Genomic DNA, 72089 nt, shown 5'->3' with positions numbered 1-72089 from the left:
AGTTTGTGCTTGTGGGTTTGTATCTGGTCTTCAGTACATGCAGTAAGCTCCCATTGGCTTATTCAGTGTGTTCTTGTCCACTCAATACTGATTTTCAGGTCGCTCTTCACAGGCCTTGCTGTTCTTCAGTGCGTTCTGTTTCTTCGTTCTGACCAGCCGACTGCTTTGAAGCCATGCTGCCTGTACGTACTCATTGTAGAGTTCATGCTGTGCGGGGGCTTGGTGTTGGGGTTCTTACTTTGACACAAGCCCAGTCCATGAACAGGATGGGGAGGAGTTCATGGACGAAGAATTGGTTGCTCCAGCGTGACCAATTCTCTCACATGCCTTTGCTCCGTGAGATCCGTGAGAATAATCCTGATGATTTCAGGAACTTTCTCCGGATGACGGACCCGTCAAAATTTCTTTGAGACATGAAGTGACAAACTCTTCTTCGGCTAACTATTATTATTATGTTGCGGGTCTGCTACACACACCTTGTTTTTGTTGTTAATGTATGTAATGCATTACTGACAAAAATATTCTGCATTTTCAGCACCATGACCGAAATTTGGGGAGTCATGAAAATGGCGTGATTGTGTAAAATTATAAAACACTGTTGGGTTTTATTTACTAAAGGAAAATACACTTTGCACAACAAATGCACTTGAGACTGTACTAAAACTGCACTTGTATTGCAAAGTGGATTTGCCTTTAGTAAATAACTCAAACGAGGTTCGGAGGCTTGGTGAGCGGCATATCCTTTCCAGTAAATAATCCCCATTGTCACGTAAAAAAACAAATTTACTCCAAAAACTACTTTTGAGCATTGAAAGAAGAAGCCACACATTGTTGACTATCATACTTTTTACTCAAAGCACAATCACATGTGCGTTTCTAAAAGGGTTTTTGAACAAACCAACATGTTTGTTGTATAACTTTTTTTAGGTCACATTAATGATAAATGGCCTTTAAACAGGCTTGTTTAAAACCATAAAACACTACACAACTCTGGAACTTACAACATTCAACTTTTATAAAGTGAAGGCAATATCAGACATGAGTATATACAAACTGTGTTTGATATTGCGTTCAGCAGATGGGGTGATGTCACCCCTGTAAAAGCCAAATTTTGAAGATGCACAAAAATTGGGATTCAAAGGAGATTTCCCTCCTGATCCTATGCCTAATGTCAACATGTGCTAGCTGCCATCATGGGGGATCAATGGACGTGTTTTGTGGGTGCAACCCCTTCCTCTCACCTACTTTATTTTCGAGGAAGGGGTTGCACCCACAAAACGCGTACATTGATCTCCCGTGATGGCAGATAGCACATGTTGACACACTGTGTGCATCTTCAAAATTTAGCTTTTAAAATACGTAAAAAATTAGTCATAAAAAAAATGCTGAAGAAATTTAGGGATTTCTGGGTGTTTTAGATTCTCCCTAAAACATCAATGATGTTCTTCATTTTGTTTTGAACATCATTGATGTTTTCCTTTAGGTTTTCTAAATCCCTATTAGACCCCATTGTCTCCCCGATGAGGATCTGGGCACTTTTACTGGTGAAATGACATTCCTGTTCCACAACATCCCGATCACCTACAAAAAAACAAAAAAAAAACACCATGTATTATAAACATTCAGGCATCCATCTATTACCTGAAGCTGTGGTCGCAGACACTCACCTGTTGTGGTGACAATTTCTACAATGTCTCCCTCCTCCTCCTCTGGTTGGGTTTGGGGGATTTCCCTTCTTCCTGAGGGTCCCTGGTGTACTCTGATGAGTTGTTAGGGATGAGCTTCGAGTTCGAGTCAAACTCATGTTCGACTCGAACATTGGCTGTTCGCAAGTTCGCCGAACAGCGAACAATTTGGGGTGTTCGCGGCAAATTCGAATGCCGCAGAACACCCTTTAAAAGTCTATGGGAGAAATCAAAAGTGCTAATTTTAAAGGCTTATATGCAAGTTATTGTCATAAAAAGTGTTTGGGGACCTGGGTCCTGCCCCAGGGGACATGGATCAATGCAAAAAAAAGTTTTTTCAGGAGCAGTGATTTTAATAATGCTTAAAGTCAAACAATAAAAGTGTAATATCCCTTTAAATTTCGTAGCTGGGGGGTGTCTATAGTATGCCTGTAAAGGGGCGCATGTTTCCCGTGTTAAAAACAGTCTGACAGCAAAATGACATTTCAAAGGAAAAATTCCATTTAAAACTACCCGCGGCTATTGCATTGCCGACAATACACATAGAAGTTCATTGATAAAAACGGCATGGGAATTCAACACAGGGAAACCCCAAACCAAAATTAAAAAAAAAAAATGACGTGGGAGTCCCCCTAAATTCCATACTAGGCCCTTCAGGTCTGGTATGGATATTAAGGGGAACCCCGGCCAAAATTAAAAAAAAAATGATGTGGGGTTCCCCCTAAATTCCATACCAGACCCTTCAGGTCTGGTATGGATTTTAAGGGGAACCCTGCACATAAAAAAAAAAAAATGGCGTGGGGTCCCCCCAAAAATCCATACCAGACCCTTATCCAAGCACGCAACCTGGCAGGCCACAGGAAAAGAGGGGGGGACGAGAGTGCGCCCCCCCTCCTGAACCGTACCAGGCCACATGCCCTCAACATTGGGAGGGTGCTTTGGGGTAGCCCCCCAAAACACCTTGTCCCCATGTTGATGAGGACAAGGGCCTCATCCCCACAACCCTGGCCGGTGGTTGTGGGGGTCTGCGGGCGGGGGGCTTATCGGAATCTGGAAGCCCCCTTTAACAAGGGAACCCCCAGATCCCGACCCCCCCCTGTGTGAAATGGTAAGGGGGTACTTACCCCTACCATTTCACTAAAAAACTGTCAAAAATGTTAAAAATGACAAGAGACAGTTTTTGACAATTCCTTTATTTAAATGCTTCTTCTTTCTTCTATCTTCCTTCATCTTCTTCTGGTTCTTCCTCCGGCGTTCTCGTCCAGCATCTCCTCCGTGGCGTCTTCTATCTTCTTCTCCTCGGGCCGCTCCGCACCCATGGCATGGGGGGAGGCTCCCGCTCTTCTCTTCATCTTCTTCTTCATCCTCTTCTCTTCTCCCTATTTCTCTTTTTCTCTTCTTCATTTTCTTCTCCGGGCCGCTCCGCATCCATGCTGGCATGGAGGGAGGCTCCCGCTGTGTGACGGCGTCTCCTCATCTGACGGTTCTTAAATCACGGGGGGCAGGGCCACCTGGTGACCCCGCCCCCTCTGACGCACGGGATATGACGGGACATCCCTGTGGCATTCCCGTGACATCACAGGGAAGTCCCGTCAAGTCACCGTGCGTCAGAGGGGGCGGGGTCACCGGGTGGCCCCACCCCCAGTTATTTAAGAACCGTCAGACGAGGAGACTCCGTCACACAGCGGGAGCCTCCCTCCATGCCAGCATGGATGTGGAGCGGCCCGGAGAAGAAAATGAAGAAGAGAAGAAGGAAGAAGAGAAGAAGATGAAGAAGAAGATGAAGAGAAGAGCGGGAGCCTCCCCCCATGCCATGGGTGCGGAGCGGCCCGAGGAGAAGAAAATAGAAGACGCCGCGGAGGAGATGCTGGACGAGAACGCCGGAGGAAGAACCAGAAGAGCTAGAAGAACCAGAAGAAGAAGAAGATGAAGGAAGATAGAAGAAAGAAGAAGCATTTAAATAAAGGAATTGTAAAAAACTGTCTCTTGTCATTTTTAACATTTTTGACAGTTTTTTTAATGAAATGGTAGGGGTAAGTACCCCCTTACCATTTCACACAGGGGGGGGCGGGATCTGGGGGTCCCCTTGTTAAAGGGGGCTTCCAGATTCTGATAAGCCCCCACCCGCAGACCCCCACAACCACCGGCCAGGGTTGTGGGGATGAGGCCCTTGTCCGCATCAACATGGGGACAAGGTGTTTTGGGGGGCTACCCCAAAGCACCCTCCCAATGTTGAGGGCATGTGGCCTGGTACGGTTCAGGAGGGGGGGCGCACTCTTGTTCCCCCCTCTTTTCCTGCGGCCTGCCAGGTTGCGTGTTCGGATAAGGGTCTGGTATGGATTTTTGGGGGGACCCCACGCTGTTTTTTTTTTTTTTTGGAGCGGGGTTCCCCTTAAAATCCATACCAGACCTGAAGGGTCTGGTATGGAATTTAGGGGGAACCCCACATCATTTTTTTTTAAATTTTGGCCGGGGTTTCCCTTAATATCCATACCAGACCTGAAGGGCCTGGTATGGAATTTAGGGGGACTCCCACATCATTTTTTTTTTAAATTTTGATTCGGGGTTTCCCTGTGTTGAATTCCCATGCCATTTTTATCAATGAACTTCTATGTGTATTGTCGGCAATGCAATAGCCGCGGGTAGTTTTACATGGAATTTTTCCTTCGAAATGTCATTTTGCTGTCAGACTGTTCTAAACACGGGAAACATGCGCCCCTTTACAGGCATACTATAGACACCCCCCAGGTACAAAATTTAAAGGGATGTTACACTTTTATTGTTTGACTTTAAGCATTATTAAAATCACTGCTCCTGAAAAAATGGCCGTTTTTAAAACTTTTTTTTGCATTGATCCATGTCCCCTGGGGCAGGACCCGGGTCCCCAAACACTTTTTATGACAATAACTTGCATATAAGCCTTTAAAATTAGCACTTTTGATTATTCATGTTCGTGTCCCATAGACTTTAACGGTGTTCGCGTGTTCAAACGAACTTTTTTCCTGTTCGCATGTTCTGGTGCGAACCAAACAGGGGGGTGTTCGGCTCATCCCTATGAGTTGTGTCCTCCGAGTCTTTTCTCCCCTATGTGAACAAAAATAGGTATACTTAGCACACAGATATTTGATGGCAGAAATAGGAATATGAAACATTGCTTGAAAGTGGGGTGAAATTGTCTGTTTTGGCAGAGTTCCAAGCTGAAGAATTTTTTTTGTCCTTTGTAAAGTTTGAATACTTACCTATTTTGTGCAAGCATAACAGATAGAGACACCCCTATAGTATCCACTGGAGCACCTGTGTGGGCCCCCTAATAAAAAGGGTGTTCTGGTGTCCCACACTAGTGCTCCAGTGTCGAGATGTGTAAACAGCTGCTCAGTGTCCTCTCCTTACACAGAATCTAGTTTGCATTTCATTTTAGTTACAAACCCATCTAGACAACAAACTATGTTTAATAGAAGTAGGCCAGAAAAAAAGGTATTGAACTGCATCTGGCCAAAACATTGTATTTTAGTGGCTGAACTAACAATGTTTCCTACGAACGATTAATGTGCCCATGAACATGAAAGTTGCCATTTTAAACTGTACAACAGTAAAGAAAAGCACATGGAGCAGCACGAATGTAATAAAAATAAAGAATAGGAACACAGGACAACTACTTACTTTTTTGCAGCACTCTCCTGATCCTTCTATACTGATTGTGCTCCCTTAATTTGAGATCCGACCACCTTTTCTTCAGTTGATCCTTGGATCGTCATACCCTAAAATTTCTGTGCAGACTCTTCACAACTTTAGTCATGATCTTGGCCTTTCTGACATTTGGGTTTGGGTAAGGTCCATACTTCCCATCATAGTCGTCCCTTTTCAATATGTCCACCATCTTTACCATCTCTACAAAGGCCATATTTGATGCCTTAAATCGCCTGCGGGTCCTGATGTTTCTGGCTCTGGGCTTTCCTCCTCCTTGTTGCTGGAATTATCACCCACCTGTTGTCTCTCTGCCATGTGCTCTCCCCCACTGTGCCGAAAGAGAAGGGGCGGGGAATAGACTAGAAAGAATGTCAGGGGCGGGCGGAGTTTCACGCATGCCCAGTGTATATAAAGCGTAACACACGTGCGTTGTACGTACGATCTGTGAGTGGAGGAAGGAGTATCAGAAGCGCCGATCGTGATAATGAAGGTACCATTTTAACTTGGGCCTATACTGCTTATAGATTGAGGCCTATATTGGGACAAGATTAGGAGAGTTTAGCCTGACATTAGGGTTTGTCTTGTGTTGTGTCTTGCAGAGAAAATGGATCTAGTCAATGATCATGACTTTATGCCAATATTCATTGATATGTTCAGGGAGCTGCCCTGTCTGTGGCAGGTAAACCACCCACATTATAACAATAAAACAAAGAGGAAGACAGCGCTGGATCAATTGGTGCAATTTGTGAAGACGGTGATCCCCACGGCAGACATCCCCTATTTGAAGGCCCTAATTGGTGGCATGAGGAGCACTTATCTTAGGGAGCACAAGAAGGTCTAGGATTCCCAGAGATCAGCAGCTGCAGCAGATGACATTTATCTCCCCAGGCTGTGGTACTATGACAGACTGCATTTTTTGGCAGACCAGAGAGAACACAGGCCAGCACTCTCCAGTCTTCCTTTTACACTTCCTCCCCCCCAGCTGAGGCTTCAGACACCAAACCTGGGCCTTCCAGGCAGCAACATGTGGAGGAGCCCAGCTTGAGCCAGGTATAGCATTCTTCTAAATATTTCTGTTTGTCAAATTAATTATGTTAAATATATGTTAGTTTTGATAACTAATTTCTAAATTCACAAAGTGTTTTACATATCAATAGACAGTAGTGGCCACAAATGATTGTGACAAGAATGAAAAATGCTGGGCTCAGAATGATAGTCTTTTCTATTTATTAACATTCAATTTGCAACAGTCATGAGATGAAAATTGTGTGTGATTGATGAACCAAAAACTAAAACTATGTCCCTTTTTCATACACAGGAAAGTCTCAGCCAGGAGGTGGTGGGGGTAAGTGGCAGCCAGGAGGTAGCCGGGCCCAGTAGCCTGCCCGATATCCAGGTCCCTCCCCTCCACCTTCCACAAAACAGTGGCAGGAAGAAGAGTAACCTGGAGGAGGCAGCAATTGCCCTATTTTCGAAGGCTACTGTGGCCCTCAGAAACCCCCCCGGTCTTCAAGAGGACTTTGCCTATATTACAGCCTACAAAATGCTGGAAATGGAGGGGGGCCAGCGCCTAATATGTGAGTATCTCATCTTACATGCCCTAAATAAGGGGTTGAGGGGCCAACTCACAAGCCAAAGCCACGTTTGTGAGTTCAAACATGGTCCTCCTCCTCCTCCCCCAGGTCCTCCTCCTCCACCCCCTGCCACACCTCCAACACCAGAGCCGCAGCCTGGAAGGAAGCGTCTAAGGAAGACCAGAGAGTGATGGCCCTGGGTTCAGCCTGGTCTGGCAAAAGATGCAGGCTGTGGTAGTACCACAGCCTGGAGACATAGATGTCATCTGCTGCTGTTCCTGATCTCTTGTAGTCCTGGACCGGATTGTGCTCAGTATTATAAGGACTCCTCAGGCCACCAATTTTGACTGTAAAATAATTGATGTGTGCCCTGGGGTACAAAGGCTTCGCTAATTTCACCAGTTTATCCAGCGTTGCCTTCCTCCTTATTTTGTTATGACACAGAATAAATGGCTATTTATTTTTCACAAATACTTGCCTATGTGTTTTACTTCAAAAAGGACAGTTTGTTTGTGAGTAGGCAGGTACATTTCCGAAATACAATGTGAAATTAACAAGGGACACCAATACCAACCAATCTCCTTGAGATTCTAAAATACAATATAATAATGGTGTTGTGGTAACTTGACACACAAAACCCATAAAAATAATTATGGAGATCACCAAAAAAAAAAAAAAAATAACAAAAACAGGAGATCTTGATTAAAAGAACAAACAACAAATTATCAAAAAATATAAAAACATAAAACCCCCCAAAAATTCGGTAGATCTGACGAATACAAATACGAATACAAATATTATATTCATGAAATCACGAGAAATACTAAAGAAAGAAGTTTGTGAGAAGTCTGTGTGAATATAAGCAGCAAAACAACTTCATTCTTCTAGCATTATAAAGAAGAAGAGAGTGCGCTGTATTAAACAATCTGAAACATTGCAGCGTGACAAAAGTGCTATATCCATTACGAACACTAATTTTACCAGACCGAGCAGTTCAGTCTCGGAATTTATCCTGAGCATGCGTGGCACTTTGTGCGTCGGAATTGTCCACACACGGTCAGAATTTATGTGAACGGATTTTGTTGTTGGAAAATTTTATAGCCAGATCTCAAACTGTGTCAGAAATTCAGATGGAAAAAGTCCAATGGAGCCCACACACGGTCGGAATTTCCGACAACAAGCTCCGATCGAACATTTTCTGTCGGAAAGTCCGACCGTGTGTACAGGGCATTAGTATGATGCCATGAATGTGGGCTGCAGTGGACAAAGCATACAAAATTAAATACATGCACAGTTTACTAAGTTTAAGGTGGTTGTAAACCACCGATTGTCACTTTTACCTATAGGTAAGCCTAGAATAAGGATTACCTATAGGTAGTGGAAAAAACTTCTAAATGTGCGCCGCTTAGGATATATTTACCTTGTAGTGCGCCAATGATGTCATTGGCGCATGCGCTGTGAAGAAACGGACCTCCGTGCCCTCTCTTCACTCGCAACTGCCGTGAGTGATGGCACGCGGCTCTGGCCAGTCACAGAGCTAGAGTCCCTGGCCCCGGAAGGAAGAGGGGTGAAGATGGATGCGGCCACCAGCGGAGACAATGTGGGCTTCGTTTGCAGGTAAGTACCACATAATGGGCTAGTATCCTTTTACTTTGCAAGGGAAAAAAGAGGAAGTAAAACCCATCAGGGTTTACTCCCTCTTTAATACATTTTTAACATGCATTGTATAACTGTGTAGCACCCTCCTAGTTAGTTAAGCTGCTAGCTAAATTCTGTTTTTGATGTCTGCTGTAATTATAGGAAAGGCGATTGTTTGCCCTGGTCTGTTCAGAGCTTCTCTGGCTGAGAGTTTGAGTGCCTCCCCCGGCCTGTGAAAGACATTTCTAGAGTTTAGGGTGAGAGAATTCAAATGATCAGCTTGAATATTAAACAGGGCCTAGCCAATCCCTGGGGAGGTGTGCCCAGATGGTGGCTGGGCTAATAGTCTGAAGCCCTGAGGAGATTGTCTTTTCCACCTGTGGGGATGAATCTGTGAGCTGAGAATAGGGGGGCTGGTTTCCCTTGAAGCCCTTTGGATTGAATGCTGGACTACATTGCAAAAGGCTGCACCAATGGACTGATCACCAGGATCCAGTGAGTAGAGCCTCTTTTCTGTGCTAAAACTACTTTGGGGTCCCCAGCCATGAACCATGGACTGTTCCAGTCTGCCTTTACTTGTGCTCATACTACTTCATGGTCCAGTTGTGAATGTGGACTGTTCTAGTCTGCCTTTACTTGTGCTGATATTATTTCATGATCCCCATCAATGAACCATGGACTACCTTTCTTGTGCTCATAATACTTCATGCTCCCCAGCCGTGAACCGTGGACTGTTCTAGTTTGCCCTTACTTGTTCTTATACTTCTTCATGGTCCCCAGCCATTATTTGTGGAATGTTCTAGTCTGCCTTTACTTGTTCTTATACTACTTCATGATCCCCATCCATGAATCATGGACTGTTCTAGTTTGCCTTTACTTGTGCTCATACTATTTCATGATCCCCAGCAATGAACCGAGCACTGTTACAGTTTGCCTTTACTTGTGCTCATACTACTTCATGATCCCCAGCCGTAAATCATGGACTGTTCTAGTCTGCCTTTACTTGTACTCATACTACTTCATGATCCCCAGCCCTGAATGGTGGAATGTTCCGGTTTGCCTTTACTTGTGCTAAAACTATTTCATGGTCCTCAGCCATGAATCGTGGACTGTTCTAGTCTGCCTCTACTTGAGCTCATGCAACTTCATGGTCCCCAGCCGTGAACTGGGGACTGTTCTAGTCTGCTTTTACTTGTTCTCATACTACTTCATGATCACCAGGCGTGAACCAGGGACTTTTCCAGTCTGCCTTTACTTGTGCTAAAACTATTTCATAGTCCCCAGCCGTGAACCAGGGACTGTTCTAGCCTGCCTACAATAGTGCTATTGCTACTACAAGGAAAGTGTCCTCTGCCAATAATATCTGACTCCCAAGTTCTACTAGTAAATAAAGTTTAAAAAATACATCCCCTAGACCAGGGATATCCAAACTACTGCCCTCCATCTGTTGCGGAACTAAACGTCCCATGAGGCATTGTAAAACTCTGACATTCACAGACATGACTAAGCATGATGGGAATTGTAGTATCTGAACAACTGGAGGGCCATAGTTTGGAGACCCCTTCCCTAGACTGATGAATGAGATGGAGTAAATGTTAATGTGTGCCTGGCTGCCTCTATACTATTTGGAAAATATCCTGTCTAATCTCCAGCAGCCCCTTTCATGGGTAGCTCTACATGTGCATGCAGCTGTGTATGAAGGGTGTATGTGTATAATTACATTTGTGTTGCAGCATTTTTGTGTATGTGACTATTATATGTCTGTTTGCAATAATTCAGTAGACAACAGCCTCAGTTTTAGTGCATGGAGTGAACAAAAGGTGTCAATAATGTTATCCAGTTTATCTTTCAATGGCTCATACCGTACATCAATTATCTTCCACACAATGCAATTAGTGACATTTTGTGTAAAATAACGTACCTGTAATTCCAATGTGTGATGGAGGCTCTGTACATGTAGGTGTCATGCGGGTCTTATATATATTTCCTGGTGTACATTTTCTAGGAATACAGATTAGTCTCACAGGACTCATTAACCAGAACGCTTGTGTCCATGTCTATTGAATGTCTGATAAACTAATTAAAATGATCTTACCTATTTGTGTGTCTCTAAGGCAGGAATTCTAGAGAGACCAGGGCTTGAGAAATTCTTTCAAAACCTTCCATGCCCCAACAGTAAAGAAAATCATTTCTGCTCATACATTGAAAGTAAGGGAATGAAAACAAATGTTTAAAAATATGAATTACACACACAAAACAGAAGCTGGGAATAAAATAAAACCCATCTTTTGGTGCTAGTGAATAACCGCCAGCACAGGTGTCAGTGACAACAATAAAAACCCCCAGCATCGGAGTCAGTGACCTTAATAATAACCCCCAGCATTGGAGTCAGTGGCTTCAATAATAACTCCCAGAATTGGAGCCAGTGGCCTCAATCATAACCTCCAGCATTGGAACCAGTGGCCTTAATAATAACCCCCAGCATTGGAGCCAGTGGCCTCAATAATAACCCCATTGGATCCAGTGGCTTCAATAATAACTCCCGGCATTGGAGCCTGTGGCCTCAATAATAACCCCCAGCATTGGAGTCCGTAGCCTCAATTATAAACCCACCATTGGTGTCAGTGGCCTCAATAATAAACCCACCATTGGTGTCAGTGGCCTCCATAATAACCCCCGGCATTGGAGCCAGTGGCCTCAATAATAACCCCCGGCATTGGAGCCAGTGGCCTTAATGATAACCCCCAGCATTGAAGCCAGTGGTCTTAATAATAACCCCCGGCACTGGAGCCAGTTGCCTTTATAATAACCCCCAGCATTGGAGTGAGTACCCTTTATAATAACCCCCAGCAATGAAACCAGTGGCCTTAATAATAACCCCCAGCATTTTAACCAGTGGCCTCAATAATAACCCCATTGGAGCCAGTAGCTTCAATAATAACCCCTGGCATTGGAGCCAGTGGCCTCAATAATAACCCCCAGCATTGGAGTCAGTGGCCTCAATAATAAACCTACCATCTGTGTCAGTGGCCTTAATAATAACCCCACCTTTGGTGCCAGTGGCCTCAATAATAACCCCCAGCACTGGAGTCAGGGGCCTTAATAATAACCCCACCATTGGTGTCAGTGGCCTCAATAATCACCCCCAGCATTGGTGTCAGTGAAAAAAAGGAAAATGTTTATGTTAATACATTAAAAGTATGGGGATGCAAAAAAATGGCTAAAAAATAAAACCCATATTTGGTGTCAGTATTAATAACCCCCAGCTTTGGTGTCAGTGGCCACAATTATCACTCCAGTCATTGGTGTCAGTGGCAGAAATAAAAACCCTGAGCATTGACGTCAGTGGCTGAAATTACAGTATATCCCCTAGCACTGGTGTCAGTGGCTGCAATATTACCCCCCAGAATTGGTGTCAGTGGCTGCTAAAAATTTCCAGCATTGGTGTCAATAACCACAATAATAACCCCTTCATTGGTGCCAGTGGCTGCAAATAATAACCACCAGCATTAGTGTCAGTGACTGCAATAATAATCACTGCTGGTGGTCAGTGATAATGATATAAACCCTATTGCATTGGTGGTCAGTGGCTGCAATATTAACTTCCACCATTGGTGTCAGTGGCTGCAATAATATTAACATCATTGGTGTCAATGACACTAATACTAAACCCCCCAACACAGGTGGTCAGTGGAAGTGGTGTTATCACCCTTGCATTAGAGATCAGTGCCAGTGCTATTATTCCCATTGCTTTGGTGGTCGGTGGCAGTATTATATAACCCCCTCCTTATTGGTGGTTAGTGGCAGTATTATTTAACACCTCTCTCTTCTACCACACTGGTAGTCAATGGGAGAAATATTTAACTATCCCGTTTGTGATCAGTAGCAGTATTATACAGTGCCTTGCAAAAGTATTCACCCCCTTGGCATTTTTTGTGTTTTGTTGCCTCACAACCTGGAATTAACATGGATTGTTTAAGGATTTGCATCATTTAATTTACAGAACATGCCCACAACTTTGAAGAGGTTTTTTTTTATTGTGAAGCAAACAACAAATAAGACAAAATAACAGAAAAAGTCAATGTGCATAACTTTTCACCCCCCAAAAGTCAATACTTTGTAGAGCCACCTTTTGCGGCTATCACAGCTCCAAGTCGCTTTGGATAAGTCTCTATGAGCTTGCCACATCTTACCACTTGGATTTTTGCCCATTCCTCCTTGCAAAACTGCTCCAGCTCCTTCAAGTTGGATGGTTTGTGCTTGTGAACAGCAATCTTTAAGTCTGACCACAGATTTTCTATTGGATTGAGGTCTGGGCTTTGACTAGGCCATTCTAACACATTTACTGTACATGTTTCCCCTTAAACAAGTCAAGTGTTACTTTAGCAGTGTGTTTGGGGTCATTGTCCTGCTGGAAGGTGAACCTCCATCCTAGCCTCAAATCACACACAGAGTGGTACAAGTTTTGCTCAAGAATTTGCCTGTATTTAGCACCATCCATCTTTCTCTCAACTCTGACCAGTTTCCCAGTCCCCACTGAAAAACATCCCCACAGCATGATGCTGCCTCCACCACATTTCACTGTGGGGATGGTGTTTTTTGGGTGATGTGATGTGTTGGGTTTGCGCCAGACATAGCATTTTCTTTGACGGCCAAAAAGATAAATTTTAGTTTCATCAGACGAGAGCACCTTCCTCCATACATTTTGGGAGTCTCCCACATGCCTTTTCACAAACTCAAAACGTGCCATTTTGTTGTTTGCTGAAAGTAATGGCTTTCTTCTGGCCACTCTGCCATAAAGCCCAACTCTATGGAGCGTACGGCTTATTGCCATCCTATGTACAGATACTCCAGTCTCTGCTGTGGAACTCTGCAGCTCCTCCAGGGTTACCTTAGGTCTCTGTGCTGCCTCTCTGATTAATGCCCTCCTTGCCCGGTCCGTGAGTTTTGGTGTGCGGCTGTCTCTTGGCAGGTTTGCTGTTGTGCCATGTTCTTTCCATTTGGTTATGATAGATTTGATGGTGCTCCTAGGGATGATCAAAGATTTGGATATTTTTTTAGAACCTAACCCTGACTTGTACTTCTCAACAGCATTGTCACTTACTTGTTTGGAGAGTTCCTTGGTCTTCATGGCAGTGTTTGGTTAGTGGTGCCTCTTGCTTAGGTGTTGCAGCCTCTGGGGCCTTTCAGAAAGGTGTGTATATGTAATGACAGATCACATGACACTTATATTGCACACAGGTGGACATCATTTCACTGATTATGTGACTTCTGAAGGTAATTGGTTGCACCAGAGCTTTTTATGGGCTTCATAACAAAGGGGGTGAATACATAAGCACATGCCAATTATCAGTTTTTTATTTCTGAAAAATAGTTTTATGTATATATTTTTCTAATTTTACTTCACCAACTTAGACTATTGTGTTCTGATCCATCACATATAATTCAGATTAAAAAAAACATTGAACTAAAGGCTGTAATGTAACAAAATAGGTAAAAAGCCAAAGGGGGTGAATACTTTTGCAAGGCACTGTATATCTCAGCCCTTTTATGAATATTGGTATCAAGCTAGCTTTTAAAGTTGTCATTTTAACAAGTTATTTCTTGCAAACAGCATAGACCTACTTACAATCACACTCCAAAACACATTTTGCTACTCCCCCTGAGTATAGGAGACTTTTTTTCATAGCCTAGGCACACAGAGGGGCCCAAAGTTCAAGGAGCACCTTCAGGTTTTCTAGGGGCATAAATTACGCATATACTTTTTGCACTATCAATCACATTTTGTGAAGTCCTGGAGCACCAGGACATTGTAAGCACCCACAAAATGACCACATTTTGGAAAGCAAATACCCCAAAGTGTTCTAAGCGGTATAATGAGTCTTTTGAAAATGCCAGAAGTGTTTTTTTAGAACATATGGAAATAATAAGCTATTTCTAACAGACAGCCGTGGAGTACTTGAATTACACACTAAAACATATTCTACTACTCCTCCTGAGTAAGGGTATACCAGATATGTGAGACTTTATCACAGCCTAGCCATATAGAGAGGCCCAACATCCAAGGAGCACCCAATTTATTGACTGCATATGACATTTTGGAGGTCCCGGAGCACAAGAATAGTAGAAACAACCACAAAAGGACTACATTTTGTAAATTTCCAATATATTTTAAGAGGCATGTTGAGTCTTTTGAAGTTTTGGAAAATGTGGAAAGAAAATTAAAATTATTTTTACACAAATTTAATATTTTCACACACAGCATGGGCATACTTAGAATTACATCTCAAAACACATTCTGCTACTCTTCCTGACTATGGGGATATCAGATGTGTGAGACTTTTTTTTTAAATACTATTTATTGCTATTTTTATCTTCAAAGAGAAAAGGTTACAGAGTCACAATATATGTAACCTACAGAGGCGACACTCTTATAAACAAACATTGCAGATACAAGCAAGTTCTATCACTGGGTAATTAGGAGGCATGGATGGAGGTAGATCTTTCAAAGGGCCGCCTCATCCCAAAAAAGAGGGTGGTGAAGCAGCTCCAGGAAGGAGGATATGCTACTAAACATGTGACAGGGTTTAGTACATAAAAACATGTGAGGCAACCATTTTCCATATTTTACATGATGGCTCTGATTTAAATGATACTTCTTACCTGGCTGAGCTTTGTGTTCATCCTCCTGACTTTATTTAGTGAAACTGGAAACTTGGCATAGCTTGTTGAAAAAAAGAAAGCAGAGTATTTCTTGTAGTTCTACCTAATGGTATGTTTAATCTTTTCCATTCAGCATCTGCCAGAGATATGAGAATCACTAAGCTGCCACTGGCAGCAGATTTTCCTTTCCATTAATATTGGCCAATGTTTATTACATTCCCTTCCCAAATGATACTTGAGAAATAAATTAGTCTTTTGACCCTCAGTTTCTGAGATGGCCTCCACACACAACTGACCCGGTAACTATTACATATATCCTGGAACTTATATATATACACAGTATGTCTTGGCTTTTCCATTTGTTTTCGTACTTGATCAAGTTATACCAATGCATGATAATTTTCTTGGATATACAGTACATAGATTGCCGGCTTTCCATATTCAGGTCCTTTAAATGTTCTCCATAAATTTATGTTGTTGTGTTCAAGCTCTCACTTTCATGCCCAAACCTTATTCCAAAGTCATATAGATCTAGATGTTGAGGTCTATTGAGCATTACATATTTATAGTTATTTAACTGAGGGTAACCATATTGATATTTGACACATTTTTGTAGTTTCTCTTCAGAGATTTGTTTTCTACCTAATAATGTAACAAGTTTTCTTTTTTAGCCCTACAGAATACTATGGCCTCCGTTGCTCACGATATGGTATGTCTTCTGGATAGAATGGTCTCCTTAAATTCACAAAGACTAAAGAAGATAGACCTACAGGAGAACGTCCTCATTGTGAAGGAACTTGGAAAAGTATTCTTGGCAAATGACAGGAAAACAGGTCAGTGAAATAAGCCATTAAACCTTTTCAATATCCTCTACAAATATTTATATATATGCATGGAAATTTGATCTGCTTTCTCCAAGAGGTTACCAATTGTAGACTTACTATCAGATAAAAGGAACAGTAAAGTAGAAGTCAATGTGCAACATTACTAATGAAGAATAGCAGGTACAGTATATGCAGTGAACAAATATGATCCAATTATAGAATTAATTACAGCTCTATGAATATAAAGTGTTAAAAACATTAATATATGTTGGCAAGATGTTTTTGAGAACTAAGCATTGGGTTGATTCTTGGGAGCAGTTATGCAAATACCAAAATGCCTTGATGGGTACATATCTCTCTGGAGGAGTGGGCATTCCTAGACAGGCTATAATTGCATTCAGACTGGCCCAGATAATGATCACATATGATGCCGGGTCTGTATGATTAAGAGCAGAAATCCAATGAATGAAAGGAACGGGCGAGGGACAATCAGGCTGGGGAGGATATGATATTAAAAATGCTGGTTGTCCACCAGCCAAAAAACAAGGTGGACTCTATTTGACTTGCTGAAGCTTCCAATGCACATTTTGAGAATCTCACAGTGAGCATTTTTCAGCTTTAAATGAAGCATAATACATTCTCAATCTGGGAGCAGCAGGTTTTATTAGAGTTATTTTCAAGTGAAACATTCAAAAATTACCACCTTAAAATTTCCAGTTCTCAAACTAAAGTAAACTTCTTTTTTGCACAGGTCGAAGAATAGCATTGAAGGTCTTGGATAAAAACAGAACCAGTCAGCAGTCATTCCTCTGGGAGTTCAGTATTTCATACTTACTTTCAGTTCAACATCATCAGATGCTATGGTGCTGCCTTCACCCCCACCTCTTGGTTATCTGCTGTCCCTGATCATACCAAATGTAAGTATTTAAGATATATGTATGGGGAATTGTTTCTTCTTAGGTTTGTATAGAGTTAAGAAGAGTTAAATCTCCTGTCAATTTATTTAATGCTTTCTGTGTCCCTTTGGAAATATTTCCCTTCACTTTTCCCCCACCTTTCCCAGAGATGCAACAGGAAGTGAGAGGAAACTTTGTTAGTTGACATGAGTAGAGGTGTCCATGTTGAAAGATTTAAACTTACCTTTTGTACTCCTACTTGTTTTAAGTATGTACATACATACAGTACATATGGAAAAATAATCCATCCCTAGTCTAAAACTAAACTTGTCATGGCTATACATAAAATTTAATTTTTTCTGATAAATATTCTGTATTTCTCAATTCTGGATAAGTATTCTGAATTTCTTCTTTATTTTTATTTAGGTGGGAATTCCAGAAGACGCAGTAAAGAGGTGTGCTGAGCAAATCTCCAGTGCTCTGGAATTCATAGCAGAGAAAGAACTGGTACATATGGACATGAAGCCAATGTTTTAGTGTTTGACCGGGACTGCCATTCTATCAAGCTCACAGACTTTGGCCTTGCTAAGGTCAAAGGGACAGTGATTACAGGAAAGTGTGGCACCGTGTCCTACATGGCTCCAGAAGTGTGCGAAGTTGACAGTTCAGTTGACCTGGTTGTGGATGGAAGTCTTGATGTGTGGGCATTTGGAATAATCATCTATTGCCTACTTACAGGGGAGCTTCCATGGGAGGATGCCATTCTCGATGATAAAAAATATAAACATTTTGTTGAATGGCAAAGCAATTTCCAGTTGTACAATACTCCTGAAGCATTGACCAAGGTTGGTTCGGGGATATGGTGGATGTTTAGCAAACTTTTGGCCATTGACTCTACTAAAAGATGTCAAGTTACGGAAGTCCTGAAATATATAAGTGAAAGCTGGAAAGCAGAAACCACGACACAAGAGGATGAGTATCCTATAGAAAGCTATTCTTCGCACAAAGTTGTCGGAATTTCCGAACGTCAAGAATGCGGTGACGTACACCACGTATGACAAGACTATAAAAGGGCAGTTCAATACCAATTCGCACTTTTTCAGACTCGTGGTTTCCAGATCGTATTTCTGGTGTTCAGTTTGTGCTTGTGGGTTTTTATCTGGTCTTCAGTGCATGCAGTGAGTTCCCATTGGTTTATTCAGTGTGTTCTTGTCCGTTTGTTACTGATTTTCAGGTCGATCTTCAGAGGCCTTGCTGTTCTTCAGTGCGTTCTGTTACTTCGTTCTGACCAGCCGACAGTTTTGAAGCCATGTTGCGTGTACGTACTCATCGTAGAGTTCATGCTGTGTGGGGGCTTGGTGTTGGAGTTCTTACTTTGACACAAGTCCAGTCCATGAACAGGGCGAGGAGGAGTTCATGGACCAAGAATTGGTTGCTCCAGCATGACCAATTCTATCACATGCCTTTGCTCCGTGAGATCCGTGAGAATAATCCTGACGATTTCAGGAACTTTCTCAGGATGACGGACCCCATTTTTCACCATTTGTTGGCTTTGCTGACCCCTTATATTAGCAGGCAGAATACCTGCATGAGGCAAGCCATGACTCCGGAGCAAAGGCTAGTCGCCACCCTGCGGTACTTTGGGACAAGGAGAAGCCTGCAGGACCTCAAGTTCTCGACAGGCATCTCCCCCCAGGCTCTGGGGATTATTATCCCAGAGACCTGTTCTGCCATCATCCAGGTCCTGCAGAAGGAGTATATTAAGGTAAGATTTTTATCCTTTAACATCACATTTTATTGTATTTAATGTTTGCTAATGTAATGTATTTCTTTCCTTATTCCCTAAATACCATGATTGTAATATGCTGTGAATGTCCCCTTTGTTCTCATGCATGCTGGTTTTATTTTACATTTTTTTTGTCCTTCATGCATATTTGCCTTCACTTACCTCCCCAGCATGCTCTCCTGGGCCTATATCCACCTTGTCTAGTCACTTAACAATGTATTTAGTCAGCTCCATAGTAGTGCTTTACCCTAAACACCCCCTAAAATGTGTAAAAATGTTTTTTGTGCTTTAAATTCTGGCAGAGCGCCAGAGCTTTTTTTTGGGTCCCAAAATCAATTGGAACCCTCCCTCCCCCAACCGCTAAGTCAGCTGATACCAACCCTCTATCTGCTAACTTTGCCAAACCCATACACACTATACCTACCTCTTTTGTGGATTTATGGATGAATTCCCTAAAGCATGTAGTGCAAGGGCATGCCTGAATACTTTCAAATGGTACTGTTTAAAGTTTTTGTATCCTATTAATATCTTGATAGGTAATAGCAGAATGTAAAAATGTGCTAAAATGTGTACAGTGTGTATTTATATCTTTGTATTATTACACTTCTTACCTGTCCAGTGGGCTGCCAATAGGGTAAGTAAGGAGGGGTTGGCCAAGGTAATCCACATTATTTAGGCATTCATCTCTCAATGAAGTGGTGAGGGTTACCTGTCCAAAACATCTCCCCCCCTAAAATTCATAAAATTGCCCATGAGAGGGGGGGAGGAATCTGATAGGTGGACCTTATACTTTTGTCTTTAAATACTCCCTAAAATAAATGTTATACTGATGTTGGCCAAGAATGTTTGTGTCTAATCTGCTTTCAATGTTTATGTGCAAAATGATTATTTTTTGTTTGACTCCACAGTTTCCTTCCAACCCACATGAATGGCAGACTGTGGCCTCCCACTTTGCCCAGCAGTGGGACTTTCTTAACTGCGTCGGGGCAATTGATGGGAAACACATCCACATAGTCCCACCACCCAACTCGGGGTCATACTATTACAACTAGAAGGGGTTCAATGGTATTGTGATGTTGGCAGTGGTGTCGGCTACTTACAAGTTCCTGTATGTGAACGTGGGGAAGAATGGCCAGATGTCGGATGGTGGAGTCATCACCCAGATGGAGTTCTACAGGCATCTCCAGAATGGCAGCTTGGGCTTGCCACCTCCAGAAGACAATTCGTCTTTGTTGCGGATGAAGCGTTTGCGCTGGGGGACCATCTTATGCGGCCATTCCCTATGAGGACCCTCACCCCGGACCAGAGGGTTTTTAATTACTGGCTGGCCAGAGCCAGAAGAGTGGTGGAGAACACGTTTGGAATAATGGCTAGCCAGTTCCGCCTATTTCTTACACCCATACACATGGCGGAATATAAACTGAATCACATCATCCTTTGTTGCTGTGTTCTGCACAAATTTTTAAGGAGAAATTCTTGGAACTATGCTGCCTCAGTTGGGCCTGAGGCAGGAATTAATATTAATGAACCAACCCTGACGACACTTGAAGCTGGCCATCCTGGCTTGCCCCCCCAGAGTGCCCGCGAGGTCCGTATAAGATACATGGAATACTTTGCAGGTAGTGGGGCCATCGATATGCCAGACAATGTCTGAGACATGTTTTAAATAAAAATATATTTTAAACTGAACAAATATTTGCTTTGATTTCCTGCTTGGCTTTCTTTTAGCTGTCTCCTCGGTTATCTTTTATTAATGGCCTAATTTTGTGGCCTTTTTCTTCAACAGTGCAAACGAAATTTCGTTGACACATGAGGTGACAATCTCTTCTTCGACTCACTATTAATTATTATGTTGTGGGTCTGCTACACACACACCTTGTTTTTTTGTGAATGTATGTAATGCATTACTGACAAAATAATAATAATTTTCAACACCATGCCCTAAATTTGTGGAGTCCTGAAAATGGCGTGATTGTGTAAAATTAGAAAGCACTGTTGGGTGTTATTTACTGAAGGAAAATACACTTTGCACTACAAGTGCACTTGAGACTGCACTGAAACTGCACTTGTAGTGCAAAGTGGATTTGCCTTTAGTTAATAACCCCCATTGTCACTGAAAACACCAACTTTACTCCAAAAAATGCTTTTGAGCATTGAAAGAAGAAGCTACACATTGTTGATTATCAATCTTTTTAATCAAAGCACAATCACATGTGCATTTCTAAAAGGTTTTTTTAACAAACCAACATGTTTGTTGTATACATTTTTTGTGTCACATTAAAATAAGTAGAAATTGCCTTTTAAGGTAAAACAGGCATGTTTAAAACCATAAAAAATACACAACTCTGGAACTTACAAAGTTCAGCTTTTCAAGAAAGTGAAGGGAATATCAGACATGAGTATTTATAAACTGTATTTGATATTGCGTTCAGCAGATAGGGTGATGTCACCCCTGGAAAAGCCAAATTTTGAAGATGCACACAAATTGCCTAATGTCAACATGTGCTAGCTGCCATCATGGAACGTATTTTGTGGGTGCAACCCCTTCCTCTCAGCTACTTTATTATTGAGTAAGGATGAGCTTCGAGTTCGAGTCGAACTCATGTTCATCTCGAATATTGGCTGTTCGCAAGTTTGCCGAACAGCGAACAATTTGGGGTGTTCGCGGCAAATTCGAATGCCGCAGAACACCCTTTAAAAGTCTATGGGAGAAATTAAAAGTGCTAATTTTAAAGGCTTATATGCAAGTTATTGTCATAAAAAGTGTTTGGGGACCCGGGTCCTGCCCCAGGGGACATGGATCAATACAAAAAAAAGTTTTAAAAACGGCCGTTTTTTCAGGGGCAGTGATTTTAATAATGCTTAAAGTCAAACAATAAAAGTGTAATATCCCTTTAAATTTCGTACCTGGGGGTGTCTATAGTATGCCTGTAAAGGGGCGCATGTTTCCTGTGTTTAGAATAGTCTGACAGCAAAATGACATTTCGAAGGAAAAATTCCATTTAAAACTACCCGCGGCTATTGCATTGCCGACAATACACATAGAAGTTCATTGATAAAAACAGCATGGGAATTCAACACAGGGAAACCCCGAACCAAAATAAAAAAAAAAAAATGACGTGGGAGTCCCCCTAAATTCCATACCAGGCCCTTCAGGTCTGGTATGGATATTAAGGGGAACCCCGGCCAAAATTTAAAAAAAAAAATGACGTGGGGTTCCCCCTAAATTCCATACCAGACCCTTCAGGTCTGGTATGGATTTTAAGGGGAACCCCGCGCCAAAAAAAAAAAAAAAAACGCGTGGGGTCCCCCCAAGAATCCATACCAGACCCTTATCTGAGCACGCAACCTGGCAGGCCGCAGGAAAAGAGGGGGGGACGAGAGTGCGGCCCCCCCCTCCTGAACCGTACCAGGCCACATGCCCTCAACATTGGGAGGGTGCTTTGGGGTAGCCCCCAAAACACCTTGTCCCCATGTTGATGAGGACAAGGGCCTCATCCCCACAACCCTGGCCGGTGGTTGTGGGGGTCTGCGGGAGGGGGGCTTATCGGAATCTGGAAGCCCCCTTTAACAAGGGAACCCCCAGATCCCGACCCCCCCCCTGTGTGAAATGGTAAGGGGGTACTTACCCCTACCATTTCACTAAAAAACTGTCAAAAATGTTAAAAATGACAAGAGACAGTTTTTGACAATTCCTTTATTTAAATGCTTCTTCTATCTTCCTTCATCTTCTTCTGGTTCTTCTGGCTCTTCTGGTTCTTCCTCCGGCGTTCTCGTCCAGCATCTCCTCCGCGGCATCTTCTATAGTTACATAGTAGGTGAGGTTGAAAAAAGACGCAAGTCCATCAAGTCCAACCTATGTGTGTGATTATGTGTCAGTATTACATTGTATATCCCTGTATGTTGCGGTCATTCAGGTGATTATCTAATAGTTTCTTGAAGCTATCAATGCTCCCCGCTGAGACCACCGCCTGTGGAAGGGAATTCCACATCCTTGCCGCTCTTACAGTAAAGAACCCTCTACGTAGTTTAAGATAAACCTCTTTTCTTCTAATTTTAATGAGTGGCCACGAGTCTTGTTAAACTCTCTTCTGCGAAAAAGTTTTATCCCTATTGTGGGGTCACCAGTACAGTATTTGTAAATTGAAATCATATCCCCTCTCAAGCGTATCTTCTCCAGAGAGAATAAGTTCAGTGCTCGCAACCTTTCCTCATAACTAAGATCCTCCGGACCCTTTATTAGCTTTGTTGCCCTTCTTTGTACTCGCTCCATTTCCAGTACATCCCTCCTGAGGACTGGTGCCCAGAACTGGACAGCATACTCCAGGTGCGGCCAGACCAGAGTCTTGTAGAGCGGGAGAATTATCGTTTTATCTCTGGAGTTGATCCCCCTTTTAATGCATGCCAATATTCTGTTTGCTTTATTAGCAGCAGCTTGGCATTGCATGCCATTGCTGAGCCTATCATCTACTAGGACCCCCAGGTCCTTTTCCATCCTAGATTCCCCCAGAGGTTCTCCCCCCAGTGTATAGATTGCATTCATATTTTTGATACCCAAATGCATTATTTTGCATTTTTCTACATTGAACCTCATTTGCCATGTAGTCGCCCACCCCATTAATTTGTTCAGGTCTTTTTGCAAGATTTCCACATCCTGCGGAGAAGTTATTGCCCTGCTTAGCTTAGTATCGTCTGCAAATACAGAGATTGAACTGTTTATCCCATCCTCCAGGTCATTTATGAACAAATTAAATAGGATTGGTCCCAGCACTGAACCCTGGGGAACCCCACTACCCACCCCTGACCATTCTGAGTACTCCCCATTTATCACCACCCTCTGAACACGCCCTTGTAGCCAGTTTTCAATCCATGTACTCACCCTATGGTCCATGCCAACGCACCTTATTTTGTACAGTTTATGGGGAACTGTGTCAAATGCTTTTGCAAAATCCAGATACACCACGTCTACGGGCCTTCCTTTATCTAGATGGCAACTCACCTCCTCATAGAAGGTTAATAGATTGGTTTGGCAAGAACGATTCTTCATGAATCCATGCTGATTACTGCTAATTATATCATTCTTATTACTAAAATCTTGTATATAGTCCCTTATCATCCCCTCCAAGAGTTTACATACTATTGATGTTAGGCTAACTGGTCTGTAATTCCCAGGGATGTTTTTTGGGCCCTTTTTAAATATTGGTGCTACATTGGCTTTTCTCCAATCAGCTGGTACCATTCCAGTCAATAGACTGTCTGTAAAAATTAGGAACAACGGTCTGGCAATCACCTGACTGAGTTCCCTAAGTACCCTCGGATGCAAGCCATCTGGTCCCGGTGATTTATTAATGTTAAGTTTCTCAAGTCTAATTTTAATTCCGTCCTCTGTTAACCATGTAGGTGCTTCCTGTGTTGTGTCATGAGGATAAACACTGCAGTTTTGGTTACTGAAGCCCCCCGATTCACTCGTGAAGACTGAGGAGAAGAATAAATTCAATACCTTTGCCATCTCCCCATCCTTTGTAACCAGATGTCCTTCCTCATTCTTTATGGGGCCAATATGGTCTGTCCTCCCTTTTTTACTGTTTACATACTTAAAGAATTTCTTGGGATTTTTTTGCTCTCCTCCGCTATGTGTCTTTCATGTTCTATCTTAGCCGTCCTAATTGCACCCTTACATTTCTTATTGCATTCTTTATAAAGTCTGAATGCTGAGGATGATCCCTCAACCCTGTATTTTTTGAAGGCCTTCTCCTTTGCTTTTATATGCATTTTTACATTGGAGTTAAGCCATCCAGGATTTTTGTTTGCTCTTTTAAATTTATTACCCAATGGGATACATTGGCTAATGCCCTTATTTAATATGCTCTTAAAGCAAACCCATCTCTCCTCCGTATTCTTTGTTCCTAATATTTTATCCCAATTTATGCCTTTAGCAAGGTTTGTAGTTTAGGGAAGTTGGCTCTTTTGAAATTCAGTGTCTTTGTGTTCCCTTCATGTTTCCTATTTGTGTGATTTATACTGAAACTAATTGACCTGTGATCGCTGTTACCTAAATTGCCCCGTATTTCCACATCTGTGATCAGGTCTGTATTGTTGGTAATCAGTAGATCTAGTAATGTTTTATTTCTAGTTGGTGCGTCTACCATCTGACCCATAAAATTGTCCTGCAAGACATTAAGGAACTGGCGAGCCTTAGATGAATGCGCGGTTCCCTCCGCCCAGTCTATGTCTGGATAATTAAAATCCCCCATTATGATAACACTTCCCATCCTTGCTGCTAATCCAATTTGTGATAGGAGATCCGTCTCCACTTCCTCCCTCAGGTTAGGGGGCCTATAACATACTCCCAGTATTATTTTCCCCTTAGCTTCATCCCTTTGGAGCTCTACCCATAAAGATTCCACCTCCTCCCTAGCTCCCTCAGTGATGTCATCTCTCACATTCACTTGTACATTATTCTTGATATATAGGCATACCCCTCCCCCTTTTTTACCCTCTCTATCCTTGCGGTATAGGGTATACCCTTGAATGTTTGCCAGCCAATCATGAGAGCTGTTGAACCAGGTCTCTGAAATTCCCACAAAATCCAAATCCTCCTTGTACAGCAGTATCTCTAGTTCACCCATCTTGTCCGCCATGCTCCTGGCATTAGTGAACATGCCACATAGTTTAGACCGGTCGCATATTGTCCTCATATTGGGTGTTTCAAGATTGCAACTAGGACTTGCTACTATACTCACCTTGTGTTTTTGTCCTTTGGTTAACCTACCACTAATGCCCCCAATACTACCCTCTGGAATATCTTCCGCGCTGGCTATCACTGTCTCTGGACCCTCCCCCCCATCGCCTAGTTTAAAAACCCCTCTAACTTTTTGGCCATCTTCATTCCCAGCAGATCTGCACCCTCCTCATTTAGGTGCAGTCCGTCCCTTCTATAGTACCGGTTACCGACTGAGAAGTCGGCCCAGTCCTCCAGGAACCCAAACCCCTCCTTACTACACCAGCTCCTCAGCCACTTGTTTACTTCCCTAATCTCCCTCTGCCTTTCTGGTGTGGCTCGATGTACCGGTAGTATTCCTGAGAACACTACCTTGGAGATCCTTTTCCTCAATTTAGCACCTAAATCCCTAAAATCGTTCTTTAGGACACTCCATCTGCCTCTGACTTTGTCATTGGTGCCAACGTGCACCATGACAGCCGGGTCTTCCCCAGCCCCTCCCAGTAATCTGTCCACAAGATCCGTGATGTGCCGAACCCGAGCGCCTGGTAGACAACATACTGTTCGGCGCTTCAGGTCTTGGTTACAGATTGCCCTCTCTGTCCTTCTAAGAATTGAGTCCCCTACCACCAGAATCTGTCTTTCCTTTCCCTTTGCTGCCCCCCCACTCTCACTGGAGGAGTTCTTCCCCTGACAGCTAGGAGAGTCCCTCATCTCCAGCAGTGCTGGTCCCTGACTGGTTTCACCAATGTCACTCAATGGAGCGTACTTATTGGGATGCTCCAGTCCTGGATCGGCCTCTCTGGCACTTCCCCCTCTACCCCTCCTGACTGTCACCCATCTACTCTTTGCTAGTGTCTGCACCTCTTTGTCTCCACCCGCCTCTGTGCTGGCCCCTGCCGGCACCTGCTCACCTTTAGTATGGAGGGACTTCTCAGTGCTGACAGTTGCTTCCCTAGATTCAGAACCTGGGCTTCCAGGGAAACAATGTGCTTACATTTTGCACAGCAGTATTCGCCCTCGATCGGATGATCAAGGAACGCATACCTGCGGCAAGATGTACAAAGAGTCGCCTCTCCACACCCGCCAGGCATCGTACCTATTGAATATAGTGAGGATTTGGGGATTTTACCCTGTCCAAATTACCTAACAGCTAGCTTCCTGGCACTAATACTCAAGACAATACACAGGTACACAACAAGACAATACACAGGTACACAACAAGACAATACACAGGTACACAACAAGACAATACACAGGTACTCACAGACCTACGTGCACTCGCAATACACAAGTATACAGTACACAATACACAAGTACTAACGATCCACACACACTACTCAGACAACACTCAGATACTCACACTACACAGGTACTATGACCCCTGTTATAACCTCCTGTTTTAAACTCTGTTTTTTTAACTCCCACTTATTCCAGCTCCACTTACACCAAGTTCCACAGCTTCAGACTGAGCATGCTCAGACTGAGTCCTACAACCAGTTAAATAGGCACCTGTGAGCAATAACCACACCCCCTAATTGATGGAACCAGAGGAAAAAAAAAAAAAAGCTATTTAAAAAGTGACAGCAAAAGGCAAATTAAAAACTAAAAGGAAAAGCCCCAAAAATGCAACCCAGTAAACAAACAGCAAACAAACAGCAAACAAACAGCAAACAGCAAACAAACAGCAAACAGCAAACAAACAGTAAACAAACAGCAAACAGCAAACAAACAGCAAACAAACAGCAAGACTTGTACACTCTAACTCTGTTTTTTTAACTCCCACTTATTCCAGCTCCACTTACACCAAGTTCCACAGCTTCAGACTGAGCACGCTCAGATTGAGTCTTACAACCAGTTAAATAGGCACCTGTGAGCAATTAACCACACCCCTTAATTGATGGAACCAGAGGAAAAAAAAAAAAAAAGCTATTTAAAAAGTGACAGCAAAAGGCAAATTAAAAACTAAAAGGAAAAGCCCCAAAAATGCAACCCAGTAAACAAACAGCAAACAGCAAACAAACAGCAAACAGCAAACAGCAAACAAACAGCAAACAGCAAACAAACAGCAAGCAAACAGCAAACAAACAGCAAACAAACAGCAAACAGCAAGACTTGTACACTCTAACTCTGTTTTTTTAACTCCCACTTATTCCAGCTCCACTTACACCAAGTTCCACAGCTTCTTCTCCTCGGGCCGCTCCGCACCCATGGCATGGGGGGAGGCTCTCGCTCTTCTCTTCATCTTCTTCTTCATCCTCTTCTCTTCTTCTCTTCTTCATTTTCTTCTCCAGGCCGCTCCGCATCCATGCTGGCATGGAGGGAGGCTCCCGCTGTGTGACGGTGTCTCCTCGTCGGACGGTTCTTAAATAACCTAGGGCAGGGCCACCCGGTGACCCCGCCCCCTCTGACGCACGGCACATGACGGGACTTCCCTGTGGCATTCCCCGTGACGTCACAGGGAAGTCCCATCAAGTCACCGTGCGCCAGAGGGGGGCGGGGTCACGGGTGGCCCCACCCCCCATTATTTAAGAACCGTCAGACAAGGAGACTCCTGACATTAGGGTTTGTCTTGTGTTGTGTCTTGCAGAGAAAATTAATCTAGTCAATGATCATGACTTTATGCCAATCTTCAGGGAGCTGCCCTGTCTGTGGCAGGTATACCACCCACATTATAAGAATAAAACAAAGAGGAAGGCAGCGCTGGATCAATTGCTGGAATCTGTGAAGCCGGTGATCCCCACGGCAGAGATCCCCTCTTTGAAGGCCCTAATTGGTGGCACGAGGAGCACTTATCTTAGGGAGCGCAAGAAGGTCCAGGGTTTCCAGAGATCAGGAGCAGCAGATGACATTATGTCCCCGGGCTGTGGTACTATGACAGACTGCATTTTCTGGCAGGCTAGACTGAACCCAGGCCAGCATTCTCCAGTCTTCCTTCCACACTTCCCCCCCCCAGCTGAGGCTTCAGATGCCCAACCTGGGCCTTCCAGGTAGCAACATGTGGAGGAGCCCAGCTTGAACCAGGTATAGCATTCTTCTAAATATTTCTGTTTGTCAAATTAATGATGTTAAATATATATTAGTTTGGATTACTAATTTCTGATTTCACAAAGTGTTTTACATATCAATAGACAGTAGTGGCCACAAATGATTGTGACAAGAATGAAAAATGCTGGGGTCAGAATGATAGTCTTTTCTATTTATTGACATTCAATTTGCAACAGTCATGAGATGAAAATTGTGTGTGATTGATGGACAAAAAACTTAAACGATGTCCCTTTTTCATACACAGGAAAGCCTTAGCCAGGAGGTGGCGGGGGTAAGTGACAGCCAGGAGGTGGCCGGGCCCAGTAGCCTGCCCGATACCCAGGTCCCTCCACTCCGCCTTCAATCAAACAGTGACAGGAAAAGGAGTAACGTGGAGGAGGCAGCAATTGGCCTATTTATGAAGGCTACTGTGGCCCTCAGAACCCCCCACACTGTTCAAGAGGACTTTGCATACATTACAGCCTGCAAAATGCTGGAAATGGAGGAGGGCCAACACCTAATATGTGAGGAAGTGATGTAACAAGCCCTAAATAAGGGGTTGAGGGGCCATCTTACAAGCCAAAGCCACGTTTGTGAGTTGAACTATGGTCCTCCTCCTCCTGCCACATCTCCAACACCAGAGCCACAGCCTGGAAGGAAGCGTCTGAGGAAGACCAGAGAGTGATGACCTGGGTTCAGTCTGGTCTGACAAAAGATGCAGGCTCTTGTATGACCACAGCCTGGGGACATGTATGTCATCTGCTGCTGTTCATGATCTCTTGGACTTCTGGACCAGATTGTACTCCCTTATATATGGACTCCTCAGGCCACCAATTTTGCATTAAAATAGTTGATGTGTGCCCTGGGGGCCAAAGGCTTCGCCAATTTCAGCAGTTTCTCCAGCGTTGCCTTTCCTCTTTCTTTGGTTATGACCCCTTAATAAAGGTACTTTTTTTTCAATTATACTCGCCTATGTGTGTTTTCCTTCAAAAAGGACAGTTTTTTTGTGAGGAGGCAGGTACATTACAAAAATACAATGTGAAATTAACAAGAGACACCAACACCAACCAACCTCCTTGAGATTAAACAATACAAGATAATAATGGTATTGTGGTAACTTGACACACAAAACACACCCAAAACTATTCTGGAGTTCCAAAAAAACAAAAAAACAGGAGATCAGAATTTAAAAAAATAAAAACAAATAATACAAAATCTAAAAACATTAAAAAGAAAAAAAATTTCAGGAGATGTGATAAATAAAAATATTATATTCATGAAATCACGATAAATAATAAAGAAGGAAGTTTGTGAGAAGTCTGTGTGAATATGAGCAGCAAAACAACTTCATTCTTCTAGCATTATAAAGAAGAAGAGAGTGCGCTGCATTAAACAATTGAAACATTGCAGCGTGACGAAAGTGCTATATCCATTCTCTCTTTCTCTCTCTCTCTCCCTCTCTCTCTCTCTCTCTCTCCCATTCTCTCTCTCGTTCTCTCTTATTCTCTCTCTCTCTCGTTCTCTCTCATTCTCTTTATCTCCCTCTCTCATGCTCTCTCTCTCTCCCTCTCTGTCTCATTCTCTCTCTCATTCTCTCTCTCTCTCTCTCTCTCTCTCTCATTCTCTCTCTCGTTCTTTCATTCTCTCCCTCTCCTTCTCTCCCTCTCTCTCTCTCTCTCTCTCTCTCTCTTGTTCTCTCATTCTCTCTCATTCTCTCATTCTCTCTCGTTCTCTCATTCTCTCTCTCTCTCATTCTCTCTCTCGTTCTTTCATTCTCTCTCTCTCTCTCGTTCTCTCATTCTCTCTCGTTCTCTCATTCTCTCTCGTACTCTCTCTCTCTCATTCTCTCTCTTTCATTCTCTCTCTCTCGTTCTCTCTCTCGTTCTTTAATATAGCTGGGTTTTATATTTAGATATAATTGTATTATTTTATGTTTATGACAACTCCTGCACAGATTATTAGTTTAAGCCGTTGTGTCCCTTCTTATACTGAGATACTCATACAAATTTGGCTTTCCCTGAGGGCCACAGCTGGAGACACCCCCACTCCTAACAATGGAGGTTGACTTCCATAAACATGGTCATTGTGATGGAAACAGTATCGGCAGTCACACCTTAGCCAGGTATTCTACCTCCACTTTAACATATAAATTCACAAGCCCATCACCATTGAGATGATTAGTTCTGTCTTGGGTGTGAATGTTCTCTCTAAATTCTGCATATAGATAGACATTGCCAATGTATGAGCAAAATGAAAGTGTATTTTAGTGAATAACATAATCCCAGTTGTAGTATTACATTTTCCCCAAATTTTTATATAGTTACTGTTTTTTATTTTTCAATAATTTTCAGTGCTTATTATAGAGGCCATCTCAATGCAGTAGGCTTCCCTGATGAACAACAGGTGACATAAAGTCCGGGAGAAGAAGGCAATATAATAACTGGGATATAACGGGCATCACAACACTAGAGCAGGGAACTGTGTGAGCTAAGTCTGCCGTAATATATAAATATGATGTACATACTTGCACATTATGGCAAGAACACTGGGGAACCCTTATGCTTAGGTCCAGTTCAAGCTGAGCATTTTCATTTATACATCTAAATCTTAAAAAGACCCAGAAAGATTATCTAGACCATCCTTTCTCAACCTTTTGAACATGGAAGAACCCTTCAAATAACTTTCAGGTCACAGAAAACCCAACTAAGGGTGACTCACAGCACTTAAGCTGCGGTTACCAGCGGGACTTAGGCGAATTTTCGTCCGAACCACTACCGACAGGTTATGGGCCCAGTGACCTTAGATGAGTCCCCTCTTTCCCGGGGTGGTATTCCGGGTTCAATCGGAGAGAAACTTCCACACGGTGGCTCGCAGGAGGGTCGGTCCACCCGGATCTGGTGTCTAAAATCCACCGGTAGCGACCTGCCAAATTTGGGGTCTCTAGCTCAAAGTATGGGGGAGATAGGGTCCTCCAAAGTTGACCGACCCATGGTGGCCACCGCGGCCGAGGGGGTAGCGAGTGACCGCTAGATCGGAAACGGTCCCTTGGTGCCCCATGGCCGGCCTGAATTTTTTGGTTTACCGGTCAATATCTCCGGGACCGTAGGTCACAGGAACTTCAAACTTGGTACTTGGGGGTTTCTAGAGCCCCCCTAGGTGCAGGCCAAATTTGGGGTCTCTGGAACCAAAGGCGGCCGAAATCACTTTTCTGGAAATCACCTTGTAGCCTTTGTGTCAACCTAACTTTCAATCTCAAGTGATTTTTTTGGCTCCAAGAAAGTAAACTTCCGAACCGTTTGAGCTAGGGGTCCAATTTTTGGATATGTTGTAGACCTAGATCCCATGAGTGTGCACCCCAAATTTGGGGTTCGTAGACCCAAGGGGGCCGGAGATACGAGCCCTCAAAGTGCTCCGACCGGGACCCGCCAGAGCCTAAGTCCGAAATTCTCGGGTAGCAGAACCGGTTTTTCCGCCCTAGGGGTGCCGTCTTTGGAAGACGGTTACGGCCCAACCGTAGGGTCTAGGAAATTTGGACCACATGTAGTGCACCATCTCCCCTATAAGTGTGCCCAGTTTGGCATGTACAACCCCAACGGCCGAAGAAATAGGAGGCCCCAAAGTTGAGTGACTTTCCCATAGACTCCAATGTTAAATCGCGGTTTCTCTCGGTTCCACTTTTCGGGGTGCCAGCGGGCCGCTATCAGTTCCCTGGACCCCAAACTTGGCCAGTGAGTACCTGAAGTGTTTCCCCACAACCTCCCGGTGTCGGTGTATTTTTAAGACCCATAGCACCGGAGAGCGACGCGTGCATCTTTGCCCGCGGTCTGTGAAGCGGCTATTGACCCCCGAAAGTCGAGGGGGGTCTCATTCTACTGGAAAGCGATGAAATATTCTTTTGAACCCTACCGGGGCCTTCCCCGGTGAACCGAGCCCGAGCTATACCATTTCAAAGTGGCATTTTCCGGTTACCGGAAGGTTCCGGTGGGGATACCGGGCCCCAAATCGGTGTGGGGGTACCCAGAGAGTAAATCTACAACACCCCCAAGTTTGGTAATTTTGTGACCTAGGGTCCGGGAGCACCGGTACCGGGAAGACGGTCAACATTGTGGCCCCGGTAACTCCCAGGTAAAACACCCCCGAACCTCCAAATTTTTTGGAGGTGTAGCTGTGCTATCTGGGAAGAAGGGGTGCAAGTTTGGTTCCCCTAGCCCATTCGGTCTTCGAATGGTTAAGCGATAAGTGAAAAGAGCCCCAAAATCGCCTCATTTCCCCATAGACTTCCATGTTAAGCGAGCGGGCTACTTTGGGGAACCAGTACCGGCCGTCCACGTGTAGCCGTGGAGCTCCCCTACAAGTGTGCCGAGTTTGGGGGGATTCGACTCGGTGGATCCCCGGATACTGGAGGCCAAAGTTGCCCCAATATATGCGCCCTTTTCCCCAGGCGCCAAACCGACGCGAGGGGCCCACTTTGGGGAGTCGGTACCAGGCGGCCTTAGGTTCCCTGGACCCGAAATTTCTTCCACGTGTAGCCCTGGGACTGCACTACAAACCGTGTCCAGCTTGGCGTGAAAAGCGGGAAGACGGTCATTTTTATGGGGCCCACAATGTGGGCACTCGGGCGTCCACAGAGTGTGGACTTAGTCGTTTTTCTTCCCCGAGCTGCTCTGGGGAAGCAAAATCGGTTTTTCCGCCCTAGGGGTGCCGTCTTTGGAAGACGGTTACGGGGCAACCTTAAGGTTTAGGAACCCCAAATTTGGACCACTGGTAGATCATCGCTTCCTCTATCTGTGTGCCAAGTTTGGTGTTCCTAACCCCAACAGCCGGTGGGGGTACCGGGCCCCAAATCAGTGTGGGGGTACCCAGAGTGAATCTACAACACCCCCAATTTTGGTAATTTTGTGACCTAGGGTCCGGGAGCACCGGTACCGAGAAGACGGTCAACATTGTGGCCCCGGTAAGTCCCCGGTAAAGCACCCCCGAACCTCCAAATTTTTTGGAGGTGTAGCTGTGCTATCTGGGAAGAAGGGGTGCAAGTTTGGTGCCTCTAGCCCATTCGGTCTTCGAACGGTTAAGCGATAAGTGAAAAGAGCCCCAAATTCGCCTCATTTCCCCATAGACTTCCATGTTAAGCGAGCGGTCTATTTGGGGTGTCGGTACCGGCCGTCCTTCGGGTCCCTGGACCCGAAATTTCTTCCACGTGTAGCCGTGGAGCTCCCCTACAAGTGTGCCAAGTTTGGGGGGATTCGACTTGGTGGATCCCCGGATACCGGAGGCCAAAGTTGCCCCCATATCTTCGCCACTTTCCCCCAGGCGCCAAAATGACGCGAGTGGTCAACTTTGCGTCGTCGGTACCGGCCGGCCTTAGGTTCCCTGGACCCGAAATTTCTTCCACGTGTAGCCATCAGTCTTCCGCACAACTGTGCCAAATTTGGGGGGCTTTCACCGTAAGGGTCCCCGGATACAGGTGCTCAAAGTAGGCCCCTCGTCGCACCAAGCTGACCAGAAACCCTTCCCTGGTGGGGCCCCCACCCCCCTACCCCCCCTCCCCCGCCCTACCAAAATTTTTTCACAGTCTCCCCCGACCCTGAGACACCCCCCCGCAGCAAGTCCCCCCAGCTTAATAGTCGTTGGCCAGCTTGGGGGGAAAAGTGGGGACTTAGTCATTTTTTCACCCCAAAAAAGTGGGGACTTAGTCTTTTTTTTGAAGATTTTCGTACTTGGAAGGTATTTGACGAACAGACGGTGGGGACTTAGTCTTTTTTTCGCCAATTTTCATACTTAGTCATTTTTTCACGCCAAAAAAAGAACCGGCAGCACATGTGTTGAAGAGTCACCCTGCCTATAATTACTTATGTAAGATTTATTATTTCTGCTGGTCATTACATCAGTGTGATGATCAGGCTAAATAATTATCCCTAGATTTCTTGTCAGTGGAAATAATCTCTCCTTACCAATAGCTAAAAAGATCATTGATGTGAGTATGAACTCATCAAGGAGGCAGAAAATGCTCCTTGCTCAATAAACCTTTAGCAACCTCTGGAAGAATCTTATGCCGCGTACACACGACCAGACTTTCTGGCAAACTAGGTCTGACGGTCTTCCCGACAGACTTTCAGCAGTGGTCCAATGGACTTTCCGAAGGAACGGACTTGGCCACACACAAACGGACTAAGTCCGGTCGAAAGTCCGTTCGTTTTGTACATGATGACTTAAACGAGACAAAAAAAGGTAGTTCAATAGCCAGTAGCCAATAGCTTCCCTTGCATCGTATTTGTTCCGTTGGACCAGCACACAGACGAACGGTTGTCCCGATTTTTAGTCCGTCGGACTTGAGTCCGTCGGACAGATTTGAAACATGTTCTATTTCTAGGTCCATCGGAATTTTTTCCTCAAAAAATTATCGGACTAGCCCACACATGATCGGATTGTCCGATGGACTAATCCCGTAGGACCTAGTTTGCCAGAAAGTCCGGGAGTGTGTACGCAGCATTAGGGATCCATTTTGGAAGGTATTTGCTGTGCGAGCCAAAGATTTGTCTTCAAACTTGGTTTGTCGTTCACTGAGAACATCATGTAAGTATGATATTTTCCATTACTTGATATACACATGGATTGTTCTAGGTCATTGACTCACCAGGTAATGAAGAAATGATCAAGATGTTTGGAGAAGAATCTCTAGAAATAAGCCCAGACATGGCAGCTCCAATAGTCCAATCCTGGTAGGTCCTTTTAATTCTCAGGCACTCACTTTTCAAGCTGAATTAATTTTTATGCTCAAATAAATGTTATTTTAAATAAATTCCTTTTTAAAATGAACCTATTGGTTTACAATGTTACTGGAAATAAGACATAATGATATAAAAGAACAGCCATGTTACAATGAGATGTTTTTTCTTAATAAATTATCTGGTTAGTATTCACTTTTCATTATTCTAAAATTCCAAGTTATTCCGAAAAAAAATATAAAATAAAACAAATTTTCCATTCTATAGTTAATATGGTGGAAAGTTTCATTTTAAAACTTAAAAGTATTTGGGTTTCTCTTTAACCGGCTCCGGACCAGCTCCCGCAGTTATAATGTGGCAGGTTGGCCTGGCTGCGCAAAGTGTCGTAGCTATAAATCGTGCGCACGGCCCCCTAGGCGGCGATCGGATTCGATCCAGAACCAATCAATCCCCAGGCCAATGGTATCTGGCCTTGACCTGGTGATCGGTCCTGGCGAATGAGATTCTTCCCCTGCATGTGTAAGTGTAAACACAGCAGGGGAAGTGATGTCATCTCCCCTCATGGAACTCTTTTCCATTCCAGATAGAGGAGAGAAGACATCTCATAGTAAGTGCACCAACACTACACTGACACCAGTTCATGTAGGTACACTTGCCAGCCCCGATCACCCCCCCAGTTAACCCCTTCACCCCCTGTCACTGTGTCACCCAGCGCAGTGCTCATATTTTTTTTTGATCGCTGTACTGGTGTCATTAGTGATAAAAATCAGTGTTAGGGTACTTAGTTGTAGGCCCAGATAGGTCTAGGGACCCCCCCAACCACACAAATAAAGGTTTAACCCCTTGATCACCCCCTGTCACCAGTAATCACTATATAAGTGTCATGGGTGATGCTGGTTAGCTAGTTTTTTTTTATAGTGTCACGGCACCTGCTGTATATTACCTAAATAAAGGTTGAACCCCCTGATTAACTGGCGGGTGATATCAGTTAGGTTTTAGTGTCAGCCAGGGTCTGCGTCACTCCAGGCAGCATCAGATTAGTGCCAGTAGCGCTAACACCCACGCACGCACCATACACCTCCCTTAGTAGTATAGTGTCTGAACGGATCAATATCTGATCTGATCAGATCTATACTAGCGTCCCCAGCAGTTTAGGGTTCCCAAAAATGCAGTGTTAGTAGGATCAGCCCAGATACCTGATAGCACCTGTGTTTAGCCCCTCCACCCAGCCCAGTTTGACCTTTGATTTTCATGGAACATCAGCAAGCAAATAAAAAAATGTTTTTGTAATTAAATGAATTCTTAATTAAACGGTAACTCCACTTTCATGGGGGGGGGTGGAAAGAGCAAATAAAGAAAAAATAATATATTGTGCACAATTGCGATACAAGTCATACCGCCGACGCCCAGGCCCTGGCAGTGTGAAAGTGCCCTTAGTGCTCTTCAGCTGCACAGCTGACAGTTAATTATGAAACCACTCCCATTATACCCACTCAGTACAGAGGCACAGACAAACACACAGGGATTTCTTCAGAATAACAAAAGGTAGGAATCTGAAACAAAGTTTGTTAAAATCATTGCAATGTACATAGATCACCCGGGGGGATATTTTTATGTTTCTTTTCTCAAGAAAAGTGTCGTGGGGTCCCCCCAATCAATATCAGGAACTTTGGGTCTGGTATGGATTTTAAGGTAAACCCCATGCCAAACATTTTTAACAAATGGCATGGGGCCCCCCAAAATCCATGTGCAGAGCTCTGCTCTTAGACGGCAAGCTGACTGCTATACTAGTTATAGCAACCTCCCACCACACACACTTTTATCTCCTATCTCAGAGAATGTGTGAGATGTTATCAGGCTGATAACAGAGCTAGGGAGCAAGAGACAGCTATGGGACACAGTGCTTTTGAGAGAGATAAGAAAACACTACAGATACATGTGCCCAGCTCAAATTTCATGAATCGGGTTTACATCCACTTAAAATGATCAGAATAAGGGGGAACAAAGTAACAATAACACAGTTCAGCCACCAGATTTCCCAGTGGGGATGTCAGGACCAGAATCTGAACCCATGACCTCTGCTGCATCTGACAGTAGCTCTCCTTGCTGAGCCCCCTAAGATGTTGGACAGCACCCTGTCTAAACCCTTGGATAATCTTCTTGTATCTTGTTTCTGGTAAACCTTGAACTCCTTGCTCCTCCCATGAACTTCCTATTAAGGCCATGCTTTTGGACTTCCTGTTTGCCAGATTATTGCCAATATCTTGCTTCTTTTGCGTACCTGCAGCTGTTCTTTTTTCTACTACCACTCATTACTGACCTTTGGCTTGTTCCTTGACTATACTTACTCTTGTTCCCAACCTGCAACCACTTATTACCGACCTTTGGCTTTTTTGTTGACTAAGCTAATGTTAGATCCCTACCCGCTATATCTGCTACTGGACTCTGGCTTGCTCACCTCCTGGTAGGGCAATCCTGAGGACCACAACCTGGTACTAACATGCAGCAAAATCCATCTCCTCCACCAAGAGTTCTGGTGAATTCCGGTTAGGGCTTAGACCTTGTACCTCAGGTGAGTATCAAGTTGGTCAGTGAGAGCCTCTCTACTGCTTTTGCTTCTAGTCTCTGAGTCTGACCCCTGACTGTGACAGTAAAAGCATACAAGATGGCCGCCAAAGTGAATAGAACACATGCTACTCCCTTTAAGTTCCCTGAATCTAACTCTTATGCCCTGTACACACGATAGGATTTTCCGACAACAAAACCATGGATTTTTTTTCCAAAGGATGTTGGCTCAAACTTGTCTTGCATACACACGGTCACACAAATGTTGTCGGAAACTCCGAACGTCAAGAACGTGGTGACGTACAACACGTACGACAAGCCGAGAAAAATGAAGTTCAATAGCCAGTGCGACTCTTCTGCTTCAATCTGAGCATGCATGGACTTTTGTGCATTGGAATTGTGTACACAGGCTCGGAATTTCCGACAACAAGTTTTGTTGTCGGAAAATTTGAGAACCTGCTCTCAAACATTTGTTGGCAGAAATTCCGACAACAAATGTTCTACGGAGCATACACACGGTCAGACTTTTCGACAACAAGCTCACATCCAACATTTGTTGTCAGAAAATCCTAATGTGTGTACAGGGCATTAAGGTCTGCAAAGTGTGGCCTACATACAACAGGCCACAGATGAGACCATTTATAAGGATTTGGTTTCACAGGTGATGAACTCTCTGATAGTATGACTCTTACCCCCTGTTCTTGTCACCTCCTTCTTGCGATGCCACATATAGACCCAAGCACCACAACTCCTCACACCGCATTTGTAGCGGCTACTGGACAGCTAGAAGGGCAGCTACAAATGTGTAATGAGGAATTGTGGTGCTTGCAAAAATATGTGTAAACGCAAGAAGGAGGTGAGGGGCACAGATGGTAAGAGCCACACTATGGCTGTCTATGGACAGTTTATCAACTGCAGATCCTAATCCATTATATACAGTGACAAGAAAGAGTATGTGAACTACTTGGAATTAACTGTTTTTCTGCAGTAATCTGCCATAAAATGTGATCTAAACCTCATCTAAGCTTAAGCTCATAACACACAAACAATTCTAATTTACTGTGTCTTTATTGAACACACCCATTAAACATTCACAGTGCTTTAGGAAGAGATAAATCAACCCTTGAAGTTAATAGCGGGCCAAAACTCCTTAGGTGGCAAACACTTTCGTAGCTCTGGTCCAGACCTGCACAACATTCAGGAGAACATTTTTACCATTCCTTTTTACAAAACTGCTTCAGCTCAGACACATTTGTAGGATGTCTGGTGTGACGGCTCTCATGAGGTCATTCCACAGCATCTCTATTGGTTTAAGGTCTGGGCTCTGACTGGGCCATTCCAAAATTAACCTATGACTTAGCCCTGTTGGGCAGAGTTAAATGTCAGAAGTGTGGTTTCTTGGTGGAGGCAGAATGTACTCAATCATGATATGGTTTGATTCCGATTTCAGAATAAATTATATTTATATTTTTAACCATTTCCATTAATATTTTTTCAGTGACTTCCCTCATTTAAAGTCCCCATGACCAAAGTCTTTTCTTGTTTTGCAACTACTATCGGGGATGGAGGCCTGTCACTGTGGTTTGTGCCAGATCATTTTTTGTTTTTCTTGGTGGAGGCATGTAGGCTGAAGCTGACCCTTACTCACATGCCATGGTGGCTGGCTGGGAGAACGGTACTTTTTCTGCTTACTAGCGCATATCGCTTTGGATGGACATATACAGCCTGCAACCCTTCACCTGTGGATTATGGATACAGTATTCCTGGCTTTGAGCGATGTTCCAAGTATAGCTTATGGGCCATTCCAAAAGGCACATTTTCTTTTTTTGAAGCCAGCCGATGGTGGATTTACTTTGATGCCTAGGACCATTGGATCATTGAATACATTTTGATACAATATAATACAAATGTATTTGTTTAATGCTAACAATAAACAGTTCTTATTTTATGGACTGCTGCCTGCAGAGCTTTATGAATCTCTTGATTCCTTAAAGTATAAATGATGGGGTTGATCATCGGCGTCACCGAAAAGTATGTGAAGGACAATCCTTTGTAGACATTAAGATAATGGTCACTCCTCGGCATCCCGTATAAGCAAAAAAGCGCAGTGTAATATATAGTCACCACTAGTAGGTGTGAGCTGCAGGTAGAGAAGGCTTTCTGCCTTCCCGCCGAAGTCTGTATCCTGAGGATTGTGACTATAATAAAGACGTAGGACAGAACAATGAAAAAGAAAGGCAAGATTGTTAATGTTACGCTGACCGATAGAGCAAATAAAACAAGAGTCGTTATGTCTGAGCATGCAAGGGACACATATGGGGTGAAGTCACAGTAAAAATGATCGATGGTCAGAGGGCCACAAAATTCAAGATATAGTACGTAGTAAAATACAACTATAACGAATATTAATGAAATGAGCCAAAACACGGTTACAAAATAGAAGCAGAGTCTATTGTGTATGAGAGTAGAGTATCTGAGAGGCTTACAAATGGCCAAATATCTGTCGTATGACATTAAGGTGAGCAGCAAGCTCTCAACGATCGTTACGGCTCCAGACACACTTAACTGGACAGAACAGCCGAGATGGGAGATGACGGGTCTTCCGGAGAGCATGTGGTGCAGTATCAAGGGGACCAGATCCGTCGTGTAGAGAAATTCACAGAAGAGCAAATTGCCGATCAGGATGTACATGGGACAATGGAGACGAGGGCTTATACATACTAAAAATATAATCAGGATGTTCTCAATGCAAGTCAATATGTATATAATCAGTAAGAGAAGGAAGAGAGGGACTCTGTATTCAGTGAGGTTCTCGAATCCAACAATCAGAACTTCAACATTGACGGTGTTATTTTTTTGGTGTTCCATCTGTAAAAGGAATTGACTGACTGTTATTAAGTTGTAACTACTAGTGGTATTAATCTGTATGCTTTTAGTGACTGGTGTGTTCTTTAAAGCCCAATAGGGAGTATGTGGAACCTTTGCAGAGAGACTGCTGATTCTACCCAAAAAGCAAGGGTCCTTCTCTGCAACATGCTGACACAGGACTGAAACAAGGAACACTCGCCACTCCAGGTGAGACACGGAAGCCTAATGGACCTACTGGGTATCTGCCCCGCTCGCCTCCGCAGAAAATGGAATAAGAAGAAAGGGCTGCACACCATAATGGTGCAAGATCCTTCATTGGACAACCAAGATGACACCACATAACAAGATTGCCTAGTAGACACGTGCTTAATCATTGCACGGGTATGTCTTACTGATATTCCTTAAATAGCGTCACCTCCACCTTATACGGGTGTCCCGGGGCATAAATTAAAGACTTTCTGTTACCTTTAATAGACATGCAGAGAAACCAAATACAGTGGAAAAATGGCAGAGGCCACGTTTTTCTAGTTCACGCTGTAGCTGCTTTCTAAAGTATGTAAATCTTTGAATACTTTAAATGTCTGTGTTTAATGCACCTGGAATAGAATTAGCCAATTTCAACTGTTAGTCCAATTAGACTTTAAAGTAGATCTCCAGACAAACAGCAACATTCAGTCAGAATATATATTGTATATCTGAGCCATTTATCAATCCAAATAACTGTAATTCTTGAGATTTTTCCTCTTTTCGCCCATCATCTGGTGCCCATCACTGTCATTCCCTGGCCTCCAATTAACTCAAAAATTAAACAGACACTGTCCCCCAAAATATTGCAATCTATTGTATGTACTTGTATTGTTTGGGGTTAATCCATGCAATGATAGTATTGAGTAAACTAATTCCATTGTTAATCTCAAATTCCAAATTGCTTACAAAAAGTGTTAGTTTCAGAGGTTGGGAAAGCCATACCAATGTTTGGAGGGTGGGGGTGTTCTTTTCCAATGGTCAGCTTATTTCATATGCTGTTTTGTTAGCTGAAGTTGGGCTTTCATGTATTTCATGTATTTGTCATCTGCTTAAGCTCCTTTAAAACTGACCACATCTTGAAAACAAATACCTTCACTATAGAACCAACATTGTTGTCAACCGACTAAAGGAAGTAGAAAGTCAATCGAACCACTGGTAGGATGAAGACCTAGGAAGATAATGCTAACAAAGTCAAAGCTCAGATAAACATACACTATATTACCAAAAGTATTGGGACGCCTGCCTTTACACACTCATGAACTTTAACAGCATCCCAGTCTTAGTCCGTAGGGTTCAATATTGATTTGGCCCACCCTTTGCAGCTATAACAGCTTCAACTCTTCTGTGAAGGCTGTCCACAAGGTTTAGGAGTGTGTCTATGGGAATATCTGATCAATCTTCTGAGCAGTGCACAGTAGACGTGTGCATTAGTTTTCGTCCGAATGCATTTTCGTCCGAATTTCAGGTATTTTCATTATCGTTTTAACAAACGATAACGAAAGTGCAGAATCCAAAAAACTAAACATCCGACATAAACAAATGCTTTATTTTTGTTTTCGTTGCTACAACAGTTCGATATAGATAGGAGATTTGACATGATGATGACAATAACAATCTGTGTCCATCAAACCTGGTCGAATGTGCCTAACCTTAACTCAATTAGTCCAAGATTATTCTACATAGAGAGAAAAGATTTGACGTAGGGGAGAAAAGATTTGACGTAGGGGAGAAAAGATTCGACGTAGGGGAGAAAAGATAAATAAAAATAATGATGGTGATGAATGTTATTGGCTGATTGTAACCAAAGAGGAGGAGCAGTAAAATAGCTAGAACTAAGTACACACGTACTTTGGCTTATGGTGTCTGTTGAAAGTTCTAAGAAGATTTGACGGAGCAGGTAAACTATACGGCGTCGTACAGTTTAGCTGCTCCATCGAATCTTCTTTGAACATTCAACAGACACCATAAGCCTTCAATGACAGATTCGACCATAATTTGGATTTTTGGACGAATGAAATTTTTAACGAAAAACTAAATAAATAAAAACGAATTTCGGGAGTAACTAAATAAATTTATTTTTCGGACGAAAACAAAATTCCGAAACAAAATATTTCAGTGTGCACATGTCTAGTGCACAGCAGTGGCAGCAGTGCACATGTCTAGTTTCAAGGCCAAAGTCACTGCTGACAAAAAAGAACACACAGGCTCGTCTCACATTTGCCAAAAACATCTTGATTATCCCCAAGACTTGTGGGCAAATATTCTGTGGACTGATGAGACAAAAGTTGATCTTTTTGGAAGGTGTGCGTCCCATTATACCTGGCGGAACACAGTATTTCATAAAAGAATATCATCCCAACAGTCAGACATGGTGATGGTAGCGTGATGGTCTGCGCCTGCTTTGAAACTTCACCTGGATGACTTGCCATAATTTATGGAACCATGAATTCTGAACTTTACCAGAAAATCCTGCAGAAGAATGTTCGGCCATCCAGTTCAAGCGCACTTGGGTTATGCAGCAGGACAATGATCTGAAACACACCAGGAAGTCCACCTCTAAATGGCTCAAAAAACAAAACAAAATGCTTTTCCGACATCCTTACTCAGGATGGGAAAGAGGCCAAGTCACCATTTGAAAATTTATGTAGCGAGGGGTCTAGAGATAGGGGGACCATCTCAATCCTTTACCAATATCTCAATGACCACTGTACTGTTGCAAAGTCAATGGCAATGCTGGGCTGGGAAGTGGAAACTGGCCAAGAGCATTCTGCAGAAGATTGGCTTGACATGGTCTCCAACATGCATAAGTGTACACGCTCTGTTGCTATCAAAGAGACTATGGTTAAGCTTCATACCAGGTGGTACTACACTCTAGTTAGGATACATCAAATCTACCCATCTATTCCAGATACATGCTTTAGGGGGTTTGGTGAAAGGGGTACACTCCTTCATACATTTTGGAGCTGTACAGCTCTACGGTCTTTATGGCAACAGACCTCTATGAAGGTTTTGCAAATAACAGGCATTCCTATAACATTGTCTTACCAAATGTGTATTTTGTTTGCGGATCTCCCAGAGGTCTCACCCCCTTGTCAGAAATTGACCCACACACAATTTAGAGCTATTCACTGGGCTATAGCTCCTAACTGATGGACCCCATTGGTTCCATGGCCCCAGGTTCTTCTTCAAATGGAGTCTATTAAACCAATGGAAAGGATACATCATAGTCTTATGGACTCCATGTGAATATTTGACTGCAAATGTGAATCTGGATCGGCCTATTAAGTAACCACTATGTTCTAGACCAGTGATGGCGAACCTTAGCACCCCAGATGTTTTGAAACTACATTTCCTATGATGCCCATGCACCCTACAATGTAGTTGAGCATCATGGGAAATGTACCGTTTATACTCGAGTATAGGCTGACCTGAATATAAACCGAGGCACCTAATTCTACCACAAAAAACTGTGAAAATGTATTGATTCAAGTATAAGCCTAAGGTGGAAAAATGCAGCAGCTACTGGGTAAACAATGCCCATCTGCAGCCTCACTGTGCCCATTTTCAGCCTCACTCTGCCCATTTGCAGCCTCAATGTGCCCATTTGCAGCCTCATTGTGCCCATTTGTAGCCTCACTGTGCCCATTTGCAGCCTCACTGTGCCCATTTGCAGCCTCACTGTGCCCATTTGCAGCCTCATTGTGCCCATTTGTAGTCTCACTGTGCCTATTTGCAGCCTCACTGTGCCCATCTGCACCCGTACCTTTGATTACTAAAACAGCGGGTGTCTCCCGCTGTGTTATGCAGTCTATTCGGGGGCTGTCCATTGTAACAAAGACCCGCCTCCTCCTCATCCATGATAGACGGAACACTGATACAGTTTCCCAGCATTGTATTAGTGTTCCTCTATCACGGATGAGTAGGAGGCGGGGCTTTGTTACAATGGACAGCCACCAAACAGACTGCATAACACAGTGGGGGACACCCGCTGTTTTAATAATCAAAGGTACGGCTGTTGTATGGCTCACTCGAGTATAAGCTGAGGGGGGGTTCAGCCTAAAAAATGGTCTGAAAAACTCAGCTTATACTCGAGTATATACGGTAGTTCCAAAACATCTGGGATGCCAAGGTTCGCCATCACTATTCTAGACTCTTCTCTATCTAGCTCTGCCAACCATGTTAGAACTGCTTTTAAGAGATGAGCTTACTGTCGGTATCTACACCCTATATACAAATCTGATAGCACAGTTTTCTGTAAGATGCCATACCTTCCTATAAGCAGATGCAATATTGTCTTGCTCTATCCTAGCTTTGTTATTCTTGTTTTTTTTCTGTTATTGTTATTTTTTTGCTGATGCTTTGTAGAGAGATGCTTACCAGAAAATCTGTATCTTGCCTTTTGAATGGATTTTTTGTATATATAGTACTCTCTACGCTCATAATACTTTTGTAATTGCTCAAATACCACAATAAAAACATTTGTAAACAAAAAAACAAAACAAAATTAAGGTTTTGGAGTGGCCTAGTCAAAGTCTGGACTTAAATCTGATTGAGATGCTGTGGCATGACCTTAAACAGACCGTTCCTGCTGGAAAATCTTCCAATGTGGCTGAATTAAAACAATTCTGCCAACCAGTTATTAGGTTTAGGGGGTAATTATTTTTTTCACATAGGGCCAGGCAGGTTTGGACAGCTTTGTTTCCCCTTAATAAATGAAATAATCATTTAAAAACTGCATTTTGTATTTACTCGGGTTATCTTTGAGTAATATTAACATTTGTTTGATGATCTGAATCACTGACATATTTTGACAAATGTGCAAAAAAAAAAAAAAAAATCAGGAAGGGGCAAATACTTTTTCACAGCACTGTAGAAAAAAAAAGGTTAAATTTTAACCCCTAATTGACCCTTTGTTTACCCTAATAAGCCTGAATTATTTTCTTCTTCTTCCCTTCTCTTCTTAGCTTTTATTTTACTGTTTTTTTTTTATATATTTTTTTTTAAAACGTTAATATTTTAACTTTTAGAGTGGTTGTAAAGGCAGAAGGTTTTTTCACTTTAGAGCATTTTTTTTCATAACGAGCATTTGACCCATGTTACTGAGCAGTGGCGGCTGGTGCTCAAAATTTTTTTGGGGGGGGCGCAAACAAACTGAAAAATACTGAAACCCCCCATCAATTGCAGCCTCACTGTGAGCAAACGCAGCCACGTGTGCCCATCATATACAGCCACTTGTGCCCATCAAACGCAGCCATTGTGCCCATCAAATGCAGCTGCTTGTGCCCATCAAAGGCAGCCACTTGTGCCCATCAGATGCAGCCACTTGTGCCCATCAAACGCAGCCACTGTGCCCATCAAATGCAGCCACCTGTGCCCATCAAATGCAGCCATTTGTGCCCATCAAACGCAGCCATTGTTCCCATCAAACGCAGCCATTTTGCCCATCAAATGCAGATGCTTGTGCCCATCAAACTCAGCCACTTGTGCCCATCAAACGCAGCCATTTGTGCCCATCAAACACAGCCATTATGCCCATCAAAGGCAGCCACTTGCCCATCAAATGCAGCCACCTGTGCCCATCAAATGCAGCCACTTGTGCCCATCAAACGCAGCCATTGTGCCCATCAAACGCAGTCACTTGTGCCCAAATGCAGCCACTTGTGCCCATCATATGCAGCCACATGCGCCCATCAAATGCAGCCACTTGTGCCCATCAAATGTAGCCACCTGAGCCCATAAAATGCAGCCAATTGTGCCCATTATATGCAGCCACTGTGCCCATCATATTCAGCCACTTGTGCCCGTCATATGCAGCCACTTGTGCCCATCAAACGCAGCCATTGTGCCCATCAAATGCAGCCACTTGTGCCCATCAAACACAGCCACTTGTGCCCATCAAACGCAGCCACTTGTGCCCATCATATGCAGCCACCTGTGCCCATCAAATGCAGCCACTTGTGCCCATCAAACGCAGCCACCTGTGCCCATCAAACGCATCCACTTGTGCCCATCAAACGCAGCCACCTGTGCCCATCATATGCAGCCACTTGTCCATGAAATGCAGCCACTTGTGCCCATCAAACGCAGCCACCTGTGCCCATAAAACGCAGCCACTTGCCCATCAAATGCAGAGACTGTGCCCACCGAGCCCCCCCACTCACAGACTTTGTGTCTCTGGCTGTATATACCCCCACCCCCGCACCCCCATGTGTGCGGATCGTGGCTCTGGCACCCATCCCTCCATGCGCGGATCACAGCTCTGGCACCCGAAGGGGGTGGGGGGATGCAGCCGACTCAGCCGAGGGGACTTACCTCTCAGAGCGGCGGCGACCTCCACTCCGGCGTGAGTCTCCTCGCTCCTCATCCTAAGCGCCAGGCATCCGCTTTGGCCAATCAGGAAGCAGGTCTGATGTTCTGCCTAATGATTGGTGGGGAGGAAGGTTAGTGTGAAAATAGCGAAAATTAATTCGCTATGGTCACACAATTGGGTGGGATCAGGGCGCACACTGCGCCCCGAGCCCACCCTATTTTGAAGCCTATTAGAGCCTCTGGCTCTAATCAGGTGCTTCAAAATATACCACCCCCTCCTACCCCCACCATAGGAATCCATGCGTCCTGCGTCCTGAAAGGGGCCGGGCGCATGGATGGGGGGGCAGCGCCCATGCGCCCACAGTGCATGGACCGCCACTTTTACTGAGAGTAATACCCAATATAGTTAGGAATGACCTCTGACTACCTGGATAAAAAAGGTATCCATCTTGGTTCCCTCTCGATTCTGCTATTCTCACTCACTGGGGCCGAGCCACAAGGGGGGTAAGGGGGAGAGAAAGAAAGAAAGAAAGAAAATAAGGGTGGGGGAGAAGGAAAAGAGAGGGGACACTTTACAGCATTCTATGCAGAAAGGTAAAGAACATTCATTGGCCATTGGCACCCACTGATGTCAATCACAGCCAGTGGGGAGAGAGCAGTCGGTGGGGCCGAGCAGCGCTCTGTATGTCTTATAAAACATATAAGGTGGGGTTGAGTAATCACGCATGTGTGCTCCCATAGCAAGCAGCTTGCTATGGGGTCACTCGGAGGTGTAGCCGGGAGCACCTGTTGGGGGACCCCAGAAGAGGAGGATTGGGGCTGCTCTGTGCAAAACTATTACAGATTTTTTTTTCTGTGTCAAAGTAAAAAATGTAAAATAAAATAAAATTTATATATTTTTTATGAAATAAAATTTAAATTGCAAATGAAATGTTGATGAAAGTAGAAACAACTATGTATGTTTTTTGCTACTTTTATGTATATGGATTGTAAAAAAAAAACAAAAAAAAAAACAGCATAGCCAGAATGAAGCCTTTCTTGTCCTAAAAGGCTATGGAAGGGTAATAATTTTCTTTATTATTATTATTATTTTTTTATCTATAAAATATGTTCCTAGATTGTAAGCGCTTTGATTCCTCCTGTATTCAATTGTATTGTACCTGTACTGTCTGCTCTCATGTTGTAAAGCACTGCGCAAACTGTTGGCGCTATATAAATCCTATATAATAATAATAATAATAATAGTGTCATTACTTAAAATAACAATATAACACAAATTTATAGCTGAAATGTAAAAACTGCTCTGGTCTATAAGGAGTGTACAGGTGTTATGCCCTGTACACGCGACAGTTTTCCCATCGGAATAAAGCCTGAAAGTTTTTCCGACGGAATTCCGACACAGAATTCCGCTCAAGCTGTCTTGCATACACACAATCACACCAAATTCCGACCGTCCAGAACGCGGTGACGTACAACACTTACGACAGGACTAGAAAAAGGAAGTTCAATAGCCAGTGCACCACCCTTTGGGCTCCTTCTGTTAATCTTGTGTTTATCTCATGTTAGTAGAAGTTTGGTGAGAGACGATTCGCGCTTTTCTGACTCGTGCTTTTCAGATCGTTTTACTGCTATTCAGTTTGTGCTTGTGGGGTTTGTATCTGTTCTTCGGTGCATATAGTCAGTTCATATCTGTTTTTCAGTGCGTTCTTGTCTGCTCGTTTCTGATTTTCAGCTCGCTCTTCACAGGCCTTGCTGTTCTTCAGTGTGTTCTGTTAGTTCGTTATGAGCAGCCAACCGTTTTGAAGCCATGTTACGGGTATGTACTCGTTGTAGAGTTTGTGCTGTGTGGGGGCTTGGTGTTGGGGTTTTTACTTGGACCCAAGTGTCAAGGCTGGGCTCAGCCCTTCCTTCTCTGAGCTGGCCACTCAGCTGTCGGCTAATTGCCAGCTCCCATCTCTCTCCACAGTTAACCAGCTGTTGTTGATTCTGCTCGTCAGTCCTGCCTACTTAAAGTCATCCAGCTCACTTGATCTCTGCCTTCGCCTTTGTCAACATCACAGAGACTTTCTCCTGTGTTCCTGTTGAAGACTTGCTCAGCTGACGTTCCTTCTGGCTCCTGATCCTGCTTGCTGTACTACTATAAAATACAAAATTGGGGCGATTGGCGCTGTTCTACTAAGTCCACTCTGATGTACAAAAACATATTTGAGTGTAAAAAATAAAAATAAAATATTTGTTATATAGGAAATGATAAAATATCAAGCGTGTGGGAAAAACATTATTAGTGTATGTGTAAAAAATATATATATCCACAATAAAGTGCAATGTGTGTTATCACATAAATAATAAAATTAGAGTGATCCAAACTAAATTATCCCAAAACAAGGTGAATAAATGTATATAAAAAAATGATAAAAATACCAAAAATACTTAAAAAATCCTTAGTGATAAAATCCTATGCTAATGTGTACATCAATGGTACTAAAACATATTAATAGAAATGTTAATAAAAAACATATATTCATGTGCATATAATAGTGTTTTTAAATCAAAAATAAATAATCAGTCCATAAAAACAAGTGTCCCCAAAAGAAAAAATCCATAGGAGATTCTTCTTAAAATGCAATAATGAGTCTCTTCAATCACATAACAATATTCTTGAAGAAATAGGTACTCCCAGCCTTCCAAAGAACCCCCCTTTTGTGCCCTCACTCACCGGAAGAATTCACCCCTACAGGGGTATCGAGCCTGTAAACCGTATCCCGCAGCAGTGGTCTGTGGTGACAGTCCTCCGTCCTACTCTCCTCTCCTGGTATCCAGATCACCTCCAGTCACTCCCCGACATAAACCTCCATATGTTTACAAAACAAAAAGGAGCCCCATCGCGTGAATCCGATAAAAAACTCAGCTTTATTGTAAATTAGATTAAAAAAGGGGAGCGAACAGTGCTCCGCTGGCTGATCATAGTCAGAGATGTGTGGAATCATTATATTATATTATTTAGGATTTCACCTAGGTGTTATTCTGTGCTGGGGGGGCTGCAGTTCCTTTTTTGCCTGAGCACGGAACTATTTGTTTCTTATTGCTGTACTACTATGTTTATCTCTGGCTCTCTGACATTTGCTTGGCTGACTACCTGATCCGGATACTGAACTCTGGCTTGTTTTGACTATGCTTACTCTGTTTACCTTATTAATATTATTATTATTAATAAACAAGTTTGATTTAAATATACTTCTGTCTCAGTCTGATTCATGGTCCCTGATACCAAGCTCAGTCGATGAACAGGGTGGGGAGGAGTTCATGGATCAAGAATTGGTTACTCCAGCGTGACCAATTCTCTCATATGCCTTTGCTGCGTGAGATCCAGGAGAATAATCCTGATGATTTCAGGAACTTTCTCAGGATGACGAACCCCGTTTTTCACCATCTGTTGGCTTTGCTGTCCCCTTATATTATGAAGCAGGACACCTGCAAGCCATCACTCTGGAGCAGAGGCTAGTCACCACGTTACGTTACTTGGCGACAGGGAGAAGTCTACAGGACCTCAAGTTCTCTACAGGCATCTCCCCCCAGGCTCTGGGTGTCATTATCCCAGAGACCTGTTCTACCATCATTCAGGTCCTGCAGAAGGGGTTGAGGGACCAGCTGACTGAGAACAACCACGTATGTGAGCTCGCCCATCCTCCTCCTCCTGCCACAAGTCCACCACCAGAGCCACAGCCTCTAAGGAAGGCTGCAGGGAAGGGTGCAGGAAAGCGTGGAGGGAGGGCTGCAGTGAAAAGAAGAAATTGATGGCCTGTGTTCAGTCTGGCCTGACAGAAGACACAGGCCGGTGTAGTTCCACAGCCTGGGGACATATATGTCATCTGCTGCTGGTCCTGATCTCTGTGAGTCCTGGACCAGATTGGGCTCCAAATTATATGGACTCCTCAAGCTAACAATTTTATTTTCCACAGACTTGATGTCTGTCCTGGGGGCCAAAAGGCTTTGCAAATTCCAAAAGTTTCTCCAGCATTGCCTTCCTCTTTATTTTGTCACCCAGAATTGATATTTTATTTTCTGAAAATACTTGTGTTTTTCTATAAAAAGAACAGTTTTTGAGTAGGCAGTTACATTTCAAAAATACAATGTCAAATTAACAAAGGACAATAAAACAAACCAACCTCCTAGAGGTTAATAAAAAATACAAGATAATAATGTTATTGTGGTAATTTGACACACAAAAAAAAAAAATATGGAGATCACTAGAAAATAATTTTTTTATAATCCAAAAAAAAGGCGATTGTGATAAAAAAAAAAAAAAATTCTAAACATTATTATGGAGATCTGGCTTTAAAAAAACTAAAAGATTATTCATGAGATTGCAAGAAATAATAAAGAAATAAATTTGTGAGAACTCTGTGTGAATATCAGCAGCAAAACAACTTCATTATTCTAGCATTATAAAGCACAAAAGAATGCGCTTCATTAACAATCACAGAATTTGCAGCGTGAGGAAAGTGCTATCTCCATTATGAACGCTAGTTTTACCAGACCGAGCGCTTCTGTCTCGTACTTGCTCAGAGCATGCGTAATTTTTGGTGCGTCGGAACAGCATACAGACGAACATTTTTTCCGATGGTAATTGTTTCCGAAAATTAATTGTAATTGTTTCCGAAAATTGTTTCCGGAAAAATATAGAACATGTTCTCTATCTGAGTCCGTCTGAATTTTCGGCGGAAAAAGTCTGATGGGGCATACACATGATCAGAATATAGGATGAAAAGCTCCCATCGGACTTTTCATAGTATCAGTCGTGATACTCCCATGAGACAGTCGTGTGTAAGTGGCATTAGAGTTGTAGTGGTTAAAGGAAGATTGCAGAGAGTGAGACTGACCCCACCAGCACAGGAGCTTTTGGAGGGGACTGCAGGGTAGCCTCTTGCCTAATAACTATGGGCCCTGACATTTGAGGGAGCTACAAGCATTTATATAATGCAAGGTTACATGTTATTACCACATTTAACAGTCAAGGAAGCAATGAAGGTCCCTGCCAACTTGGAACTCAATGAGAAGATGGATGTGAAAAGAAAGCTGGTTAGTGAGATTTGGACTGCCCTGAGTCTTCTTGAATGCTGGGGTACTGTTGATGGGAAATCTGGGATTGGGGAATTCCCGTGACTGCTAGTCATAATGATAAGACTTGTTTAGGTGCCTAGCTCTTAATTAGATTACTGTTTCATTAGATCACTGTTAGCTGTTAATTGGATCGCTGTTTGAAGGTTGCATGGTCATGTTTTACTGGTTGTATACCCTATCTTATCTATGCTAATATTATCAAAAGGAGAATGTCCTCCTGGGGGTATAAAAGCTTGTCTGGGTTTTAGTAAAAAGTTATTCCTTTGTTTTTTTACCTCAACATCTTGTCTATGTACAATGCTTGGGGTTAAAGGGCTGGTATTAGCTCTCAGTCTGCTGGAAGGGTTTGGAAGGCAGGAGGCACCCAGGCGAGATGACAGGTGGCCCGTCACAGAGAGGCTTTCTATGTTTCTTGTTCTGCAAATGTTAGATGCATGGCTGTCATGACTTAACAATCATTTTAACATAAAAATTATGCTAATAGGCACGTCCAACCAATGCACAGGTGAGGTCCTCTGGTACATAAGTTCAATATACAAGAATAAACCAGTGTGATTTAGCTACTGTATAATGAATATGGTGATTCAGAAGAACAAGTTTGGTTACCATTATGTCAATGAAATTCTGGTTCAATCTGGAAACTAAGGGATCTTATAACGCATCAAAAACACAAGTCATCATTTGTGATTTGATCTTTTAGCAAAGATACAATATGAAAAAACTTACCTGTAACTCATCTGGTATGGTCTACACTCTTTTGAGCTGCCTCCAGCAGGACTCTGTGGAAGAAGCCAGATATGCATTGCAGTCAGGAATAAATCGTAACAGGAATAATATTGGTCACAGAAATATTAATGCTTCCACAGCATTTCCACCACCATCACAGCTTTTAAAATTTTGTGTCACAATGTTATTAACCACTTCCGGACCGCCCAGCGTCGTTATACGTCAGTACTTTGAAGAGGGGTATCGTTGCTATGGCAGCAGCTAGCTACCATAACCCCGGTATCCTCTTCTTGAGTGGGAGGTCCGCTTCAAGATAAAAGTGGTCTCTGCGGCAGATTCGGGCCCCCCACTCCGGCCACGCTCCAGTGCCCTCCACCACTTGCCAGAGCCATCGGCAGCAGCGGAGGCGATCGGATCCTTTCCCTGGTGTGACATGGAGATGAGTGAGGGGAAGATGGCCCCCACCCGTCTCCATACCATTGCAGGGCAGAAGCAACGTCAAAACGTCACTTCTGCCCATAGCTCTTAAAGGGACTTTTTTTATTGCATTTTAGTGTAAATATGAGATGTGAGGTCTTTTTGACCCCAGATCTCATATTTAAGAGGTCCTGCCATGCTTTTTGTCTATTACAAGGGATGTTTACATTCCTTGTAATAGGAATAAAAGTGACACAATTTTTTTTAAAGAACAGTGTAAAAATAAAAAAATAAAAGGTAAAATAAATAAGAAATAATAAATAAAATTTTACATGCCTCCCTTCCCGACGGGCTCGAGTGCAGAAGCGAACGCATACGTGAGTAGTGCCCGCATATTAAAACGGTGTTCAGACCACACATGTGAGGTATTGCCGCGATCGGTAGAGCGAGAGCAATAATTCTAGCCCTAGACCTCCTCTATAACTCAAAACATGCAACTTGCAGAATTTTTTAAACATCGTCTATGGAGATTTTTAAGGGTAAAACTTTGTCGCCATTCTACAAGCAGGCGCAGTTTTGAAGCGTGACATGTTGGGTATCAATTTACTTGGTGTAACATTATCTTTCACAATATAAAAAAAATTGGGCTAACTTTACTGTTGTCTTATTTTTTAATTCAAAAAAGTGTATTTTTTCCAAAAAAAGTGCGCTTGTAAGAGCGCTGCGCAAATACGGTGTGACAGAAAGTATTGCAACGACCGCCATTTTATTCTCTAGGGTTTTAGAACCCCCAAACATTATACATTGTTTTTCTAAGTAATATTCTAGCAAAGAAAACTGTTTTTAACTTGTAAACAACAAATCTCAGAAAGAGGCTTGGTCCTTAAACCTCCGATTGTCACTTTTACCTATAGGTAAGCTTAGAATAAGGCTTACCTATAGTTAGTGGAAATAACTCTTAAAAATGCGCTGTTTAGGAGATATTTACCTTGTAGTGCGCCGATGATGTCATTGGCACATGCACTGTGAAGAAACGGACCTCCGTGCCCTCTCTTCACCCGCAAGTGCCGTGACTGACAGCACACGGCTCCGGCCAGTCACAGAGCCGGAGTCCGTGGCCCCGGAAGGAAGAGGGGTAAGGATGGATGCGGCAACCAACGGAGACAACGCGGGCTTCATTTGCAGGTAAGTGCCACATAATGGGCTAGTATGCTTTTACTTTTCAGGGGAAAAAAGAGGAAGTAAAACCCATCAGGGTTTACTTCCTCTTTAATATGTTTTTAACACGCATTGTATAACTGTGTAGCACCCTCCTAGTTAGTTAAGCTGCTAGCTAAATTCTGTTTTTGATGTCTGCTGTAATTATAGGAGCGGCGATTGTTTGCCCTGGTCTGTTCAGTATTGATAAGGCATTTTCGGGACAAAGAGTACCTATTTTACTCCCCTTAATTGAACTGTATTGATTGGTGGTTATATGTTATGTTATCACTGTCTATTGTCCATCGGAGTGTTATAGATAAGAAAGGGAAGAATAGTGCTGTTCACAGGTATATGTAGTAAATCTGCTAGATAAAGTAGTTTAGAGGCAAGAGGGTATAGGCACATGTAGAGAAGATTGGGCAGTCATTACGGGCATTGAATTAAGTAAGGGAATGAAGGGTAAGAGACCCTCAAAAATGCCCAGTGCAAGAGGAGCGCTATATATGAACCGAAGGTGCGGTTCCGCCTATACTGAGCCCCTAGATTAATGGTTAAAGTGGACAGGGATCCACAATGGGTAACTGGGTTACCAAGGTCCACAGGGACTAAGAATCATGCAGAGTAAACAGCTAGAGAAACAGCTATCTATGTGAGCAGGATGGATCAAGGGTGACATTAACACTAGACAGAAAGGGACATTTTCATGTTAAGTTGTGGGATGAATTTGGGGTCAGGCACTACAACTAGTAAAAGTCAGAAACAGAGAAATGAGAGGTAAAACAGAATACTTTATATGTTGTCAGGGAGGAAAGATGGGATGAGCACCATCTGATCATAGAATCATAGAAGCTAGATATAAAGGATATCTGAACAAAATAAGGAATGCAGAATTTAGGCAGGGAAATATCAATGAGAGTTAAAAGAAAGTGAGAGAATGATATGCATGTGTTGTGTACAAATGGGAAAAATGTAAGCGATTTTAGAGAGATATTGGTGTATGTGTGTGTGAATGCTGGGACCTTTAGTTCTATTGCTTATGTGTGTGTCATGTACGCAGATGTGACCCCCTCCTTTGTGCTGTCATGAAAGAATGTGGCTGAGATGAGAGGTCAGTGATAAGCTGGAAGGACACCATGCCAATTCCAGTTTTTTAGACAAAACATTTATAACAAAATGTGCCGGTGTCTTGCCGAGAAAGTTCCCTCGGCGGATAAGGACCCCCCCCTGTACTGCGCAGGCGCAGCGCCTGCACAGTACGAACTACTGTCAGCCACCGGAGATAGCCGAAGCTCAAACTCTTCAATCAGCTGTACACAGTGCCTGCGCCCTAGGTCCAGGTTCCTTCCCCACCATCCAAGTGGACCTAGAGAGGGAATCAAAAAGAGCCCAGTGAAGCGAGGCCGCCCTCTTACAGGTGCCGTGTAGAGCTGATTTTCAGCTATTCACCTTCGGCTATTTCCGCCGGATCCAGGTTATTGGGGAAATTTGTAAAAATGGGATTAGTTTAGATTAAGATAACGGAAAATTTATATCAAAATACTTACCGTAATTTTCCTTTCCTGATAGGCTCCATGGCAGCATATGTGTGGGTAGGCTCCACCTCCATAACTACCCAATAGGACCCCTCTCCCATAAATCTTTGCTCTAGGCTGCTATCCATGTTCCGTAACTAGCCTACTCCAGACATTTGGGAGGGACTCCTGCTGCCATGGAGCCTGTCAGGAAAGGAAAATTATGGTAAGTATTTTGATATAAATTTTCCGTTTTCCTGACAGGCTCCATGGCAGCATACGTGTGGGAAATAACTCGCCAAAACACACCCGGGTGGGCAAAAATGTTTGAGCAAAGAAACCAAATTTATTTTACATTGTCAACCGACAATACTTGTAAACCAAAATTAATGGATGACAGAGCAGCAGGTTCAACACAGTAGTGAGAAACAAACGTGTTAATAGAAGACCAAGAAGCCGCTTTACAAATGATTCCAGACGCGACATGCCGAGAAGCTGCCCATGAGGTCGAGATACTCCTGGTCGAATGAGCTGTCACTGCCTCTGGTGCAGCCAAGCCCTTTGCCTTGTATGCCCTCTGAATGGTCTGCATAATCCAAGAAGAAATTGATCTGACCGAAGCTCGCATTCCCTTGTTTTTACCATGGAGAAGAACAAAAAGAAATTCTGCTTTTCTGAATGGAGCCGTGACCTCCAGATATTGTTTTAGAGTGTAGCCTACGTCAAGAGGATGAACATCCTGATTATCCGTTGTTCTGAAAGTAGGAAGTACAATCTCTTGGTTTTCATGAAAGACTATGGTCACTTTAGGGTTTGACCCAAGCATGGGAATCAACACTACCCTATCTGGAAAGAAGGTCAGAAAAGGCTCTTCTGAACCTAGATTTATAATTTCCGACACTCTTTTAGCCGAAGTCACAGCTACTAAGAAGGTAGTCTTGAGCTTGAGGTCTCTCACGGAAAGAGGTTTGTCAGGATCTGAACCGAGATTGGAGAGAAAATCCAAGACAATAGGGAGGTCCCATTTGGGAAACCTAGGTCTTCTTTGAGGTTTAAGCCTGATAGCTCTTTTAAAGAATTGACGAACTAATGCATGATTTGCCCAAGATACTGCTGTGAAGGCCGAGATGGCTAAAACTTGAACTCTTAGTGAGCTGACTGCTAAGGATAGGTCCAGCCCTGATTGGAGAAAACTTAGAATGTCCTGTACTGCTGGAGAGTTACACGGATTTGACCTTGAAGACATATGATCAGTAAATTTAGACCATATACGTTCGTATACCCTATTAGTACTTCCCCTTCGGGCACTAAGAAGAGTTGGAATAGCTTCTTAAGGACAACCTAGAGATTCAAGCCTTTCCCTCTCAAGAACCACACCCTGAGGTGTAGGCAAGATGGGCATGGGTGTAACGTCGTGCCTTGAGACAGTAGATCCGGCCTGAGAGGAAGGGGAACTGGGTCCTGATAACTCAGGAGCGATAACAGAGGAAACCACGGCCTGTTGGGCCAGAAAGGAATCACTGCAATGATCTCCACCTTCTCTGTTCTGAGCCTCCGGAGAAATTGAAGAATCACCGGTACCGGAGGGAAGGCATAAGCATAAGCCTTCTGAAACTTCCATTGATCTGAGAGAGCATCTATTCCATATGCCTGAGGGTCTCTGAACCTTGAATAATATCTGGGCCTTTTGTGATTGCATGGGGAAGCAAACAGATCGACCTCTGGAAGTATTCCCTGGGTCAGAAGCCACTCGTACACCTCTCTGTGGAGAGACCACTTGTTGTTGTCCATTTGAACCCGCGAGAGGAAGTCCGCCTGTACATTCTGAATCCCAGGAATGTAAACTGACGAGATGTTGGACAAATACTTCTGAGCCCACCTCATTATTGGCTCCACTTCCTGTAACAGAGACCAGCTGCGAGTTCCACCTTGCTTCTTTATGTAAGCCACCGCGGTTGTATTGTCCAACCTTAGCATCACTGAAGACCCTTCTATTAGATGGAGAAATGACAGGAGTGAAAGGCGGCTCTCAGCTCCAGAATGTTGGAGACAATCCCTCGAGCAGGGACAATCCATCGGCCTTGAGCCACTTCTGAAAGGCAGTGAGCGCCCCAACCCCGATTGCTGGCATCCGATGTTAATGTGACCCATGAGATGGGAATGATTGAATGGTGATTGCGCAGATTCTTCCCTTGAAGCCACCAAAGGAGAGACGTTCTCATGATTGGAGTAAGGTGTATGCGCTGGACTTGACTGGAAGAATCCCATTTTTGAAGGAATCCTTTTTGGAAGGGCCGTGTATGCCATTGGGCCCACTTCACCATAGGAATGGTGGCTGCCATCGTGCCAATTATCTTCAGGCATTGGAGAGCAGAGAGGTGAGATGACGCAAGGGCTGCGTGTATTCTGTTTTGAATCAGTCCAATCTTCTCCTCTGGAAGGGAGATGGTGCCTTCCAATGTGTTGAAGTGAGCCCCTAGAAACACCAGAGATTGAGTTGGCTCTAGATGGCTCTTCTCTAGATTCAGAAACCACCCAAAATCCTGCAGGGTGGAGATGACTACGTTCTTGTGCTCTAAAAGTTGATCTTTGTTCTGAGCTAGGAGAAGTAGGTCGTCTAGTGGTGGAGACAAACCCCCTTGTGGCGAAGTAGAGCCACAACAGACAAAAGGACCTTGGAGAAGACCCGAGGTGATGTTGTTAGGCTGAAGGGTAGACAAGTGAACTGCAGATGCTGATTGCCTACCGCAAAGCGGAGGAATTGTTGGAAATCTGTTGTCACTGGCACGTGAAAGTATGCATCTTTCAGATCGATTGAAATCATCCAGTCCCCCAGATGTACTGATTGTTGAATCGTAAGTAAAGATTCCATTTTGAACTTTTCCTTTCGGATAAAGGAATTGAGATGTGTTAAATCTATTACTGGCCTCCATGTACCGTTTTTCTTCTGTATCATGAACAGAGGAGAATACATGCCTTTGCCTCGTTCGTTTTCTGGAACAGGGACGGCTGCGCCTTGGTCCAATAAACAATTCACGTAGGTTAACAGGACCTACTTTTTCTCTTCTGAACCTGTAAGAGATGTGGGAACAAATCTGAGTCTTGGGGTATTGTTGAAGACCCACTTGTGACCGGAGGAGACCGTCTTGATGGTCCAGTAATCCCGGATTGAGGCCACCCAGACATGCCTGAAGTGGCGAAGACGAGCCCCCACCTGGCATGCCTGAGCGGGCCCAATCTCAAAAGGACTTAGTGGAGTCCTGGTTGCCAGAGGAACCACCTTTTGCGTTTTTCTTAAAAGAGGACTGCCTGGATTTCCAGGGCCTTGAAAACTCCCGACCAGGTCTGTAGCTGCGCGTATCCCTAGCGCGATCAGAGTTTTGTCTTCTAGGAAAACTACGTTTCTGAATTTGTAGACGTCTGTCTTGAGGGAGGAAACTAGACTTCCCACCTGTGGCCCGGGATATGGCACTATCAAGCTTGTTGCTGAACAATGAAGAACCTTCAAACGGAATTCGGCACCAAGCTTGCTTGGAAGCTGGATCCGCCAACCACGGACGGAGCCATAAGGCACGATGTGCCGAAACAGCCGCCAACATAACCCGGGACATTAGGCAGATGACATCAATAGAGGCCTCCCCAAGAAAGGCTGATGCCAGCCTGATCTCCTGGATAGGAGAATCCTTCGCTGTTTCAGTAGAGATACCTCTTAAGAACTCATCCACATTATCAGACCAGGATTCCAAAGCTTTGGAGACTGCAGCTATCGCAAGTACTGGCTTACATGCCATTCCTGACATCAGATAGACCCTTTTTAAATCTGAATCAATTCATCTTTCCAAAGGATCTTTAAAAGATACAGTGTCTTCTAAGGGAAGCGTTACATATCTTGCTAGTCTCATCAGTGCTGCATCCACTAATGGGGCTGATTCAAGGTGTTTTACTTCCTCTTCCTTAAAAGGATATAGTTTCAAGACCTTTGACTACATGGAACTTTTCTTGTCCATCTTGCTCAATTCCTCAGAAATGACATCGCCCAGCTCAGAGAGAAAAGGAAAATACTGTCGCTCCTTATTGAACTGCTTGAAAAACTTTCTCTGTTTTGGGGGGGAAGTAACCGGATCTTCCCACTTCAGGGCCTCTTTTACTGCCTTCTCCAAAGAAGTAACTAGAGCATACTCAAACCCCACGCCAGGATCTTCCAGATCCAATTCGCTATCTGAAAGAGGAGCAGAAGGGTGGCTTGGCTGGGAAGACTCCCATGTCTCATGCACAGAACCTTCTCCCACTGGAGGGCATAATGGGTCTGATGGGGAATCACAGGGCTGTTGAACCTCTCTTTCCTGTAGAGATTCTTTCACAACCCGTCTCACCATAGATTCTAAACGCTGGTCTGCACCATCCCTCTCATCTGCAGCTTTAGAGAAGCAGTGATCACAGAGAGATTTGTCTGCTGGAACAGGCATCCTGCATCCCCAGCATGATTTTCCTGATCTCTTGCTAGAGTGAGATGAAGGGGGGTGAGAAGGATCTTTATTGCGCTGTTCAGATCTGGAAGGAGATCTATGATGGCTAGACCTGGAGGAAGATTGCCGGTGGTGTGATTTTGATGATCCACTTCCTTTATGGGAACTATGGTGTGGATCAGACCTAGGAGGGCTGTGAGGAAAGAAGCACAGAAAAGATAGAGAAAGAAATCAGCTAGCGTCCTAAAATCCTACTCTCAATCCTTGTACAGGCAGAAAAGCATAACTGCAAACATACCTGCTACAAGCGGGCTAGCCACTAGGGGGCAGTGAGGAGTCCATGGAGTCAACACAATAGGAAACTGCAGAGACAGATTCACACATCAGCTGGCTGACAACAGACCTCACCCCCCAGACAATAGAGATTGTCTTACCTTGAACCGCCAAGATAGTTGCCCCGGGAAGTCGCCGTATCCCCCACGATCATTCCCAGGGCTCTGTAAGCTTTCCACAGCTTTTAAAAGTGGCGCCTGTGACGTCATTGCCGACGTCAGACACGAGACGCTCGCACGCATGCGCGAACCAAGCCTCGACTTCGTATCGGGTCCGCACATGCGCAGAGCGCGCACCAGTACCCGGAAGTAATAGAGAGAGCGGCTGCTGGAACGCAGGGAGCATCAGCGCCGATTAGGACACCAGTGAAGCTGGAGAACACAAAGAGGTACAACAACACATAAACACTGCTGCCATATGCAAATGAGTAAAAACTTACCCCTCCACCTACGATCACCTGGGCCGAGGAACCGCCATCCATACACACACACACCGGACTTGGCAGCAGATAATGGTCGCCTGAAACATTAGGCAAACAGACCGTGCGCACATAGATGAACCGATCCAATCTTCAGCGCTCACAGAGAATGTTGCTGATCTTTTAAGGTTTTTGACAAACTCATTTATGTGTTTTCTCCCCAATTCCAGATCCTAAAAGTTTGGAAGGATCTAAAACTAAAGCCAGGTGACTTGTGGATTGTTAAGAGACTTTCATATATAAGGAAATGTTTGGAGACTCAATGCAGCATCTATTTAATCTATTTCATGTACAGTTTTTGCAAAACTTGAAGGAAAAGTCACCTGGATCCACACCAGACACTGCAAAAATTAAATTAAAGAAATCTCTGTGTTTGATTTGTTCCCACCTTGTGATCACAGTATAGGGTACTTTTTGATTCAATTACTTTAATTGTAAGGGATATATATATTTGAAAAGTCGTTTAGCCATGTTGAAGTCATATTTTGTCTTTTGTACGTTTTCCATTTTATGTAGAATTGTCTGTGTTTACATATGCTGATAAGTCAGCATGCCCACAATTCAGCTAGAAGGCCATTCTGGCCACAGTAGTGTACAGCCAGTACTCTGTAAATATGTCTTATCAATCATTTGTTTTTCACAATGAAAAGTCATTTTGTAATGAAAAAGTTGATCAGCTATTATTTTCTCCACAATGGAGTTTTTTTTGCCTCTTTGGCAAGGGCTACTTCCACCTAAGCGTGTGGAGGTTCCAGGTTAAAGGTGATAGCAGGTATGGTTAGTGATCAAAATATTGATCAAAAGAGGGGAGACTGTAATGGAAATTTGTAAGTTCTGTAAGTAATTGTATTCTATTTTGTATGTATTACACACTGCCCTCATTGTGCACACAGAACTAATAATGTTTTCAGTGCATTCTTTCGAGTCCTGATTAGAATTATCCTGTCTATGTAACGGCCCTTCTTACCATAAACATACAATTGTAATATTAATGTGGTACCTACGTAATCATATGCATAAAAACCTTCAATTGCGTCATAATAAAGGAGAACAGTTATTTGGAAAGATGCTGAGCATATCTTTTGTGTCTGTTCCCTACTGCAGTAGTTATTAATTTGGAACCACTAATCAATATGAGGATAGGAGTTGCCTATCATCAATTTAACCAAGTCACCAGCAATGAACCGAGGACTGTTCCAGTCTGCCTTTACTTGTACTCATACTACTTCATGGTCCAGTTGTGAATGTGGACTGTTCTAGTCTCCTTTTACTTGTGCTGGTACTATTTCATGATCCCCAGCGATGAACCATGGACTGTTCCAGTCTACCTTTCTTGTGCTCATACTACTTCATGGTCCCCAGCCGTGAACCATGGACTGTTATAGTTTGCCCTTACTTGTTCTTATACTACTTCATGGTCCCCAGCAATGATTTGTGGAATGTTCTAGTCTGCCTTTCCTTGTTCTTATACTACTTCATGATCCCCATCCATGAACCATGGACTGTTCTAGTTTTCCTTTACTTGTACTCATACTATTTCATGATCCCCAGCAATAAACCGGGGACTGTTCCAGTCTGCCTTTACTTGTGCTCATACAACTTCGTGGTCCCCAGCCATGAACCATAGACTGTTCTAGTCTGTCTTTACTTGTTCTCATATTACTTCATGAACCCCAGCCATAAACCAAGGACTGTTCCAGTTTGCCTTTACTTGTGCTTATACTACTTCATGATCCCCAGCCATGAACTGGGGACTGTTCTAGTCTACCTTTTCTTGTGCTCATACTACTTCATGATCCCCAGCCCTGAACGGTGGACTGTTTTGGTTTGCTTTTACTTGTGCTAAAACAATTTCATGGTCCTCAGCCGTAAATTGTGGACTGTTCTAGTCTGCCTCTACTTGTTCTCATGCTACTTCATGATCCCCAGCCGTGAACCAGGGACTTTTCCAGTCTGCCTTTACTTGTGCTAAAACTACTTCATAGTCCCCAGCTGTGAACCAGGGACTAGTCTGCCTACAATAGTGCTATTGCTACTACAAGGAAAGTGTCCTCTGCCAAGTGACTCCTAAGTTCTACTAGCAAATAAAGTTAAAAAAATACATCCCCTAGACCAGGGATCTCCAAACTACTGCCCCCCAGCTGTTGCGGAACTACACATCCCATGAGGCATTGTAAAACTCTGACATTAACAGACATGACTAGGCATGATGGGAATTGTATTTCCTGAACAACTTTAGGGCCATAGTTTGGAGACCCCTGCCCTAGAATGATCAAAAAACTGGAGTAAATGTTAATGTTAATGTGTGCCTGGCTGCCTCTATACTATTTGGGAAATATCCTGTCTAATCTCCAGCAGCCCCTTTGATGGGTAGCTCTACATGTGCATGCAGCTGTGTATGAAGGGTGTATGTGTAGGTGAATTGGCTCCTGTCTAAATTGTCCCCAGTATATGAAGGATCCTCATACAATAAACATCATGAGGGGAGCCATAGATTTCAATGTAAAAGTGATATATGTAAAGCACAGTGTGTACTGTCAGCACTGTATAAATACATGTAAGTAACAAATCATCTGTACAACTTTGATTGGGAAGATGAATTAATGTAAATGTCAAATGTGTTCACAACTAATGCACTTCAAACTCACAATGTATGCACTTCAAACTAAACACAATGCATGCCCCAGAGGGCGATGCTTGCACTTCTCACCAAGCACTTACTAAAAAAAAAGAACATGTGTGTTGCAGCATTTTTGTGTATGTGACTATTATATGTGTGTTTGCAATAATTCAGTAGATAACAGTCTCAGTTTTAGTGCATGGAGTGAACAAAAGGTGTCAATAAAGTTTTCCAGTTTTTCTTTGGATGGCTCATACCGTACATCAATTATCTTCAACACAATGCAATTAGTGAGATTGTGTGTAAAATAATGTACCTGTAATTCCAAGGTGTGATGGAGGCTCTGTACATGTAGGTGCCATGCGGGTCTTCTATATATTTCCTGGTGTACATTTTCTAGGAATACAGATGAGTCTCACAGGACTCATTAACCAGGACGCTTGTGTCCATGTCTATTGAATGTCTGATAAACTAATTAAAATGATCTTACCTATTTGTGTGTCTCTTAGGCAGGAATTCTAGAGAGACCAGGGCTTGAGAGATTGTTTCAAAACCTTCCATGCCCCAACAGTAAAGAAAATAATTTCTGCTCATACATTGAAAGTAAGGGAATGAAAACAAATGTTTAAAATATGTATTACACACACAAAACAGAAGCTGAGAATAAAATAAAACCCATCTTTTGGTGCTAGTGAATAACCTCCAGCACAGGTGTCAGTGACAACAATAAAAACCCCCAGCATCGGAGTCAGTGGCCTCATGAATAACCCCCAGCATTGGAGCAAGTGGCCTCAATAATAACCCCCAGCATTGGAGCCAGTGGCCTCAATAATAACCCCCAGAATTGGAGTCAGTGGCCTCTATAATAATACCCAGCACTGGAGCCAGTGGCCTCAATAATAACCCCCAGCATTGGAGCCAGTGGCCTCAATAATAACCCCCAGAACTGGAGTCAGTGGCCTCAATAATAACCCCCAGCATTGGAGTCAGTGGCCTCTATAATAATACCCAGCACTGGAGCCAGTGGCCTCAATAATAACCCCCAGCATTGGAGTCAGTGGCCTCTATAATAACCCCCAGCATTGGAGTCAGTGGCCTCTATAATAACCCCCAGCACTGGAGCCAGTGGCCTCAATAATAACCCCCAGCATTGGAGTCAGTGGCCTCAGTAATAAGCCCAAGCATTGGAGTCAGTGACCTTAATAATAATCCCCAGCATTGGAGTCAGTGACCTCAATAATAACCCCCAGCATTGGAGCCAGTGGCCTCAATAATAACCTCCAGAATTGGAGTCAGTGGCCTTAATAATAACCCCCAGCATCTGAGTCAGTGGCTTTAAAATTAACCACCAGCATTGGAGTCAGTGCCTTCAATAATAACTCCCAGCATTAAAGCCAGTGGCCTCAATAATAACCCCCAGCATTGGAGTCAGTGGCCTCAATAATAGTGATGTCTTAGCCCTGCGCCGCGCCATTACATGCCTTCCAAGCCTCGCTCTTGATGAGATCTGACACCGCACAGCCATCTTCCATCTTGCAAGCGGTGATCAGTGAGGACAAGTAAGGAACAGCAGCGCTGAATGCCGGCTTTGACAGTACACCACCTCCACACCCTCCCCTGGATATATGATGTCCCAGCAGGACTCCACTATACTAGTGAGACGTGGACTTCACAGTGACCTGATCATCCACTCTGATCCTGCTCCTGGACGGTATCCAGCTCACCTATGTGCAACATTGCTTTCTCTTATGTGAGTTGATATTGCTTTTTTTAATTAAAGTGTTTACTATTTATTAAGAGGTGCCCCTCTCCTTGTTTTTCTCAGCTCTACTGGATTTCTGGCTTCTGATCTATTTTAGTGGCAGCCCTGACTCGCAGACCCATTATCCATCATAATTATATACCCATTGCTGGACTAATAACCCCCAGCATTGGAGCCAATGTCCTCAGTAATAACCCCCAGCATTGGAGCCAGTGTCCTCAGTAATAACCCCCAGCATTGGAGTCAGTGGCCTCAATAATAACCCCCAGCATTGGAGTCAGTGGCCTCAATAATAAGCCCCAGCACTGGAGTCAGTGACCTTAGTAATAACCCCCAGTATTGGAGTCAGTGGCTTTAATAATAACCCCAGCATCCGAATCAGTGGCTTTAAAATTAACCCCCAGCATTGGAATCAGTGGACTCAATAATAACTCCCAGCATTGGAGCCAGTGGTCTCAATAACAACCCCCAGCATTCGAGTCAATGGTCTCAATAATAGTGACATCTCAGCCCCGCACCACGTGCCTTCCAAGCCTCTCTCTGGATGAGATCTGACACCACACGGCCATCTTCCATCTTGCAAGCGGTGATCAGTGAGGACAAGTAAGGAGCAGCAGCACTGAATGCCCGGCTTCACCTAGTGAGAAGTGGACCTTGACCTGATCATCCACTCTGATCCTGCTCCTGGACGGTATCCAGCTCACCTATGTGCAACATTGCTTTCTCTCATGTGAGTTGATATTGCTTTTTTTAATTGAAGTGTTTACTATTTATTAAGAGGCGCCCCTCTCCTTGTTTTTCTCAGCTCTACTGGATTTCTGGCTTTTAGTCTATTTTGGTGGCAGCCCTGACTCGCAGACCCATTATCCATCATAATCATATACCCGTTGCTGGACTTTTATGGATTTTATTATATGGTCACCTTTGAGGTACTAGTGTGTTGCACCTTTTACTTGTATTTATCAATAATAACCCCCAGCATTGGAGCCAGTGGCCTCAATGGTAACCCCTGGCATTGGAGTCAGTGGCCTCAATAATAACCCCCAGAATTGGAGCCAGTGGCCTCATTAATAACCCCCGGCATTAGAGCCAGTGGCCTCAATGATTACCCCCAGCATTGAAGCCAGTGCCCTTAATAATAACCCTCTGCATTGGAGTCAGTGGCTTTAATAATAACCCCCGGCATTGGAGTCAGTGGCCACAATAATAACCCCCAGCATCGAAACCAGTGGCCTCAATAGTAACCCCCTCGCATTGCAGCCAGTGGCCTCAATAATAACCCTCAGCATTGGAGTCAGTGGCCTCAATAATAACCCCCAGCATTGAAACCAGTGGCCTTAATAATAACCCCATTGGAGCCAGTGGCCTCAATAATAACCCCCAGCATTGGAGTCAGTGGCCTCAATAATAAACCCACCATTGGTGTCAGTGGCCTCAATGATAACACCCAGCATTAAAGCCAGTGGCCTTAATAATAAGCCCCAGCATTGGAGCCAGTGGCCTCTATAATATAGACCCCCAGCATTGGAGTCAGTGGCCACAATAATAACCCCCAGCATTGAAACCAGTGGCCTCAATAATAATCCCATTGGAGCCAGTGGCCTCAATTGTAACCCCCCCGCATTGGAGCCAGTGCCCTCAAAAATAACCCCCAACATTGGAGTCAGTGGCCTCAATAATAACCCCCAGCATTGGAGTCAGTGGCCTCAATAACAACCCCACCATTGGTGTCAGTGGAAAAAAGGAAAACGTTTATGTTAATACATTAAAAGTATGGGGATGCAAAAAAATGGCTAAAAAATAAAATCCATATTTGGTGTCAGTATTAATAACCCCCAGCTTTGGTGTCAGTGGCCATAATTATCACCCCAGTCATTGGTGTCAGTAGTAGCAATAATAACCCTGAGCATTGATGTCAGTGGCTGAAATTACAGTATATCCCCTAGCACTGGTGTCAGTGGCTGCAATATTATGCCCCAGAATTGGTGTCAGTGGCTGCTAAAAATTTGCAGCATTGGTGTCAATAACCACAATAATAACCCCTTCATTGGTGCCAGTGGCTGCAAATAATAACCCCCCACCATTGGTGTTAGTGACTGCAATAATAATCACTGCTGGTGCTCAGTGGAAGTGCTGTTATCCTCCTTGCACTAGTGGTCAATGGTAATGATATTAACCCTATTTCACTGGTGGTCAGTGGCTGCAATATTAACTCTAACAATTGGTGTCAGTGGCTGCAATAATATTAACATAGTTACATAATAGGTGAGGTTGAAAAAAGACACAAGTCCATCAAGTCCAACCTATGTGTGATTATATGTCAGTATTTCATTGTATATCCCTGTATGTTGTGGTTGTTTGGGTGCTTATCTAATAGTTTCTTGAAACTATCGATGCTCCCCGCTGAGACCACCGCCTGTGGAAGGGAATTCCACATCTTTGCCGCTCTTACAGTAAAGAACCCTCTACGTAGTTTAAGGTTAAACCTCTTTTCTTCTAATTTTAATGAGTGGCCACGAGTCTTGTTAAACTCCCTTCTGCGAAAAAGTTTTATCCCTATTGTGGGGTCATCAGTACGGTATTTGTATATTGAAATCATATCCCCTCTCAAACTTCTCTTCTCCAGAGAGAATAAGTTCAGTGCTAGCAAACTTTCCTTATAACTAATATCCTCCAGACCCTTTATTAGCTTTGTTGCCCTTCTTTGTACTCGCTCCATTTCCTGTGCATCCTTCCTGAGGACTGGTGCCCAGAACTGGAGAGCATACTCTAGGTGCGGCCAGACCAGAGTCTTGTAGAGCGGGAGAATTATCGTTTTATCTCTGGAGTTGATCCCCTTTTTAATGCATGCCAATATTCTGTTTGCTTTGTTAGCAGCAGCTTGGCATTGCATGCCATTGCTGAGCCTATCATCTACTAGGACCCCCAGGTCCTTTTCCATCCTAGATTCCCCCAGAGGTTCTCCCCCCAGTGTATAGATTGCATTCATATTTTTGCCACCCAAATGCATTATTTTACATTTTTCTACATTGAACCTTATTTGCCATGTAGTTGCCCACCCCATTATTTTGTTCAGATCTTTTTGCAAGGTTTCCACATCCTGCGGAGAAATTATTGCCCTGCTTAGCTTAGTATTGTCTGCAAATACAGAGATTGAACTGTTTACCCCATCCTCCAGGTCATTTATGAACAAATTAAACAGGATTGGTCCCAGCACTGAACCCTGGGGAACCCCACTACCCACCCCTGACCATTCTGAGTACTCATCATTGGTGCCACTGACACTAATACTAACCCCCCCAACCCCAGCTATTATTCCCATTGCATTGGTGGTCAGTGGAAGTGCTATTTAACCCCCCTGCATTGATGATCAGTGGCAGTATTATATAACCCCTTCCTTATTGGTGGTTGGTGGCAGTATTATTTAACACCTCCCTCCTCTCCCACACTGGTAGTCAATGGGAGAAATATTTAACTATCCCGTTTGTAATCAGTAGCAGTATTATATAACACCCCCACTGTTTGTCAGTGGCCATATTTGTAGCATGCAGGTAACATGCCGCGTAGCACCATTGTGGTATGTTGTGCTCCGACAGCAAAAAAGACTTGTAGTTGAGGCCCAGATTCGCTGCCCGAGGGGGAATAGAACTCACACGGAGACTGGTTGATGCAGTAATGTATATTAATGTCATAATGCAGAGAAAGTACAACAAACTCTGGAGCCACTGCCACACTGGATTGGAACACTTCCAATAAACCAGGCAAAAGATATCTGTGCCTACTTCAGATTAGACATGTGCAATTAGTTTAGTTACGTATTTGTTTTTTAACTAATTTTCGACAAATTCGTTAATTCGGAAATATCCAAATTAAAGAAAACCCATTTCACAAATTTTTCCGAATATTCGAAAATTTGTAAATCCGTAGATTTGTAAATTTGAATATTCGTAAATTCGAATATTCGGAAATTCGGAAATTCAAAAATCTTGAAATTCGGAAATTTGAAAATTCAGAAATAACAAAAATTCAAAAGAACGAAAATCTGAAAATAACCCAGTTGTCAAACCCAGTTGTGGGACAATGGCGAATTAATATTCGCTATTGTCTTCCTGATTCTCCTCTAGGCCAATCAGGTCTTAAGGCCGAGAGGATAAGTGATCTTTTGGCCGCCGAAGGAAGGAGGAGTGAAGCGCCGCGGAGGAAGCCACCGTGAAGCCGGAGATGAAGGGTGAAGCCACCGAGGAGGAAGACGCCGCTGAGTAGGAGAAGAAGCAGGAAGGAGCCAAAACTGACCTAGATGGGGTAAGTGCTGGTGGGGGGGTGAGCGAGCGATGGGGTTTGGGGTCTTGACTGAGCGACCAATGGCGGGGTTCGGGAGAGGCGGTGGGATTTATTGTTTGTTGCCCCCCACAAAAAATACAGCACCAGCCGCTACTGCTCCAGACACAGTGACAGTCCCTATCCTTTCCCTTCTCCATAGGACACTGACCCTACACTAAAATAAATACAATTATTATTTTTTTTTTACATAGTTACAAATTTGGTATGGTTGAATAAAGACACCAGTCTGCCTAGTTTAACGTGTGTTTTGTGTGTGTGTGCATTTAACTTACAACCATTTCCCAAATTTATGGATTTTGCATTCGCTAAGATGCCCAGCTAAACATTTTTTGAAAATATCGGCCTTCCCCCAATGACCCTGCCATCTGTAACAGTAAAGAAACCCCTGTGCAGTTTTCAGATTAAACTGCTTCTCAGGTCAACCTCACTGAGTGGCCACATGTCCTTTTAAGTGACCTGAGACTGAATAGTCTTCTCCCTAATCAAGGGTGACCATTGAGATATTTGTATACTGTGATCATGTCTCCTCTTAAGCATCTCTTCTCCAAGGAAAATAAGTTTAATGTTTGTAGTTGCTCCTCATAACCGAGGTCCTCCAGTCTTTTTATTAACTTTGTCACCCTTCTCTGGACTTTCTCCAGTTCTAGCACATCCTTCCTGTGGTCTGGTGATCAGAACTGGACGGATACTCTCGAAGTTGCTGAACAAGAGGTTTGTGAAGTGGTAGAATTATAGTCTTGTCTCATGAGTAAATGCCTTTTTTAATGCATGCTAATAGTCTGCTGGCCTTCCTTGCTGCCGCTTTGCATTGCATGCTATTGCCGAGGTTATGATCTACTCGGATTTCCAGATCCTTTTCCATCTTTGATTCCCCCAGAGGTTCTCCCCCTAGCAAGTAATTTGCATTCAGATTTTTAGCTCCCAAATGCATTACAAATGCAATACATTTTTCAATATTAATCCTTATTTGCCATGTACTTGCCCATCCCTTTATTTTATCAAGGTCTCCTTGTAAAGTTTCTATATGCTGCTTTGAAATTATTACCCAGCATAGATTTGTATCGTCAAACGCAGAGATTGAACTATTTATACCAACCTCTATATTGTAAAAAAAATAAACAGAATTGGTCCCAGAAGAGATCCTTGGGGTACCCCGCTTGCAAATACAGCCCATTAAAAGATACGCTATTTATCACCATCTTCTTTAGGTGTTTCTGTGTCAGGAGACTAGTAGACCAGACTGTGTGAACTGCACAGAGATAACCCAAAACACATGTAAGTGAATAGTGATATTTATTAAAATAGGTGATAATTAGAAAATACAAACAGTAAACAACCAACCCAACAAACCCACTACAAACAACAATATCTACAGCAAGGGGCAATACCGGAATCACAGATGTCAGCCAGGCCAGGGTCATACACAGCAGGTCAGCAAGAACAAGGGATATACCAGAGACATAAACGTTTAGCCAAGCCAAGGTCATACACAGGAAGATCAGTAAATGAGGGACAGGGAACCAGCAGGACAGAGAGGGGATGGATCAGGCTGAAGGGTACAGGAACACTGAAGGGATCAGGTCAGGATAAGCTCGGGCACAAGGTCAGATGCAAGTTCAGGATTGAGTAACAGGTGAACAAGGTCAGGGCTCAAGGAGAGAGATACCAAGGCAAGCATATGAGGGCTTGCCGGGTATTTATAGGACTGACTATGATTGACTCAAGTCACACCTGAGCGCAGGGAGTGTTGTCTGCTCCATACTGCCAGGATCCATCCGCTGGTGGACATCAGTACTGCGGCCAAAAGATGAAATGACACCAGCAGGGAAATATTCTCCTGACAGTTCAACACTGCCAGGAGACACCTGCTGGTGGACCCCAGTACTGCATGCCAAACGATATATCTTACCACCGGATGGACCCTTTCCTGACAGTACCCCTCCCTAAAGGAGCGGCCTCCGGACGCTCCAACTAGTCTTAATTGTCCATGGTCTATGGCATCAGGCAGAATGGTGGAAGAAGGCATTTCAGGCTGGTCGTCAGGCACATCCGGGCAGATGGCTGGCATGTCAGAGTCATTGAGCTGGGCAGCGGACAGGAACAAGCCGAGCTGGGCAGC

The 72089-nt window shown here is 43.6% G+C and overlaps 1 protein-coding gene across 1 annotated transcript; it reads right to left on the bottom strand.

The window, feature by feature from the left end:
* Positions 1–39714: 39714 nt before the first annotated feature.
* Positions 39715–40686, bottom strand: LOC141128745 (olfactory receptor 5P52-like). The gene has a single exon (XM_073616215.1). The coding sequence runs from the start codon at positions 40657–40659 to the stop codon at positions 39715–39717; it is 945 nt and encodes a 314-aa protein (XP_073472316.1). The 5' UTR covers positions 40660–40686.
* Positions 40687–72089: the final 31403 nt, after the last annotated feature.

Source organism: Aquarana catesbeiana, linkage group LG01 (assembly GCF_042186555.1).
Source record: "Aquarana catesbeiana isolate 2022-GZ linkage group LG01, ASM4218655v1, whole genome shotgun sequence".
Classification (NCBI taxonomy): Eukaryota; Metazoa; Chordata; class Amphibia; order Anura; family Ranidae; genus Aquarana; species Aquarana catesbeiana.
This window is presented reverse-complemented; position numbering and strand designations above follow the sequence as displayed.

What these genes read in the sequence shown, in the direction of transcription:
- LOC141128745 (XM_073616215.1), bottom strand. Translation starts at nt 40,659, where the DNA reads ATGGAACACCAAAAAAATAACACCGTCAATGTTGAAGTTCTGATTGTT.